Raw genomic sequence first — 72089 nt, forward strand, 5'->3', positions numbered from 1 at the left:
AAATTCCACCAGAGAACTCCTACAGCTGACAAACACCTTCAGCAAAATAGCTGGATACAAAATTAACTCAAAAAAAAATCAGAAGCCTTCCTATATACAAATGACAAACATTCAGAGGAAGAAATTAGGAAAATTATACCCTTCACGATAACCACATGCAATATAAAACATCTAGGAGTAACTCTAACCAAGCAATTGAAGGACTTGTTTGAAAAAACTTTAAATCTCTGAAGAAAGAGATTGAAGATGACATCAGAGGATGGAGGGATCTCCCTGGTTCGTGGATTTGGAGAATTAACATAGTAAAAATGGTCATCTTATCAAAAGCAATTACAGATTCAATGCAATCCTTATCAAAATACCTACACAATTTTTTAATACATTCAATGATCAATTCTCAACTTCATATGGAGAAACAAAAAGCCCAGAATAGCTATAAATACTATACAATAAAAGATCCTCAGGAGGAATCTCCATACCCGATCTCAAGTTGTACTATAGAGCAATAGTAATTAATAAAGCATGGTACTGGCACAGCAATAGACTGGTTGATCAATGGAATCAAATCGAAGACCCAGAAATGAATCCATACACCTATGGACACTTGATTTTTGACAAAGAAGGCAAATTATTTAATGGAAAAAGGATAACATCTTCAAAAAATGGTGCTGGTCTAACTTGATGTCTACAAGTAGAAAAATGCAAGTAGACCTATATTTGTCACCATGCACAAAACTCAAGTCCAAGTGGATTAAAGACCTCAACATAAAACCAGAGACATTAAATTGGTTAGAAGAAAAAGTGGGGAAGAGCCTGGAACACATTGGCACAGGAGACAACTTCCTAAACAGAACACCAACAGCCTAGACCTTAACGTCACCAATTAATAAATGGGACCTCATGAGGTTGAGAAGCTTCTGTAAGGCAAGAGACACTGTCAACAGAACAAAGTGACAACTTACAGAGTGGGAAAAGATCTTCACCAACTCTACATCTGACAAAGAACTAATATCTAAAATATATAAAGAACTCAAGAAATTAAACACCACCAAACCAAATAACCCAATTGAGAAATGGGGCTCAGAACTAAACAGAACTCTCAACAGAGAAATATCGAATGGCTGAGAAACACTTAAAGAAATGCTCAACATCTTTAGTCATCAGAGAAATGCAAATCAAAATGACTCTGAGATTCCATCTTACACCCACCAGAATGGCTAAGATAAAAAATTCAAGTGACACCACATGCTGGCAAGGATGTGGAGAAAGAGGAGCACTCCTTCATTGCTGATGGGCATGAAAACCATGCAATCACTTTGGAAATCTATCTGGCACTTTCTCAGAAAACTCGGAATAGGGCTTCATCAATACTTGGAATATACCCAGAAGATGCTCTACTACACCACAAGGACATATGCTCAACTATGTTCATAGCAGCCTTATTCATAATAGCCAAAACATGGAAACAGCCTAAACATCCCTCGGTTGAAGAGTGGATAAAGAAACTGTGGTATACTTACACTATGGAATACTACTCAGCTATTAAAAACAAAGAAATCCCCAAATCTGTTGACAAATGGATTGAACTAGAAATGGTCATACTGAGTGAGTTAAATCCAGAAGCAGAAAGACTCACATGGTATATACTCACTTATAATTGGGCACTAGCCCAAAAGGCATGTCCCATAAAAGTCATCACTTACCAAGAGATTGGGATAGATGTGAGGACATCTTACTGAGACTCTAGGTAAAAGAAATATAGGAGATGGGAAAATAGAAGGACCCACAGGGTCCTAGAAACCTACAAGAAGAATATCATGACAGGTGGATCAGGGCCCAGGGGGGTCTGCTCAAACTATTAGACTAACCAAGGACAATACAAATAGTAAACATCGAACCCCTACTCTGATCTATCCAATGGACAGGACATTCTCCACAGTTGTGTGGAGAGCAGGGACTGACTTCGACATGAACTCTGGTGGTCCATATTTGACCACCTCCCCTTGGTGGGGAGGTCTGATGGCATTTAAAGAAAGAATAAGCAGTCTACCATGATGAGACTTGATAGCCTATGATCATATAGATGGGGAGGAGGTCCTTCTCAGTCTTAGATCTAGGAGAGGAGAATAGGGTGAAAGCAGGAGGGGAGGAGGAGTGGGAGGATACAAGTGATGGGATAACAACTGAGTTGTAATATGAATAAATTAGTAAAATTAAAAATTTTTAAATTTAAATTATTGTCATTCGAAGATACCCCAAAGCAAGTGAATGCATAGGTCACAAGTGAAGGTAGTATAGAGTATAGGACAACTGAGTAATTATTAAAGGAGATCAAAGAACTGGTATCCAGATAAGAAGGGAGCCATAGGCCTGCTGAGTGTCATAGTACCCATTTCCATTGGGAAAGACACCCACAAACTTGCCCTCTGCTTTTCCCATGCAACACGGTGTAGGAGTGGGAAGAGGGAGAAGATGTCTACAGACCTGCCTGCTGCCATGCCACATTGGCAGGCTGTAAACACATACAGGCCTGTAAGCTGCCATGCCCCACAGTGAAGACAGCAGAGATCACCCAGAGGCCACATGGCCCATCTACATGATGAGCCATTACAATGTGCAAGTGTGTGTAGACAGAAGGGAAAGAAAGAAAAGTGGAACAATTTGAGCATTATGAAGAGGAATGGAGATAGAGCCGTGAAGGTAGAGAGGAATAGCCTGATGTGAGTAGCCAGCTCTACTACCTGAAGCCATGGTGAAGGCCTAACCTGTGTTGCTGCTGGAAGTCATGTCTGGTGTCTGGGCCCATGACTATACAATGGCTTGGATCCCTGTGGATATCTTTTATTTTTAATTTTATGTTCTTTATTTGCATTCTACTTGATTTTAACAAAAAATATTTTATATCTTTATTAACTGTGTTGATAAAATTAAACAGGATGCTTCCGTAAGTATAAGCCTATTGCATACATCACATAAATCCAGGAGAGCAGTCACCAATCCATTTTTCAACAATTCTGGAACTTCTTTTATATGTTTTATCATTGTGAATGATTTCTATATGGACATTGACACCCAAAGCATTGTTTAAATACTCCATGAGAAGGAAAATGATAGCATTTGAACATGTCAATAATTTCTGTTCTTTCATTTATGCTGACATTATGAAAATATAATATTCCATCTTAATAATCTACCCTATTATTTAAAAATTCTAGTATCTATGGCTCACATTACTACTAGAGATTACAGGGATGTCCCTGGTCTGGGAAGCCACTAAGACAACATGAATGTCCGGGAGCTGTAAAGAACTTCCCCTGCCCTCAACTGGCTACAGTGCTCTGGACAGCTGGCCCCACCTCTCACTTTAGGCAGCACTAGGGAGAGCACACCCCCATCCTCCCTAGGGAAACAGAATAGAGCATGCCCTGGTTTAGACATGTGGGTGAGGCAGCCTCAAAGATGTGAGTGTAGGAGAGCTGCCCCTGCCTCCGGTGCTGTCAGGCTGAAGGAAAAGCTGACACCAGGATGATGAGAGCAGGAGAGCTGTCCCTGCTTCTCACTGGCTGTAGCTAGGCCCTATACCTCTCTGGGACAGCACAGCAGAGCTGGCCCTGGTGGTGGCGGCACGGGGGAGCCAATCCCAAGGGTGGAAGTGTGGAGTGATAGTCCCACCAGTCATCTGTCATGTGTGTAGGTGTGTAGGTTCAGGGTTGATGCCCTCACCCCTTCCTGCCACCACCACCTGCGTCAGTCAGGAGAGCTGGCCCTGTCCCTCACTGAACGCAGCTCTAGGGAGAGTGGACCCTGTAGCTTACCTGGTCAGCACAGTAGAGAGAGCCCTGATAGCCGGGACACAGGAGAGCTGGCCCCACCAATGCGGGATGATGCCATCCTCGCGCTTGCCTCTCGCCACCTCCGATGGTCAGGAGAGCTGGCCCCAAGTCATGAGAGCAGGAGAGCTAGCCCTGCCTCTCCCCAGCTGCAGCACCCAGGAGGACCTGGTTCTGTGCTTTGCCTGGGCCACACAGTGGAGCTGGCCCTGATGGCAAAAATGTAGGTGAGCCAGCCCTGAGGTTGTGACAGTGGGAGAACTGTCTCAGATCCTTGCAGGCTGCAGCACTTGGAAAAATGGGCCCCAAGTCTTGACTGGGCAGCACAGTGAAGGTGCATGTGGAGGCATGGGTGTACATGAGCCAGCTGGAGGGTATGAGAGCAGGGGAGCTGATCCTGTCTCCTGCTGCTGATGGTATTTAGAGGCCTAGCCAGAACAATGCTGGAGAGCGTGCTCTGGTAGTACAGATAAGGGAGACCCTTGGGCTGACCAGCTCAGCTGCCATCCAGGCCCAGATCCAGGGCTTTGACCTATCCCACCCCCAAAAAATCTACATCACCTGTGAACTATTGGGTTGGGGGAAAGCCACCTCCCTCCCTACTGATCCAAAGCTGCAGGATCTCCATGACACAAGGTAGCAACAGGATAACTGGGAGGAGTCCCAGTGAGGATCCAAATATTTGTAAATAAAAGGAGGGATAAATAAGAAGTTATAAAGTCTTAGAGTAAAACCCTGGAGAAGAGTGAAAACAACTGGTCTACAACACACCGGCCTGTAATTCAGCATGGTTGAATTGTGCAAGAGTCAAAGTTTGAATAAAAGAATAAGGCCACCAGGCAAACATGCTATTAAACTTTGCTTATATACAATTCAAAAACCTAACAAACTACTGTACTAGTTAGAATTAACTTTCTAGCTACAAAACCTCCGGAGAAAGAAAATGATCAAGGCTACAATTCAAGACTTACTGGCTCAGCGGGGAGAGAATTGCTACCTGTGTTGGGCATACAAGATGACCTGAAAAATAATAGAACTTTGTAGCATGTACCAACTGTTCATTCTTTGTCATTTTATTGTATGTACTACATAATGGATATATAATTATTGTTTTTAACTTAATTGTTTCAGACTCCAAAAAAATCACAAACTAAAGATCTTTACATTTTTATTTATGTATTCTTCTCTCATACATTATACTGTGACTGTAGTTTCCATTATTTCCTTTCCTTCCAGTCCTTCCACTTTCTCTTTCCCAATCCATTCATCCTCCAGTTTTTTGTTTTTGTTTTTTTTTTTTCCAGAAAAAGGCAGGCCTCCCAAGGTTGTCAACCAAACACAGCATATCAAGTTGTGATAAAGCTAGGCACTTTCCCTCATATTAAGGCTGAATGCGGCAACCCAGTAGGAGAAAAAGAGTCCCCAAAGCAGGCACTGTTAGGAGTCCAACAAGAAGACCAAATACCATAACACATATGCAGAGAACAGGCTTTCTGATTGTCGGTCCAGTGTCTGTGAGCCCCTATGAAGCCAGATTAGTTGATTCTGTGAGTTTTGACCCCTCTGGCTCATTCAATCCTTCCTCCCTCTCTTTTGTGGGGTCCCCGAGCTCCACCTAATGTGTGGCTGTGGGGTCTCTGCATCTGTTTCCATCAGTTGTGGGATGAAACCGCCTCTGATAACGATCATGCTAGCCTCCGGTCTATGATAAACCACAGATCTTAATTCATTAAGTTGAGAAGATGTGAATAAGACTGTTTATTTTATCAGATTCTCATGGTGATTTTTGATTAAAAAAAAAAGTCTGAAAACCATGTTGAGCAACTGTATTATGTTAGTAATTTGAAGTTTTTACGCATATAACTGACAATCCCAGAACAGCAAGAGAATAATTAAAGGAGACAATTTATAACAAACAAAACACAAGTCTTCTGTGTTCATAAATTTTCACTTTACTATACTATTTATAAAAGATAGGTAAAAGGAAGTTGCATTTTAAACCACATCATTCATTACACAAGGTCCCAAGGAAGAAACGTGTGCCCGTACCATACAGTATCATGTGGCAAACACTGGCTAATAATTATGCCAGGAGTTAGGACATAGTACCTAGAGTCAACCCACTGACTTCTTTATGATTTTCCTATAAAAATATAAAACCTTGGTTTTTTTTAAGTATAAAATCACTGTCAATAAAAGTCATGGAAATAAAATTAAATTGAAGAAAATAAAATATAAGAAAGGTGTCACTAGTCAGCTGTCTAGTCAACATTAACATTAATATTAATATTAAACTTTCCTAAGATGCATTAAGTTACAATAGTCAGTCCAAGCAACACTTTTTGATTATATGCTGACTTGCAGCATATATGCTGCTATTCTAAACAACCTTGCTGTGACATAATTTTATTTTACATATATACAGATTACGCTATGTATGTACATATCACAGGACTGTTCCAGTCACTTCGACGATGGGGACTTGTCACGTAGAACGTTTTCTGGTTGGCTTCTTGCATCCAGCAAGGGCTCAAGCAGCCAGGTCTTTACCTTCTCTCCTGAGAGAAGGTTCTGGGAAGTCTGAATGCCTAGCTTGGTTGGGTGAGGGGGCGGGGAAGAGGGGGAGAGGGAGAGGGAGGTGAAAGGACGAGAGTCTTAAGGATCTGGGGTTTATAAATAGTGTCTTTTCACAAACATTTCAGATGTCAGCTACACTTTTGACTTCTGTGCTTCCACCAGACTGTACGATCCTTTCATGTTGGCTTTTCTTGCGAAGTAGATGATGGTTCCGATAGCGGGTATTACCAAGGAGGATGCACAGTAGAGTGCAAGGAGTTCGGGGGAAAAATAGTCCTTGTTATTCTCTCTTCCTGGAAAAATAATCAAACGGGTACGATTAGTGTCTAGTACAAAAGGAAATAATTTCATCACAGCATGCGTTCTGTAGTAACGGTACGACTAGTTCCTCACGGAAGAAGCGATAAAAGCTGTGCTGAGGGCCATCAAGACTCACTCATATAACGCATTTTCTTTCTGAAACAGCCAAACAAGTCGCCTGTGATTGCTATGCTCGCGGTGGGTATGAAAGCTGACAGTTCTTGATTCCACAAACTTGCATTTTAAAAGATCGCTTCGGGTGTGAAAGGGAAGGAAGAGCACACGTTTTAGTGATCTGGCTTATCAGAGCAGGAGCCAGAAACATCTGGTGGAGCAATGTGACTCTGACCATCATGAATTGAACCACCTCTTCGTGACACTCAGAGTGTGGGCCTTAATGTAAAAGACAGCACATTCTTGTCAATGGCTGGCCGGCCCCTGTTCTGTGTGTCTGAAGCAAAACCATCTTTATATGGTTACTCGCCTCCAGCAAATGACAAGCTCTCTTGATTTACTGATGGTCTTCAGGTATTAAATTTAAGTACAAGTCTTAGTTACCCAGAGACCTACATCTCCCTTGATCTAAATTTGATACTCCAACATTCCCTCAAAAACCCAGCCACCTCACCTTCAGATCCCCCTAACAGCTTGCGAGTCAACATTTGACCGTGCAATTATCTGTTACATTTGTTTTCCTCTCCTGATTGCAAACTCTGTAGAGAAAGCTGTGTTTGTACCAAGTGCTTCACAACTAGCCAGCACTTAAGACACTACTTGGTACTCTAGGTAGGCCCAAAATATTGAGAACTAATAAAGTTTTTTATTCTTGTTTGTTTTTTTTTTAATTTTGGGATTGTTTGTTTGTTTGTTCTTGAGACAGGGTTTTTCTGTGTAGCTTTGGCTGTCCTGGACTTGCTTTGTAGACCAGGTTGGCCTCAGACACAAAAATCTACCTGCCTCTGCCTTCCAAGTGCTGGGATTAAAGGGATGCACCACCACTGCCTGGCTATAAAGTTTTTTCTTTTAATTCCTGTGATTTTGCCACCAAGTCATAAATGTAGTACTGAAAATGACAATATATAAACACCTTAAAGTCTCCTAAGAAAACATGTGACAATTGCAACACCTCAAACATCTGAGCTTCATAAAAAAAGTCTCCAGACAGCATGACATTGTCCCAAGACTTGCTTCTGTCGGTTGGCACACCACAGTGTGGCCTCATGGACTATGTTTTAATAAGTGGGGAGGGTATGTTGTCTGAGTCCCAACAGAAATTAGTGATCTGATCTGGAGCACCACCACAATTCCTTCCAGAGCTTTTAAAACATAGAAAGTGACTTTTGAATGAACTCTGGTGCCCTCTATTTGACCACTTCCCCTTGGTGGGGAGGCCAGGTGGCATTCAGAGGAAGGGGAAGCAGGCTACCAGGATGAGACCTGATAAACTGTGACCATATGGTGAGGGAGGAGGTCTCCTTCTGTCACAGACCTCGGGGAGGGGAATAGGGTGAAAGCGGTAGGAAGAGGGGAAGATACAAGTGAGGGGATAACAATTTACATGTAATCTGAATAAATTACTTAAATAAAAAAATTTTTTAAATAGAAAAGTGACTTATTAGCATCACACGAGTGAGTTGTTTCAAATTACAGAAGGACAAATATGAAGTGTCACCCTAAGCGTCACGGCAATGGCCTAAACCTTGAAAGTTGTAAAGATTCCTGATCATTTGTATCAATGGAATGCATTTAAGCTAAAACCCCAAAAGACAAAATAAATATAAACACTCAACTGAAAAGAAAGGAAAACTAGTTCAAACTATCCAGCAAGGAGGTGGGGGAACACAGGACAATGTTGGGTCTTTATTCAGATACAGCTATTTGAAATCATCTTCACATTGGAGCATGAATGTCTGGCTGAGTGACTAATATGCATTCATTGTTCATTTAAAGGATAAATAAAAGTGGCAAATACGTAAGGGAGTAATTAAGCAATTAGAGAAGGCAATGTGTGAAAGAGAAAGACATAAAGAGAAGACGCGGTTTTCGCAGTCTTGAGAAGAAACAGCCATACCCACAGGATGGCAGAAATCTTAGGAGTGTCATCTCCTGGGGCTAAGCTAAATTAGAGCTAGCCAAAGGAAGGCACATCTCAGCCTGCTCATAACTGAGATCTCAGTCTACCTCGCCGAGGGCAATAGCTACACACGTCTAGTGACATGATGGAAGGCAGTGTCCCATTCTTTGAATACATGATACTTTCTTTGGCCAGATCACCTGTTTTCAGGACAATCACCACGAGTGGGTGACTAAAAATTTGACATGTAGTTATGATATTTCCCCTTATTTAACATTTTAAGTGGATATATTGATATAGCTGTGATTTGAAGAGGTGCTATGAAGAAAGAAAAAATATATGCTAAGGTTTGTGATCTTGAGGACCTTGGTTAGCCAAAAATTCTGTTTTCTTACTTAGGTTCAGATTTTTCTCTAAACTGGCATGTGGTTAGTTAACTCTCATGGTCAGTGCCAGGCCTCTTCAGAGACGGCATTCATTAGCAATCCTGTCCACTCTACCAGACTGGATTTCAACACACAACAGCTCTTTGGTGTGCGAAGGGTCCAAGGCTCATTCGTCAAGGCTGGCATCAATAAAATTAGGAGGCACTCACAAGATGGAACAGGGAATTAAGGAGCGCCAATGTCTCTAGGGGCCTTGCCCCTCCCTTCTTCATCTGTTAAAGTAAAACAATCAGGGCATGGATTTCAAAGGAAACTCTAGTGAAATCTAGAGATCCTGTCTCAGATCCTTGCCACTATCCCCAATTAGCATCCTCACAAAAGAGCCACACAGAAAATATGCAGTTATTCTGTACGGTAAAAGCAGAGCTTCTTGCCAGTGGGGAGCAAGGCATGCAGAGGGCTCTTTTTCTGCTTTGCCAGTCCCAATTCCTCAGTTTCCTTTTACTCTAGGGGAAAGTTTGCAAAATATATGGCTAAACACTTAGTGAATCTAAAACCTCAGACGCCAATGATGAATTGCCAACTCTGAAAAACAAATGTGAATTCCACGTTCACTGATGATTAATGTCCACTTCCTGGCTAAATGTTATAGGACGAGAACAGCTGTGCCTGATTATTTCAAGAAACATTAAGAAACAGTCGCTAGCACTGAATTCAGGGTCATTTTGTCAACTTCATTTAATACTAGAAACTTGTTACTCCCCTTGGAAACTTTGAATAATTTTTTTTTAAAGCGGAAAAAAATAACAAACAAACAGAGAAAGCTAACCTTTTACATCCAGTGTTAAACTTCTTAATTGTGAGCCAACTTCAGTTTTAGATTCACACTCGTACACTCCGGCATCCTGCAGCTGTGCCCTGAGGATGGTGTACGAGCCGTGAACTGACTTTAGCACCATGTCTCCTGTCTTTGCTTTCTTCTTCAGGATTATCCATGTTTCGGGCACATTTCCACAAGTGCAGGAGATAATGACAGTGTCTCCTTCTTTGACACTCTCAGAAGGAAAGACTGTAAGCTGTATGTTTTTTGGAGAGACTGAGGAGAGAGCAGACAGTCAGTGGGGGGCGGGGGGACAACCATCCCCCCCATACAGACTGAGAACACCTGCGGTCTCTGCCAAGCTATTTGTGATGCTTTCTGCATGAGCTGTAAGGAAAGCAAGCAGAGATCAGGCATTTGCCCACTTCTAACTGATCATGTTCTTCTAAGCGCGAGAAGTCATAGCTCAGGCTTTTCCCCCATATCCTCTATATGATTTTTGACCCAGACAAAGACAAACATTAGAAGACATTTAATAAATAGCCATGGAACTCAAATAAGGAAAAATTTTGTTTTTTTAAAAAATCACATTGTTCACCAAAATTTTTCCTGGAAGTGCAAAAAAGCCTTATGAGCTAGGGATTTCCTGACCAGGAAACTAATATGTTTACTGACATTAAGAACGGAGTTAACACTTAATCAAATGACAAAGTCTTGCTGATCTAACCTGAGGCAGAGCAAGAAGCCTTAGAGGGAAACAGCAAAAGTCTGTTTTAGGAACATTTGCTTAAGACTGTCTATTGCTGTCACTGTGATGATCCTCCTACAACACTACAGGGCCATGATACCCATACTTAGGTTTCCTCTTCCTTCAGATGGTGGCACTGTGTTGCCCAGGCTGACCTGAGACTCTCCTAGCAGTTTTCTTTGAGATTATGCAGTAGCCTTCCCAAATTCTTTTTTCTTTCTTTTTTTGAATTACAGACCTCAGTTAAATGAGACAATGACAACAAACCCCAGCATATACCTTACCAGGAATAATAAATAGTAAGGGACACAGAAGAGAGTAGCTCCAATGCCCCCAGAGAAAAAGCATCAAGGGTTATGCAAGTGGATTGCTTCATAATTTTGCCCTGGAAAGCCTATGGCTTCAATGTGCTGAGCAGAAACTGTTGTGTTCTCAATCTTGGGCCCTTATCATCAAGAAGGGAGACCTATATCTATATTCACCCCGGTGGTTCCATGCCAGCAGGCAGAGAGACCCAAAGGCACAATTACTGTGATCCTTAATCTCAAAGTTTACAAAAGTTACCCACTTGGGCATCTAAACAACTCCTAGGCAGCTTCTTGGGAGCTACTTCTCAGGACCCTGTTCAACGCAAGGTGATGGTTTTAATCCTAAGTAATTTCTTGCCCTTGTTTCTTCACCAAAACTATGATCTCCTATGTGTCCATGAACTTCCACCTTAGTTACTGGAGAGAACATGATATTTGAGGTGAATATGATTTTCGGGCAAGTGAGTAGGCCTGGAATGAAAATCCATCCCATGGGCAGTGTGGAGCTGCTTTTTCTATTTTTATGTTTATTTTTCTGCATATAAATGAAGTTTTGAAATAAAGGTTTTTCTTTTCTTTCTTTTTTAAGGTTTACTTTTAAGTTATGCATATTTATATGTGTCTATGTGTGCGAACGCAGTACCCATGGAGGCAAGGAGAGGGTATGGAAGTTTGAGCCTACCAATGTGAGAGCTAAAAGCAGAACCCAGGTTACCTGTAAGATCAGTAGGCACACCTTACAGCCAAACCATCTCTTTGGCCCACAAAGGCTTTTTTTTTTTTTTTCAGAGAAGACCTTGTTTACCATCAGTGAACTTACTAGCCATAAGTAACTTAAAAGTCGTACCCTGCTCACCTTGAACAATCAGCTCAACTGACTCTTTGCTAATTCCAGCCTGGTTAATCCCTTCGCATACATAAACGCCCGAATCTTCCATTTTTGCAGACATTAAAGTGAGTGTAGCATCTTCCGAAAGAGGCTTCAGTTCCCCATTGCTTAGCTGTCTGCTCCAGAGGATTTTGGGCACTGGCAAACCATTGCTTGAGCAGGTCAAGTTCACAGGACTTCCCTCCTCTAGTACAGAAGAGGGGCTGACCCAGATGGTGGTTTCCCTGGGGGCAACTGAAAAGGAAAAGATACTTAGCTTGATCCGCTTACGCCCTGAATTCCAAAGAGTCTAGACAATGTTGTGAAGCTAGGAAGTGGACTCTGCCTTAGTACAGTTTATAAGCTGTGATAGCCAGCCCAGGAAGTTTCTGTGGAGGACACACAATGAGAGTTTGAATACAAATGAAATATGGATATTTTCAAATCTGTGGAATGGCTTTGATGTCAAAGCATAGAAAATCAAGTAGAGTGTAAGTTTTGGTCAAGATGGTGGATTAGAAGCCTCTGTGTGACCCAGTGAAAAAGAACCAGGATAAAATAGAAATGGCTCTATTTCTAAGGGAGAGAAGAGAAGAGTGTTGGAAACACACACACACACACACACACACACACACACTGGTATCTGTTATCTAAGCAGGATGCATTGGAATATCTCTGTGAATAAAACCCATTCATAACCCCTTGAACCTAGATTGACCTTTTGGCCAAAAAGGATGTGGGTGAAGTGACATGGTGACAGAGAGATGCCCCTGACACAGACCTTTATGAGGCTACTTTCATCACCACCTTTCTCACCTGTGTTCTGGAGAGTAAATCAATGCCACCTTCCCGCACTAAAAAATGACAGGTGGGACCACACACATAAGGCTCAGACACATTAAGTGAACTTCCTGTGACAAGCCACCTGCTTGCCTGCCTGAAGATGCTTGAGTGAGCTCTACTGAATCTCTTTGGGGCTGAGTAGCTGCCTGACTGAGCCATTACTGAATGTCAATACATAGAATATGTAAATAAATAGTTTGTTTTATATTATGAAGAATGATCTGTTATAATCACTGTTTTCTGGATTATTTTTTTTCCCCAGTTTTCTTCACAGAGGTTTTAAGCGTTAACCTTCTGTAACTATTACCTGGCAAACATACACAAGAAATCCATAGTCAATTGTAGCTGCCCCCACGTGTACACTCACCATTGACATAAAGAGTCTGTGTACTCTGCCTTTGTTTGGGTTCAGATTCCATTTTGCCACTGCGTAATTTAGCCAGGCAAACAAGAACTTCCCCTGTATCTTCTGAAGTGGGGATGAAGGTCGTTTCCAAGCTTTTGGTCTCTAGGGATTTTATGCCCATTTCCTCCGAAAATTTTTTATTCATCAACATCATCTCCCCCTTCAGTAATTCAATCTCCAGATGGTCGGAAGGGTACATGTTAGGGACTGTGCAGTTCACAGTGACAGGTCTCCCATGCACAAGCGGCCCACTCATCTCAATTTCTGGATCTTCAGGGAATGCTGCAGATATCAATCAAAAATAATATTAATATGTGATATTTAATGGAAAAATGCAAAAGTCTCAAAGTGACAACTTTTAATTATTGGGAACAGTGTGGTCTCAAGTAATAAGTAATATCATTAAGTATAACTATACACATATAATACTAATTATAAATAATAACAAAATATTTAGTATTTTAAGTCAGTGAGTAATCAGTGTGTTTACTCCTTAATTTTCTCTTCTAATGATGCCATCTTGCCTCTATTCTTTTCTAAGGGCACAATGGTTTCGTCTATCTTATCAATTAACTATATAATTTAAATAATTTAATTATCTGACATGATATATTGGCTACTAAAAATAAACTAATCCCATCAGCCTTCATTAGTTCCTTCTTCGGAGCAGTCTGATAAAATGGTTATTATTTAATTTAATTTACAGCTAGAAAAAGAAACTTACATGGACAAAAGAGACTTTTCATACTATATTATATCTAGAGTCTGCCTCTATAAGTCTTGATTATATAGTTTTTTCAGCATCTAATGAGACTCACAATACAGTTCTCAATTTGGTTAGTTTATCAAATTTTGTATGGTTTATTTTATGACTAAATTTAGGCAATAAGTTTTAAATACTTTTTAGATTTATTTTTTAAAGACTGTAGCTCATTTTTCAGACATGGCTGATCTGGAACTTTCTATGTAGACTAGGCTGTCCTTGAGTTCAGAGATCTGCCTATAATAAGGCAATTCTGGTAATTAAAGAAACAGACAGGCCAGTGTGACGGTGAAAGCCTTTAATCCCAGCACTACAGGAGACAGACATAGGTAGATCTCTGAGTTCAAGGACAGTCTGGTTAATAGAGTGAGTTCCAGGAAAGCTGGGGGCTACAGAGTAACCTGAGAGAGAGAGAGAGAGAGAGAGAGAGAGAGAGAGAGAGAGAGAGAGAGGACTTAATACTGTATATTTTCTCACATATGTGAATCCTAAATTTAAATTTTAAGTTATATATGTATGTATTGATACGGATTGCTTGGAGGTCACAGAACTAAAAGAGAGTATCATGAGAGGACATTGTGTGGGATGTGGGGAACAGAAGGTGAATAGAGCATGTACAATAGAAAAGCAGAAGGGAAGACTGTGGGAAAGAAGGGAAGAAGTTAGGGAGGAGACAGACACGGAGAGGGCAATGGGAAAGGGGAACAAATGAGAAGAAAGCTTAGCAACACAGATGCAACACAAAGGCACTTCTTTGTATGATAACTTTAGCCATGAATAAAAAAAATGTAAAGTAACTATTCTAACCATATTATTTAGCTTCTGAGTACGTATTCTCTCATCTATATAACACGTATAATGCATCCTATGTAAGTCAACAAAAATGAGACTAAAATAATTATCAAGGTAAGAGTAATACAAAACAAAAACCCAAACCCAAACAAAACAAAAACCCAGGACAAAACTACACATTTTTCCTTAAGTAAGATCTTGCGAAAATGGTAGATTTTCCAACATGGCCACATTGCAATAAGCTGTCATGACGCTCCCGTTTCTGTTGGGAATGTGCCTACATCAGCAGATCCTTGACTGTGGGTAACGTGATAAAGCAATGAAGTTTACCCCCCTTTGAAAGATTTAAATCTCTTAACAGGCACACTCTTACTCTGAACAAAATCCCAAAGCCTAGCATAAAGTCGGGCAGGGTCGTAGACAGAAAATCCTTACAATATGTTCTCTGGGGTTGAGTGAATGGAACAGAGCAGCACCACCCTCTCCACAAAATAACAGTCACAAGGTCACTATGAGGTCCATTGCTCACCCAGTGTAGACTAAGGGGTTCCAGGAATGTGAAATGCATGGAGACTGGGGCTTGGAAATAATTTTTATTAAGGTGGCAGAAAAGGAGGGGACAAGAAAAATGTGTACCATTTGTTAACAGTATAACTCAGCTGTGAAGCTGCTCTTGGCACTTGCTTTCCAAGGCAGCTCCCTATCCAGACCATCCCACACTCAGACTAAGTAAAACCTGTCTTCATTTCTGGCACTCTGCTGTTTCCCACTGTCCCCGTCTGAATCCTGCAGATCACCTTTTCACATCTGCCTTAAAATATTAGACGTCTTTCCCCATTCCTCCCCTTCCCCTACCACCTGCCCCTTCACCCTATAGGCCTTCCATTCTGTCTTCTTTAATGAAAAAGTCTTAATAGTATCTAAAATACCATATGCTTATATTAATAAGTACATATTAATAAGTATAGTACATAGTAATATAATATATTATTTGAAATGTATTATACACACACAATACAAAGAATGCTATGTCTGATCAGAAGCATGACTATTTAGGAAAAGAAACGGGGATGGTGGATGGGGAAGGATAAGCCAGAATAACATGAGCGTGAAAATGAACAAAGCACAGTGACCCATTATTTTCTATTCTTTAAAAAAAATAATGAGTACTACAAACAGTAAAGTTATCTCTCCAAAATGAGAGAAGAATAAAGACATTTTAAGTGATCATAAAAAACAGAAAAAAAACCACACACACACACACACACACACACACACACACACACACGCACACATACACACACAGACACGCATGCACGCACACACAGTAGGTTGGCAGGCTGAGGATATAACTCTAAGCATATTCAAAGCCCTGGGTTCCATCCCTAACATCTCAAAACAAAATTAAATAAATAAACAGGCAGGCTTGAGTCTTACTCACAATTTGAATAAATAGGGCAGTCACTCCTCACCTAGCAGTTATCTAAATGGGCACAGCCCCCTTCCCTCCCCAAAGTCCCACCCCTCCCCAACCCCCTGTCTGCTCTCACTCACCACCTCCATACACCTTATGTACATGCGGGAGGGAAGCAGAGCATAGAGTAAGGTCAAGTGCGTGAGGAGAGTATAGGACCAGTCACACATTGTGTGCATGCTGGAAACATATGCAATATATGCTGAATGGTTGGCCCAACTGTATCACATCAAACCACACTCAGAGAGCTAGGGATGATTTACAATGCCAAATCTCTCTCTCTATAAATGGATATCATTACAGAGTCACACCCCTTTTTCTTCCACAGGAACTAGAGGAAACTGAAGTGATCAGATTCACCAATTTTGAAAAGCACTTACAGTAGACTTCCACCTGGATGCCCTTCTCCAGTTTCCTACGCTCACAGGTCACAGTGCACAGGTAAGACTGTTCATCCTCAAAACCCACAGAGCTCAGAGTCAGTGTGGACTTGGCACCCTCACTCCTCACCTCGCCATTGAGGGGGCTGTCTATCTGGGTTCTCCAAGAAAAAGAGGGAGAATCACAGCCAACAACAGCACATGTCAGTACAACTGAGTCTCCAACCTGTGCAGCCACCCAAGATCCAGGGGTGATGTCAACAGTAAATGATTTCTCTGAAGAGGAAGAAAAAAAAAAAAGAAAGAAAAGAAAGAACAAGATGAATAACAGATAAGATTCTTTTCTTATTACATCATATTTCCATATTCAATGTTTATCTCTCTTGATCTCTATTCAACTACTATCTGTGCCAAGAAGAAATTACTCCTTTCCATCTTGGATCCATCAGGAATAGGACCACATCTTTTAAGAACGGACCCATGCTGTTTTGTTGAGTCAGGCTATCAGCATAAGTGTAGATAACAGTTGGTAAGAATGTGGTTGGCATCTTTCCAGGGAAATAACCCAACCTCTGCTCTGTGCAGTCCATCAAGTCACTGAGAGTGCAGGACCTCAAATCGTGCAGTGGTTTCTGTGTGTCAAGCACCGTGCTTTCTGTTTTACGTACACGTGTTATCTCACTTGATTCCCAGAACAGTTTCATTAGGTGGTGCCATTATTTCTTTTCCACTTTTTCATTCTTCTCCTGGGTTTTCACTTCTCTTTTTCCATCTCCTCATCATATCTCTTTAAGACATTTAAGGCTCAGAAATGCTAAATGGCTTAAGCTAAATTTGCAAGAGGAATAACTGAAATTTTGATGTGAGAAGGGTCTGGCTTGAGATTCTAGCTTTTCTGTTCCTAGATAAATAAATCAAGACACCCTCATGTAAATATAAAATGAAATCTAAAAGAGTTACAGGGGAAACTGCACCAAAATGCCCTCTAACTAGATGCACTATCCTTAAGGAACCATTCATATATATCTATATATATTGGAATTCCAATATATAGTAGTATCTTTGAGAGTCACACAGAATCACACTGAAAGCAAAATAAAGATGACATTAAGGTTACATCAAGTATGTTGAATGCATTATCAAAATATTTTGTAGTCATTCAGGGTGGAAAACTGAGTGGTCAGAGAAAATACCCGAGACTCAAGTGTCCAAAATGTTTTCCAGCTTCCAGCTGCACAGGTGTGAATGAAATGACACATGTTGAGCTACAGAGTTCTAAATCTTGATGTTGTTCCTATGAAAACCCAGAGAGTTGCTGGGCAACTCTGAAGATGACATATGAATCCCCAAAGAAAATTACTAGAGTGTTCTAGGAAGCTGGAGACAAGAGGAAATCCCAGCACACAATCCTTCGTTTTGCACGGTTCTTTTCTGTACCAGGAAAAGCTGCTTTTCTTGTCTAAGTTTGTGTATTCCTGGTATTGTAGTGTTTTTTTTTCTAAAGAAGATCCTCCTCAAATTACCCCCAAATACATTAATATGCTGTTATATTTTCAGAAATTATTCAGAACAGTAACCAAGCTGTCCAAGTGTGAGAATGGGGAAGTCAGTAGGAGATTCACTTCCTTCCTGCAAAGAGATCAGGATCTAACCACTGTGTGAAGCCCTGGAAAGTAGCTGAACACTTCACCTTGGTAGTAGCTCATGTGACACAATGTAAAGCACCCTTTCCCCAAGCCCAGAACACATTTCCTTTGCCTGTTTGAAAGGGGGCCCAATGTTATGGGATGCAACTATTCCAGGGCTGACACTGACCCATCCACACTTTTAGTCATATAATTTCTTCTCTGACCATTTCAGAATAGTAACCCACCTGAGTTAATCAACTGGCGGTGTTCAAATTCTACTTGCTTAATCATCTAAATCATTAAAATCCATGTTTTTATAGATTAGACAATATATGTTCTCCATCTTTACAGTTTATGTAACTAATGTTTCCTAACCACTTACTATGTGTCAGGTCCTATACTAGTCCACCATTAATCCATTCAAAGGCACACAAACACAATGAGTTCCTGAGTTCTGAGTTTAAGAAGCTTGCATTTTAATGGACAGACACATTCAAATACATACATTTTTTTTTTTGGTTCTCTTACTAAAGTATATAGTTTGACTTAGTCATTCATTCCACTTTGTATAAGTACACCAAAATATCACACCACACCCAAAGTATGCATATACTTTTGATTGGCCAATTATTTTAAATTAATTTAAAAATAGAGAAAATTAGCCACAATGAAAATAACATGGGGTTTTTTGATTAAGAGGAGCCCATCAATGTAACAAAAAGCCGTCTGACTCTGTGAAAATGGTGCGCTGTATTGCACCTGAGTCTTCCAGCTACCTCACAGAACATGGTAAAGACCGAAATAACATATGAAGTAGAATGTAGAACTCTTGGCAAATAGTAGGTGTACAGTCAATTGATGGCCATTATTAATGTGAGAATTCATTCTCCCATCTGTAAAATGGAAAGAAAATACCCCTAAGTTATTTCTTGAAGACTATAGATAGCTCATATAAAGTGCCCGGAGTACAGCTGGTGTTTGAGGAATGCTATTGTGTCAGAAAAATCTTTCAAAATCCCAAATGAGAAGTTATACACTAAAGCAATGGCAAGAGGATGGGCTGGAAAGGAAGATTGATCATTGGGAATCATTTCGAGGTAGAAGGCTGAAGATTAGGTAATTCAGAATGATAATAGCAAGTATATAGCAGTGAAGTTCCTGAGTATATGGAGTGAGAAGACCGACATAAGTAACGTGAGAACGCCAGCATCCACAGGGCAGGGGAAGAACCAAGCCATGAAATGGAACAACAGTGAAATGACCTGAGATAGTAAAGGACCAGTGTAGAGGTGCTTGGAGAAAAAAAATTCCAAAAAGCATGAGAATGATAAATATATATGCACCCTGAAGCACATGACTACCAGATGAGCCACCAAGCAAATCTAAGGAAGGAATTTCAACATTGGCATTGTGTAACTACTGAACAGCTCCCAATAATGGCATCTCTTCACAATCTACTCACCTTGGACAATTAATTCCACCTCTTTTTTGTCTCTCCCAATCAGATTAACTCCTTCACATACGTAAGTTCCAGAATCTTCCGTCCTCATAGCAATTAAGGTGAGGGTTGCATTCCCTGAGAGCAGCTGTGGATTTCCATTATCTGACTTCTTGCTCCAGAAAATTTCAGGAGCTGGATGACCCTCACTGGAGCATGCCATTGTCACAGCATCACCCTCCTGAAGCCTTGTGGAGGGATGGACAGAGATAGCTGTGTTCTTGGGGGAGGCTGAAAAGATAGAACATAGTACGAGCCATCATTAAGCGTTACCTCCATCCAGTGTGGGTGGCTTATTCCTCTTGAAGACTCTATTTACACAAATTTGCCTATAAACTACTCTGTCAAGTTGAAGTCAAGAATCACTGAGTCGTTAAAAAAAAATTAGCCAGGCTAATTTGTAACCAGTAAATTATAGTTTTTCAATATTTGATGGTTTTAGAGAGCCACAGATATGTAGAAAATAAGAGAGGCCCATAAAGTTTTTGTGGTTCTGCCTTTTGTCTGAAAACTGGAATCCTGTGTAGGAACCCTTGCCAAAAGTACATCCAGGTCAGCCTCAGCACTTCTGAGGGAGACAACCTACCAGGACTATCAAATTGGCTTTTAAATATCATTAATTATTGAAAAATTCTCTTAAAGAGCTGAAATTTTCCTGGAAGTAGCTAGCATTTGTAGTCATGGTCCAGCACTCTGCTTTTGCAGATGATTGACATTGCTCCTTCTTCTGCAACTGCCTTTCAATGACTTAACTATACCTCCCTTTCAAAGTACTATATTCCATGAAGAAAGACATCCTCTTTCTTGACTGTTTTCTCATAAATCTGTTAAAAAGCCTCTTCCATTTCATTATGCTTTGGGTAAACACATTGTACTTGACACCAGCTCTTTTAAAAATAGGAGCAGAGTGGAGCATAACATTGCAGCTTTAGCAGGGTACAATGAGTTCCATTAGACACGATTCTGATGTAAGAAGAAAGCTTTGTATCTGCCAGCAGTCCCCAGAAGCTAGAAGACAAACTCTAACTCCTTCCCACCTATTATGTGTGTGTACATGCATGCACATACAATGGGTCTCACACACACAGAGAGTGAGAATAAGAAATGTCAATTTTAAAAATCCGTGAAGCCAGTGTTTTAGGCTTAATGTAAACTTTGTAAAACATTTTATCCTTTGAGCCCATTTTCCTACTCTTCAAGCAGACAGTGTGATGATGACTCCTCGACAGACACGAAAGTAGAGGAATTAAAGAACATTAAGGTCACTCAGCTAACAGGGAGACATGACACTCAAGAACTCTAAACCCACATCCAGTGTCCTGTTCTTTTAATAATGCCATTTGTAATATCATATTCTGCATAAATAATGCAGTAAAACTACACCTTTCCTGTTGATCTACTTGACACATTTATTGTAACAATAAATAAAATAATACATATCCACAATGGAATTTCCATAGACCAGAGCTCACCATGCAAGTACTTACTGTAGACGTGCAGTTCTTTGACAGTCTCCCTTTCTTTGGGCACAGAGTCAGTTTGCTCAATGTGTAATTTAGCTCTGCAAACAAGAGCTTTTCCAATATCCTCAATGACAGGAGTAAAGGTGACTTCCAAACTCTTGGTTTCCAGAGATTTCTTCTCCATCTCTTCTAGAAACTCCTGAGTCTTCATGAGTTGGTCACCTTTGAATAGATCCATCTCCAGTCTGTCAAATGGGTAAACATCAGGAGCCAAACACTTGACCGTGACCGGCTTCCCAGCCTCCGGTGGGCCACTCAGCTGAATCTCTGGATCCTTAGGGAATGCTGCGAAGCCAAACAAATGCACAACTAAGCTTTTGGCTCCTGTTGATAACATCTCTGACTGTTTGAACACAACGCAAGTCAAAACAGATATTTTTGTAAATACTAGGCTTAATTCGGCACAACTAATTGTTTAAGTAGCTGTTCGTCATGGTTTGTGGTGGACCAAGGAAGCAAGAATTAGAATTAACCATGCTTCGGAGGCCATTTCAGTTTGAATCCTCTAACTGTTAAAGAGCATGTGTTGTTAAAGAAAAGCCTACTGTCTATTGAAACTCGTCTACAGATGCAACATAAAGAAGTTTGCTCTCTTTTTGCTATATCCCTGGGTGAGAGAGACCACATGTCACAGATAAGGAAATGTGGACGTGGTGTGATTGCATTAGAGCCAGCCTTGGTTATGCAGCCAGTACATGGTGAAGCTAGGAGCAAAGCCCATGCGCTCTGACACTATGCATTACGAGTCCAGTGACACATGACAACTCTACAATCCAGATAAGAAGCCCCATGCCCAGAGTTACAGTGTAAGATTGCCTAGGAATGAGGAGAACGGCTTTAAAGGGCTGGCTTCTGAAAATGAGACCTCTGGCAAGAATGCATCCACCAGAAACACGTTCCTATGCAAGCTCTCCATTCTGTATTTATTCCCCCTAAAAGCTTGAGTCAGTGTTCTGAACCCCCCCAGTACAACAGAGCACATCGCATTGCTTCCCCGTCTGCAAGGTTTATCCTTCTTACTACAGCTGTCAAGATGGTGTCCCTGATCCACAGAATAGTACAATCAACTGTGGAATGGAGAGTGAACTGTTAAAAAAAAAAAAACAATGAGAAACAGGCACTCTGACATCTTTCATGGGGGGAGAAAAAAAAAAAAAGCAAGCAACATAATGAAATCCAGAAGAATCCTCACTTCTCTTTTATAAGTCTCCAAATGTATAGTAATTGTGGGCAAAAGGTGAAGTCACTGGAAATGCTTTATTATCTAAAACCACAGTATTTTAAATTTCCACTCCAATTATTTATGTCTGTCACAGTCTTCAGGAAATGTGCCTAGAATCCACGCAGTTTTACGACGGGTAATATAAGAAGTTGCTACTCTTTCTTGGTATTTATATAACAGGACCTTCCAAGGAGCTCAGGAGGCTGCCTAGACATAAACTGTGCATGCACAGCCGGCATAATTGAAAGCAGCCGGCCAGGCTCAGCTGCTTGGGAAGCCTAACTACACAAGCGGGTTTGCTGAAAATTTCAATTAAGGTTAATCAGCAACGTCGGACTTGAGCACAGTAGGAAGAAACTGAGGTGGTTCGAAGATGAATCAAATGAGGTGGTATGAGGAAATGCTTCACCCGAGGACAAATGTTTTGAAAGTGATACCATCAGTAACAGAAGACAAATGATTTTTTTGTAGGGCTCGTTTATCCCCCCACTCTCCTTGGTGGTTCTATTTGCTGAGTTGAGGATGCAGGTTAGGGTGCATTTTGGGGAGGCTGGTGTAATATGGGTACCTGTTCCTATTCCTAAGATAAATATAATTTATTAGACAAAAAAACCCTTTTGAGGTATAAAAACAAGTCTTTATGGTAGCAACAACAACAAAAACTCTTGAAGTTATCAGTGTCAAATGAGTGAAATGTCAGTAGTTGTTTTGATTATGTCTACAGAGAAGGCTTGTCTATTTACAGAGCTCCTTAATCCCTAAGCAGATCCAAGTTGCACAAGAATAAGTGAATGGAAAATCCCAGAAATGGAGAACTCATCATTCCTTTAGATGTATGAATAAGTGAACATGTAGAAATACAACCAGATGGAAGATTAGAGAGAGAAAGAAAACTAACAGAGCCCTTGAGATGTTCACATTGCAGCAAATAACCAGAGCCAAGAAAGTGTGAGTCCTGTACATGAGCACCAGTGTGTGTTTGTGTGTGTGTGTGTGTGTGTGTGTGTGTGTGTGTGTGTGTGTGTGTCCGCGTGCGTACGAGCGCATGTGCCACACAAGGACACAGAGGTTCAATTTTGGGTTCTGAGCTAGCTCCTCTTGTCTCTGGCTTTATTGAAATGTGTTTTCTAGCTAAGAATCCAGATACTCTTAAAAAGTCTCTATTAAATAATATTAAGAGTTGTTTTTTTTTCCTCAAGAAAATCGAGAGAAAACGAAAACCTTTTTCTGACACTTACAGTAGATGTCCACCTGGATTCCTCTTTCCAGTTTCTCAGAACCACATGTTGCTGTGCACAGGTAAGAGTGTTCGTTCTCAAAGCTGACAGGGTCCATGGTCAGGATGGACTTGGTTTTCTCGATCCTCACCTTCCCATTCAGTGGACTGTCTATCTGGGTTCTCCAAGAGAAAGAAGGGGACTCACAGCCCGTGGTGCTGCAAGTCAGGGACAAGGAGTCCCCAATCTGAGCAATCGTATTGTATTCAGGGGAGGTCTCGATTTTAAAAGCTTGAGCTGAAAAAGCAAGAGAGAGGAAAAAGCAAGTTTTACCCTGGTCTTGTCTTATGCTGTGTCCTTTTCACTCCTGCGCAGCAATACAGCTGTCTGAAACACAGCCTGGGCAATCTACTTTTTAAACTGTTTCAGACTGATAGCAAGACAACCCCAAAGACCCGATGCTGCTTTTGGAGAAAGTGCTGGAGTCGTCACCATGAAGAAGAAGGCTCCGTTCTTACTTTGAAACCCATTGCGCAAAGCTCTTTTTGTCATTTTCTAAGTTTGACTTCATTGCTAAGTACAGGAAACTGAAGAGATAGACTTACCACCGATATAATCCAAATTACTCATTTGACATTGGAAAAGGGTATCAAAACCCATCCGTCTGCAGCTCTGGGACAATAGTGGCTTTTATAGCAAAACTCTATAGCACACCAAAAGCTGCGGACGTGTGGAACAGGTCAGAAACTTACAGGCTGCGAACAGTATCCAAAATACCATTGAGGCTCCAAAGATCGTGACCATCTTCTCAGGCGTTTCAAGTCGCTGCTTACTGAAGAAATAGAAGAGAAGCTTCAAAGCCTTCTTTGTGCCCCACGTGAAAGTGTCTGGGAAAAGTGTTCAGCTCCCAAAGCCAGCCAGGCTGGTGTGAGTGAAATAGAAAGTCTGCTCTCTTTATAAAGGGTCTTGCTGCAGAGGAGGAGGGAAATCCCTTCAAGGGGAAACCCAGGGCAGAGCCAGGGAAAAAAGTTTAACTGACAGGCAGCCAAGTCCCCAAGTTAACCCCTTCAGCTACTCTCAGGGCTGAAGTCCTGGGAAACACGACACTTCCAAGTCCTTAAATCTCAACCTTTTCCTGACCTTCAACTCCGAAAGAGGGATATCTTTCCTGAAAAGATAATGAGAAAAAGATCATTGCGAAATGAAACTGTCCACAGCGTGGTGTGTGTGTGTGTGTGTGTGTGTGTGTGTGTGTGTGTGTGTGTGTAGGAGAGAGAGAGAGAGAGAACTGAAGTAAATAACCACTCATTTTTCTTCATTAATGAATGAATTTGCAATTTAAAAAATAAAAGTTGTTCTCTTTCAGAAAAGAGAAAAACATCCCTTATTTTTCACTGTGCACTCATTATTATCAGTCACTCTTTTAGAATAGGAGAGTACAACTTCATTTTATGCGTTTTAATTCATAAATGTATTTTTGGAAAAAATTCAGCCCTTTGAAATAATTTTCTGAAGTAGAAGATGAAGGAATGTGGATGCAAAACTAAGGGACTTGTGTTTTTCTTCTGTTTGAGGCTATCCCAGGCCTTTGCCCCCTCGCAGTCTTGAATGCAAAAGGATGCTCTTTGGCTAACAAAGGTTTGAGGTGAACTTCCTTAGCTGCATTGTTTAGCCACAAGTCCGGTTCGAACATGTAAATAGATTTGCCTTTTCTTGCAGGAGATGAAATGCCAACCAAGTTTTATTACTTTTCTCCTCCTGGTGATATTGCTTTCTGAAAGACTCAGTTAGCTGTCTCACTGAGTGTGACACACACACATAGCCCATGTCCTTGCAAAATGCTTGCCCATCAAAAAGAAACCGGAATAGTCACTTCCTTGTATTATACATGGGCGGGTCCACCTCCCACATCGCATCATCAGTTCCCTTCATGGCCGGAACTCATTCTTATTCAAAGTTGTTTCCACTCCTTAAACACATAACGCACAGTTTTGCAAAGAATGACTATAAAGCCTGCAGCAGTAACTGTTAAAAATCTAGAAAAAAAAAACCTTTTAAACTACTGGGCACAGTACATAAGGGCTACAGGAGAACAAATTAATTCTATAAGAAAATTGCAAGTTCCCAGACATTTAGGCACATGTAAAATAAACAGTACCATGTCATATGACAAAGGCCATAAGTGAGACCTGAAATCTCCCACTGCTCTGACCTGGCAAGAGAGACTCTGAGCTTCCTCCTAGGAATGCATGTGGCTCCCACTAACAGCAAGTAGGAAAAGGCAGTAGAGGAATGCATTCTAGGGCCGTGATGACATATCCAGGGATCAACACAATTAGGTGCCGGACAATCTAGAGGGCCTCAGCAATGTCCACATCATAAGAGAAGACTAGCAGCCACTCACTATTGCCGCTCACCTTTGGAATCGATCAAAGGCATGCAAGAAATTTAAATCCACTAAGAAAGTAACATTTATATAATTCTTGATTGTGTCATGGTTCTTCTTGCTGTAGGTAGTTTACTGTATATATGTGCAATAATATAAACATATATGCAAAAATAAAAAATGTTTAAAAACAAAAAAAGAAATTTAAATCCATTTCTTTGATACACAAAAATAAACAACTACTGGTATTACTCAAACCCATGTAATTTTCTATCAGTTCTCACCCAAGTGCATGGAAGAATAGCTCCTTTTGGGAGAAGGGAATAGTAAATACAACAGAGGGAGGGAAAAAAATAAAGAAAAATTTGGTGGATTCCATAATGTAAAATTCTTCCTCACTTCAGTATCACTATTCTAACACATAGCTACAGAACGTGCCTGTGGCTAGGCAAATATTTTACAGTAGCTTTAATAGAGACCCTAGATCATGAAGGTTGAAGATGGATCAATTGCATTTGAAGCAAATAATGAGGACCAAGCTTAAAGTCGCTCCTAATTCTGCAGTCTTGATGTGGTGAGTCTTCGTGATGCTATCATGGTGGTCCCTTCACCAAACAGCATGTCTGTGTTCCAGGCATAAAACTTGAAAGTAAGAGCAAGAATTCAAAGCCAGTGGTGCCTGCCTTCTGTGAATCCACATGTAGAACTCCATTTGGCCTTTGTTGGAGCTCAGTCGGAAAATTAGTGAAGTCCCTGAGCTTGCAAACACCCCGGCTCCCATAATCTAGTAGCTGCCTCCAGTGGGTCCAAGTGAATTCTTTTGATGGGAGCTCTACACAGCCCCTTCAATCATGCAGTCAGATCCCAAATAAATTCCCTTTCTCACAGGGAGGATCTGAGAAAATATTCAGGTCTTTGCCCACTCTAAATGACTGTAAAATACGTGTTTACGTTAGCGAGAGGAGGGCTTGCAGGAGGCATGTCCTGAGCATGCAGTAGACAAGGATGAGTAAACACATAAAAATGAACAAGTAAGGGTGGAGGGGAAGAAAACCATCGCAAACCTAGGGTGTTGTATCCACTTACAAATGACTTGTTCAAGTAGGGGGTCAGAGTTTAGCATGTAAAAGAAGTAAGAAATTATATATATATATTTTGATACTTGACTACTTTCTAAGTGTGTTCTCCTAAGGTATAATGCCTTTGGAAATTTCTCCGTAAAAATAGGATGACTTTCAAATGATAGATTAAAAGTTCCAATCTTTCTTAAACAGCACTTAAGGTTTCTTTTGGGGGATCTAATGGCTTTTTAAGAGCTGCAGCTCAGCATCAAATGCTGAAAACATTTTATCATTTTTAGGATACATGAAGTAAAAAGAAGTAGTCAGAAAAGAGGAGGTCAGGGCTCCTATCTCTGTTCTATACATGAAAGAGCTATAGGATGTAAGGTTCCTTACTCCTGCGCTCGAAATTTTCTCATCTGCAAAGCCAAGTGGGGCGTGGCCAGTGTTCTCCTAGTTGTTCCCTTTTATCATGATGAGTTCTAGACCGATAGTAAGCAATCAAAACACTGCACTCATGTCACACAAATGTCTTTTACTCAGGACTTACAACTGTATACACGGTGACAGAAGCCCTCTTGGAAGTTGTGTGTCCTTTGTAGAAAATCTTTCCATAAAAGTCCTAGTTCAGAATTGCTCAGTGGTAGAGTGTCTGTCTACCTTGCATTCACAAGGTCCTGGGTTCAATTCCCAACCTTGGAGAGAGAGAGAGAGAGAGAGAGAGAGAGAGAGAGAGAGAGAGAGAGAGAGAGTCAGACAGACAAAGACAGAGAAACAGAGATAGACAAACATCAATTTGTATCTTTTTTCTTTTAATATTTTTTATCTTTTACATCTACATTTATATTGTTACACATATATTAAATAAACTACATACTGCAAGAAGAACCGTGAAACAATCAGGAATTATATAAATGTTACATTCATAGTATTTTGGCTATTTGTATTTGGTAACCTTGAAGAAAGCATCTTTCTTATCTGAATTCTGAATATAAATCCATATGTATCATATCTCATATCTATTAACTTAAAATATCTATATAGACCTAAAAATATCCTAATCCCTAAACACCTAAGCTTAATTGTAAAACTAAACTATCTGGTCTTTAACCTCATCAGAGATTTGAGAAGGAATAAAATTAATTACCTGAGTAAATAGGAAGTGCAGACTAGCAGCTTCCAAAGTGAAAAAAGAAAAAATGACAGAGACAGTTTGCTGCCTGAACAGTCATCCAAAGCTCTCGATAATGTTGGATCATCATCTTCAGCCTTCTGGCCCAGTATGTCTGACAGACATAGTTGTGAGGCAAGAACTATTGAGGACTTGCATACCCTGTCTTGCCAGAGTTTGGCCATCGACTTTGCCTGAGTTCAAGCTTGCCCATTTTTAGACAGAATTCTGTCGGTAGCCGAAATGAGAACATTTTGCCCAGTGGCTGGTTTGCCACATTTGAAGCCATCTCCATAGGAAGATTTTTTTGATGTTCATCATCTTCTTTGATGTAGGCTGAGTGCTGCCAAGAGTTAACCTGTCTTATTGCCAAAGAATCCTTAAAACAATAAAAGCATCTTTAAATACCATATTTTTAGGTTTCTGAGTTTTTGAAGACCTTATCTAACTATTTTACCTTATCTATACAATCATATCTATCTGTTAAACCTAGGATATATATTCTTGTGATAAAAATAGACTAGTAGCTGACATGACCATGATTTGATCAATTAACAATTAACTTGTATAACTTACTTATCCTAAACAGCCTGACATAGCACTTTCAAAGTATTGGAAGTAAACCTTGTATTATAATTGAGTTGTATAGATACTGTACCTTATATTAGAGTAGAAATATTGATATATAATGTGCATGAAGAATAATCTTAAATTTGAATCTATACCAATGTATCAAAATTAAACTTATTTTGCATCAATATACAAGATTCTATACCAATGAATTAAAAATAACCTTTTGAGTAATGATTAAGGCCACACTTGTTGTGTTTTAGACAGACTTCTAGCCATTGGTAGCAGGCTCTTGGCTTTACTCTGCATATACCATTGTTTCTATTTGAACTCCTCAATATGTCTGTCTATTCTCCCCTCTATAGAGACAAAATGAATATTTACTAAGTCAACTATTCTGTAACACCTACTGGACCAGCTGCTCAAGAGCAAAGTGATGCAGACTCCTCCTCTCTCCTATTTCTCTTGGAGTTTTATTCTAGTGGATGAAACAAAGAAAGGAAAGAGCAAATGTAGCAGCAATAGGACACTGTGCAGGAGGATGCCAGTGTAAGCACAAGTAGAAAAAATGCTAGACTCATAGGCTAGTGAGTTGGTAATTTTCTTTCACAAACTATTGTTTTAGTCTGTTTTAAAAGATAAGGTTGTAAACTGGCTATGGTTTTCACCTTTAATATAAACACCCAGGAGACAGGAGCAAGCTCAAGGTCAACCTGTTACATAGCAAAATAGCAAGGTTCTGCCTCAAAATACTCATGCGGGGGGTGGGGGAGGGATTAGTGGCTGGCTTAACACAAGTATGGTAAGTACCCATGCATCAGAGACTGTTGACTTCGGTCTAGTGGATTTAGCTGCAGCTGTACAGGCTCAGCATTGGCACAGGTTGGGTGCATTAACCAATGGCTAAGAGTTTGCCAAATGAAAACAGTATGGAAATAAAGGACAAAGGAGATTAAGTCTGAAATGCGGTGTTCAGGTAAAGCAGGCAAGCATAAAGAATGCTTCAGCAGCCTGGACCACTCAGCATGGCTCTGCACACACCCATCTCTGAGCAATGCACCTAGAAGCCTGTTAGCAGCGTAGGACCCCACCTGTGTGGTGTTGCATGTAGAGCTTTCTTTAATGATGAAAATAACTCACTCCTTTTAGCAACTCTTTGGTATCTGCCTGTTTTTATTCAAACAAATCCTGAAATACAATCCCAAACTTCCAGACAATGGGCATACTTAGCTAGACTATTTGGGGGTGCATGTGCAGTGAGACAAACAGTGTCTTCAAAGTGAACTTTTACAAAGAATTCCCTATTTCCCATCTTATGCCTAGGAACTACTGGTCATGCATATGATTAAAGCCAGATGCTATGGGAACAGGCATGTGGTGTGCAAACGGTTATAAAATACAAGCCTGTCAGCCAAAATAGAAACCCCCTCTAAAGTAGGTCCCTAGTAAGCAAATTCCTCTTTCTCTTGAATCTATTAAAAGGAGGCACCAAACAATAATCAAGGCCCTGGAGTGAAGTGCTCCTGGGGCCTCCTGTCAATCTTGATAGCATATTCCCTTCTAATCTGAACTATCCCTTTGCTTTGACTAAAGTAGTTCCCTGAGACTTTGCAATGTGTGCAATAAATAACACAAGGACAATAAAAAATGGAGTCAAAGACCTGTGGACTTGGGATCATAATACAGTCAGTGAACTGGGTCAGAGAATGAAAACCTTGATGTTAAGATTTTAGTTAGGGATATTATGGGTAATGACAAGTACTAGAATATGGGAGAGGATGACTAAGGCTTCTCTGAGAATGAAAAGATGAGAAAGCGGTTTCGTAAAAGTAGGGCCGTCAGGGATTTTACAGATGAGTGACCTCAGTTGCAAAGTGTACAAAGAAAGTGTTGAGAGACCCACGATTGGATCAGAATTAGGAATGTACGGATACAGAAGTCCAGGTCTGCCAAGGAGGATGTAAGAAAAGTTTCCCTGATGGCGTTAGAAGAATGTGTGAGAGGACACCTTGGCTTTGTCATTTTCCAGGTCTACAGCACTTTCCAAAGGTATGACAGGCAGGAAGAGATGCTGTTTCCATCTTTGAAAGAACTGAATAGACAAGTACACTCTCAGCTAGAACACCAGAAATTCTGGTTTTCCTTGTGTTTTATAGCCAAAAAAATAGACAAAAAAGTATAAATAAATGCTAAACATGTCACATCCTCTTGAGAAAATATACTCCAATTAGCCTTTCCATCCTATCTAATTTAAACATACAGTGCGCACAGACCAATCAAACTGTAGAAAAGCATTTGAGACTATCTCACATTTGTAACATGCTTCATAATAAATGTAATTTTAAGGTCCTTTATACGAATCTTCTAATGAGCCTTCATCCTAGGAAGTATGAAAGATGCCTTCCCCCCCACCCCTTAGAAGGGTCAGTGAAGCTAACTGACTTGCTCAGGCGAGAGGAATGCCACCCCAAGAAGTTAAGGTTTCTGAGTCTCCACTGACTATTTCTACGGCGTCTACTTTCAAAACAACTTCAACTCAGCCCAACCCCAGACCATCTTTGATCTTCCTGTACCAAAGAAAGTCCAGGAAATCCTCCCAGATAACTTAAGGACCACCCATTCTCAGGCCGCGTTACCATCCGATGTAAACTATTTTTATCTTATTTTCCTTCGAGTTCACAAAACTAGCTTTCCATTTCCAAATCATGGTTAGAATCAAGTATCCTGTTGGGGCAAGTGTTATCTGCAGAGGAGTAACACGGTGAAGTCAGGCAACAGAAGTTGAAATTTCCCTGCTTTCCATCTCGGTGTATTTTTGTTGGCTCGGAATCGCTGTGTGGAAATTCCAAGACTTCCATATCAAATATTGTACAAGCTCGATTGTCATTTGCCACATTATAGCCAAAAGAAGGCTTAGGAAGAATATCCTGTTTTTGATACCTTTGTGCCAGGATAGGCAGGACAAATACCAAGTGATTAAAACATTTCAAAGAGAAATTGTAACCGAAATGTTACATTGTCCTTTTGGAGACTCAAAGCATCTAAAATTTCCCTTGTTGGGTTTTCAAGAGCCTAAAAGGACAATAAATAAAAAGTGAATGGGTAGACTATTTCATATAAAAATGAAAGTAATTTATTCTAGCAGACTTACTCATTTAAAGAACTCTGACGTCTACAAGTCAGAGGGCCCTGCCATCTTCACCATCTGAGGCTGAGGCCCTCACACGCCACCCAGAACTTTACATCTTCCAAATCTCTCACAAGTCTTCAAGAAAAAAAAAGTCTAGATTTTTTTTTTGTTCATCTCAGAGCTAATTATTTCAGGAAATGCCTGTAGCACAGAGTCCCTCCTCCAATCCTTATTCTCTAGATTAGCAAGCTAGACATAACTTAGAAGTAATTGCGCAGCATAGCTTATTTCAACGCAGTAGATCTAGAAAGCTTATTGTGAAGGTCAGCTGAATGACCATGTCCCCTGGAGGGGGAGACCTGGTGGCACTCAGAGGAAGGATAGCAGGCTTCCAAGAAGAGACTTGATACCCTATGAGCATATACAGGGGGAAGAAGTTCCCCTCAGTCACAGTCATAGGGGAGGGGAGTAAGGGGAAAATGGGAGGGAGGGAAGAATGGGAGGATACAAGGGAGGGGATAACCATTGAGATGTAACAAGAATAAATTAATAAAAATATTTAAAAAAAAAACAAAAGGAAGTCCAAGGTGACAAATGAGGAGATGTGGGAGAAGGCCCCCACATCTACCGAGGTGGTCAGGAGGGAGTGCTTGCAGCAATGATTTATTATTAATAAGACAGTACTGCTGTTTGGAAATGATCCTTTCTTAAGAAACAAATTAGATTAGATTCCAAATAATTGCCATGGGAACATCACCGTCATTCTTGCTTGCACTCTAAGTGCGTTCCTGACTGGAAGGAAAGAGGTGGGGTTGGAGCCAGCTCTGCGAATTACTGATAACCTCCAGTCCATCTTGTCTAGGACACACAGAGGGAGCTAGGAGATGAGTGTGCTGCTAATTACTGTGGCTGGGGCAGCTACAGGGCAGGGGCAGTGGGGCAGGCAGGAATCTGTGCAGGGACAGTTGTGTTATGTCTCCATAAAACACATATGTGCTTCACCCCAGACTGGTATGTAAATATGAAAGTCATTCATCCTACAAATTGTGGTGACCTTTTCTGATGCTCCTACCACATGCAAAGGCAGCCTGAGCCAGGCGGTCATTCCACTTAGCCCCACGATACTGGGAGAGCTGCCATAAGGGTTACATGTCAAATTAAAGTGACATGGAGTAGTTCCTTGTGTGTCATCAGAGACAAAAAACAAAAACAAACAAACAAACAACAACGAAACCACACACGATCATTTTGATAAGATGTAAAAATAATCCTGTAAGAAAATAGAAACACAAAAAGAATAAAACAGTTACTGACAAGTGTGGGACATAGACTTTGGTTTGTTTTATGAAGTGATGTCTTGCAAGCACAACCCATCCTCCCCATCCTCTCTCTCTGTGGCACTCAATAAATCTGCCACTTCTCCATGCCTTTTCCCTGGGAAATACAGCCATTTTGAGGATGTGAGCAGCAAGGAAGGTGTTTTATTGTTCTCCAGTGTCACATGGTTGGGAGAAACAAGGCTTAGCTGTCCCATTTCCATTATAACCAACCTCAGGCAAGCTGTTCTGCCTACACTTGGGCTTTCTTAATAATATCCATTTGATGTCTCAGGGTTGCATAAACTAATACATATGAAGTCAGCAGTGCACTGCAGTGTGAGCAGGAAGCAACCAACAGTAATATCATCTATCGGAGAGAAAGAGACTCTAGTCCATGTCTGAATCCTTCAGCAACTGCATTTTTCTGTGAATCTATTAAAGCCTGTCCAAAAGAAACATATCCTTTGTATTTTTTTAGGCCAGTTTGTAAACTGGACTTTCTATCAGGGGCATATAGCCTTTTGACCTTGGGGCATGATGCTGTGGACCACATAATGCTGTCCTGGGATATGTGGTCTGGTTGAGTCATGGTGAGAAAAATGGCAGAGAAACTTACTGTGTGTAAGCTCTCCCTGGTGACCACTTCATGTGTTGCTCTTTCTCTCTCCTGTGAGGCTACTGTTACCAGAAAACAGAACCTTCTGGCAGATGGACAGAAGTCTCTACATTATCTCAGCATGCCCATTACATGATTTGACCTGGGGACACAGTGGACAGTAAGAGATCACTACCTTGATGGTGAGAAAATGGTGTTCTCAAAGTTGGGGGGGCATCATTCTAAGTGTGGTGCTTAATGGCACCTGAGAATGTGTTATAAGTGCAAATTCTCAGACATCACCCCAGATACACTGGAACAATTCTGGAAAGTTGTCCAGGAATCTTTGGGTTCTGGTGTCATTATACAAGTATAAAAGAAATTTCTTTCAGAACTCTCCTCCCCCCAACCCCAAAAAGTCTCCTTTTCTTCCTATAGAATGGAAATAGAAACATAGCGCCATGGTCTGCCCTGCATCTTTGAACTCAGCCTCCACGTATATTATCAGTTCTGCTCAACAGATGAATCACAGGAAGATGTTTCACACTAAAATAGTATTTATGTCCTTGATCCAACCTGAGTGGAATTGCGGGTAATAATGTCAGAATATTTTTATTTATGTTTTTGGTTTGCTTGGTTTTGTTTTGCTATTTTGCTTTAAGTGTGATGCTACAGTTAATATAATCATCACATTTCACAGGTAAAGAGAAAATGTCAGACCTCAGATAGGATGCTCACAGTCATGAAGAAAAGAATTGAGAGCTTGGTATAAACTTTTTATGAACTTGGTATGGAGGAAATAATGGGGTATGAACAGTGCTCTTCACTGTTCTTTGTATGACATCACAAGCTTCCACAAAATTGTTCTACCCCAAATGGGAAAGGATTTAAGTAACAGCTTTAAAATATATCTCTACCAATGATCATCCTGAATGAGGTAACCCAGACTCAGAAAGACATTCATTGTATATATTCACTTATAAGTGGATGTTAGCCCGACATAGATGTCCTCTGAGAGTCTCCACACAGCAGGGGATCAGGACAGATCCTGGGACTCCTTGCTGGACTTTGCTGGAGCACTGACATTGGTATGGAAGAGTGGGGACATGGAAGGACCCAGAGGATCCAGGAGTCCCACAAGGAGATCATCAAGGCTGGTGGCCCTGGTACCAGGAGGGTCTGCACAAACTGCTGTATCAACCAAGGACAATGTCTACAGTAAACCTAGATGCCTTGTTCAGATCTAATAAATAGACAGGTCATTCTCCACAGTTTTGGGGAGAGCAGGAGCTACCTCAGACATGAGCTCTAATGCCCCCAATCTGAGCACTTCGTCTTGATGGAGAGGCCCAGTGGCATACAGAGGAAGGGGAAGCAGGCTATTGGGATGAGAACTGATAGGCTGTAGTCATATGGTGGGGGAGAAGATCACCTTCTGTCAGAGGTCTAGGGAAGGGGAATAGGGCAAAAGAGGGTGGGAGAGAATAGGAAGATATAAGTGAGGACATAACAATCTGGATGTATTCTGAATAAATTATAATAACAAACTCTCTCTCTCTCTCTCTCTCTCTCTCTCTCTCTCTCTCTCTCTCTCTCTCTCTGTGTGTGTGTGTGTGTGTGTGTGTGTGTGTGTGTGTGTGCTTTCAGTTATGAAAGTGTGGGAGTTTCCATGTCACTGTGTATGTATGAGGTCAAGAGACAACCTTGGGTAACAGTCTTCATTTTCCAACTTGTTTTAGAGAGTGGCTCCTTGCTGCTCACTAATCCGTACACAAAGTTAGCTCGTCATCAGACTCCTTAAGGTGTTTCTGTCTCTGCCTCACTGGGATTCCAGATGCACACTACTGCATCTGGCTACTGCATCTGGCTTCACACATGTTCTGGGGACTCAACTTCAGGCCTTCACCTTGCATTGCAAATGCTTACCTACTGAGTCATCTCCCTAGCTCAGGATCTTCTTCTTCTTCTTCTTCTTCTTCTTCTTCTTCTTCTTCTTCTTCTTCTTCTTCTTCTTCATTTTTTCATCTGTTAAATCTTTATCAAGGACAAAATTAAAAAACAAGACCAGACCAGACAAGAGCAGAATTAACTTTCATACACACACACACACACACACACACACACACACACACACACACACACCATCAGATCATATGTTACAATCTAGAACAAGGTAGAGATTATATTAAACAATTTGCTCACCTCTTACAGAGCAGCATCCGCACATATCTGATGCATTATATCACCCGACTTCTCAGCAGAGACCATAAAAGCCAGAAGGGTCTGGACAGAAGTCCTGCAAACCCTAAGAGACCACAGATGCCAGGCCAGACTACTTTACCCAGCAAAACTATCAATAACCATTGACGGAGAAAACAAAATATTCCATGACAAAAACAAATTCAAACAGTACTTATCCACAAATCCAGCTTTACAGAAGGTACTAGAAGGAAAACTCCACGCCAAAGGGACAAGCTACAACTTAGGAGTCTGCTTCTTGTGATACATTTTGTTCAGGCTGCCATTCCTTCATCTGTGAGTGAGGCCAATGCTGTAGGCATACAAGCTCCTTGTTGAGTGGTAATGCTCGACACCTCCTGTAACTATATTTTGGTGTACTAGAAATAGTACTTCTGCCTTAAAATTAAAGATTGACAAGTGTCTGTAACTTACTGGCACAGGCCTTCGAGGTAAATTTCTGAGCTGAGGAGCTCTGGAGCTCCACTAAGTCAAGGGCAATTCAATTTTTAACTGCTAGTCGTTGTATGTCAGACATACCAAAGGGTTGCCAAAAAACAACCTTGGGCTTGGACAAAGGAGACAGGTTTCTAATTTTCTAGGAAAAAAAAGCAAAGTTAAGATACTATGATAAATAGGGTGAAAGCAGGAGGGAGGGAGAAACAGGAGGATACAGGTGATGGGATAACAATTTAGTTATAATCTGAATAAATTAATGAAATTAAAATTAAAAATAAGAGAGCCACTAGAATAAAAGATACTTTATGATAGATTCCTCAACAATAGTTTATGAATACTCCCTCAGAGCTGGAGCAACCAGTTTTCAAATTCATATATTCATTCCATCACCATTGTCTGTTTTTTCTTAATGCTATGGGTAAGGTCCTTTCATCTTCTGATACTGTCCCACGGCAGCTCCAGTGGCCACACTGCAATGCCTCCCTTATCTACATGAAGTTCTCAGTCCTTGAGAAAGCAAGATAGGGTCATTCCTGACATTCTTACACCAACATGTCTGTCTTTTACAAGGACTTCAGTTTTGATAACAAATCAAAACTCTGTTTGCAAGGGTGAACACACCCTAGTTTTAGTCATGATAGAAACCTACGTTGCCAAGAGAAGTGGCTAATCTCATCTTAGAAAGAGAGTAGAAAGTTTTCTGTAGGACCATGGGATGTCGGTATTTGCATTGGAGATTGAAAGGCTTCAAACTGTAAGCTCTTATCTAAGAGGTGTGGTCACCTCTGCCCCTCATCCAAAGAGTTTCAAAGAGCCACTTCTAAGCTACCTCATTCTATGACTTTCAGAACAATGCCTATCATGACACTTCAGACCCTTTAGACAATGGTGGTATCAGAGGTTGCTTAATCAAACATCTTTACAGAGCTCAGAAAACAAGTATTGGGAAGCATGCATATAATAAAATTGAATAGAGTTTCACTAAAATTCTTTTGAGGGGGTTACTCAATTGCTACAATGTTTTCATCTTTTCAAAAGTAGTAAAATATATTTTGAGGCAGTTGATTTAAGGCAGAACACTGGGTCGTGGATATCTTTGTGAAGCAAGTAGCCTTTTGTGTCTGGTATAATAATGACCCCCAGTAAACTCTGGATGGGCAGGTAGATGCACAGCTGGTGTCCAATTCAAAAATTATTGTGCCATTAATCCTCGAAGGAAAAGCAAACTATGTAGAATTCTGTCTTCCAACTGCCCTCACTTCCTACTCTTCCATTGTTCCTTACTGGTCCCTGTATCAGGACTTCAGCATCCTTTGAAGTGAGGTAACTGGAGAGGATCTGAGCTACATCACTGAGAAAGCACACAAGTAATATTAACATCTCTTAGGGAAGTTGTAGGCAAGGGAGTGGATGTGTACGCAGCATCATGGATCTTGGACCAATGTCAAAAGATGTGACAATAGAATGAAATACAATGTAAATTAAACACACCTAAAATAATATTTCTTTTGAAAGAACACAAGCACACAAAAAAGCTACAAATTTGTTACACTGGACAGACTAGGATGAAAACAAGGGGTGGGAAATGGGAAATAAAAAACAAAGATTGAAGTAAAATATTTGTCTCATGAACACAAGAACCTATGTTTGGTCCCCAAAATGGGGGGGGGGGGGCAGGGCAGGGGGAGAGACAGGCATTGAATCCATGGAGATGGACCACTGGCTAAAAGCATTTGCTGTCCAAATGTGATGGCCTAAGTTTAGATCCCCAGAACCCAGGTAAAGAGACAGAACAGTGAGTGTCTGCAATGCTAGTGTGACCCTATGGAGAGATGGGAGGCAGGCACAGTAGAATCTCCATGGGCCAGAGGCTGGTTTGTGCAATGATGAAGAAACCCTGTGTCAACATCTTCCACACACATGCTATGCTACCTACACAAGTGACGAGAGAGAGAGAGAGAGAGAGAGAGAGAGAGAGAGAGAGAGAGAGAGAGAGAGAGAGAAAGAAGAAGGAGGAGGAGGAGGAGGAGGGGGAGGGGAAGGGGGAGGAGGAAGGAGGAAGAGAAGAGAAGAGAAGAGAAGAGAAGAGAAGAGAAGAGAAGAGAAGAGAAGAGAAGAGAAGAGAAGAGAAAGAGAGCTGGCGTGGTAATATAGGCTTAAGCTTGTAATCCTCACACTGGGGAGGCAAAGACAAGTGGATACGTGGGCTCACTGGCAGTCAGCCTCGTCTATTTGTAGAGCACTTGGAACATGTGTGCATGCACGCACAAATAAATAAATGGAATAAAAATATAAAATCAAACAAAGAAAGGTCTTTCTTTAGCCAGTGATGAGTGATGATAATGTGGCATGAGCTGAGAGAACCATTATCTCCATCTTCTGCATCCAATGTCCAGAAGGGAATAAAATATATCACATAAATGATATTTGTTAAGATAATCATTGCCTCCCACTGCAGGCTCTTCATCTCGTTCTTTCATGCCTCATTGATGGATTTTCCTTCCTCTGATCTTTATTCAGTGACTGCATGTCTTCCGTTGGAGAAACCGAAATGAATAACTCATTTACATTAAGTTATTTGAATTCCATTGTCTTATTCATTCTAATGCTATTTTTTTTTTATTACCAGAGTGACATGCTTAAAATAAAGAACTCTCCCCTCGTGGCAGGATCTAAGCATGGCAAGTGAGTGAACTATCTAAGAGCACACAAGCCCACACCATCGGCAGGTCAGACATCAAGGATCCTCAAAAAGCGGTGAGTGCTGACTGAAAATTCAGGCAGGATATAACTCGAGGAAGGACTGGAACTGGTAAATGGTGGGTGATTTTGCTCTTATCTCTTTGAACATTGTCTAGAGTTCAGTCTCCAAGTCTAGAAGGTCCTTCTACCATCTTCCCCAGTACACAGATTACCTCTGACTAATTCATTAACTCCTTTGGTATCTGTGAGGCTGGAAATAAGAGAAGAAATGAGGCCAAGCTGGAAGACTCTAATAGCCAGAATTTGGGGTGCAGAGAAGGAAACGTAAAAGGCTAATGAAGGTAAAATAAGTCTGGCTGATTCAGTGTCCAGGGCACTCTCCCACAGAGCCAACATATCTGTCTGACTTCCCTCTCGAAGGAACTTAAGGAGTTACAGCTAGAGGCTCTCTCTTATGTATTAACAAAAGGGCAGGTGTTTGTAGGTGTTCTGCGGAGGAGGCTTCTGACGTTCTTATTCAGTGGATTGTGTTTAACTTGTCACCTTGTCATCTGCCTTTTGTGTTTCTTACCTGCCTCCTGTAACATTTTCACCCTGTTCTACTGACTCCTTTGTTCCAGGAGATATGGAGGGTCATCAAGTCTTCAGAGACACTGCGAAGACACTGTCACTCTGTCAGGAAGATTAGTCTTGGCACTTGTCCTCTTCCACCTGGAAACTTCTTTGTGAAGGAGTGCAGTCTCTGCTCTTGGATCTAGCAAGGCACTAACAGAATGGAGCACCCAGTCTGCCCAGAGGAAGTTTCTCTACCAAACAGTTTACAAGGAGGACACTGACATCCGAGAACTTCACTGCTTCCCACTCTTTGGCTTGCTTACTTGGTTTTGGAATGCTTCTGTAGTCATTGTTTGGCCAGCAGACTTTGTGGCTTCCCAGAAAGATTCAGACGCGGAGTTGTCAGTTAAAAAGAAAATAAACAAGCAGCTTTAAGACGCTATTATTTCTGCTAGACTGCACAAAGTGGCTGTTCTTAATGTTTCATATTATATCAGTTTAAATTCTTTTATGTTAAAATACAATAAAAACCTGCGTGCATATGTATGTATGTATGCATGCTTGTGGCTTAGTATTGTCAGAGGCACACAGAAATGCACATGCCCAGCCAGATGCTCTCTCTGTGATGTGAGTCACTCACAGACAGTATTAGGAATGAAAGGCAGAAAAAGCATACTTTGTATATGTAATCCCTGAGGGAACACTGCAGCAATTTATGGAGCCCTGGGGAAGAATTTCACAGATGAATAATATTCCAAAATAATAAGAACAGCTGTTAGTCATGATTCAGATTTCTTTTGCCATCTTGGGGGAACAATTGAGATAGCCATCTTTCTTTAAAAAAAAAAAAACATTGTGTTAAGTGCATTTTTACTCTGGTGCATGAACCAAAAATGGATGGCTCTATCCTTACTTTTTAAAGCATAATCTTACCTGGTTCTTTCAACTCAGATAAATTTGTCAGAAAAGAAAAGAATGAGACGGAAAAAAAAAAAAAAAAGAAACCAGAAAGCTAGCAATCTAGCCAACAGCATCATTTCATCATTTTATTGTTTTCTATTATTACTTTAGTGATTTCTTAGGTTAAAAAATCAAATCTACCTTTACAATGTGCTGATGTAATAGCAATTAGGGGCTGTGGCCCCACTCCCCACAGCCCTACTATCACCCCCATGTGTACTAGAGAAGATGGGGCCACAATACTGTGGAGGTGGAAAGTTGTGAAGGGAGGCAGCTGTGTTGCAGTTAATTGGACTGATGGGAGGAAGCCAAGGGCTGATGTTGGAAAACACGATGAGATTTAAGTCTGTGCTGCTCTTTCTTCATCTTAGTGGACTAAAAGGGCTGTGCTCACTTTCTGTGTCACCACTGCACAGCAAATAAACAGCCACATCAGTGCAATTCTGGTCAGAAACAGCACATGGCCGCAGGACAGTGCAGAGTCAAAGAAGGCAATACCTAGGTGCAGGCAGGATACAGCAGTGACTCCTGATCATTCATTTTCTGACTTTCCATTGTCCATTTTCAAATGCTAAGGTGGAACTAGCTCCATAATGTGTCCACTTGGGCAGGATAAATTATGTTGAGAGTAATTCCTTCCCTTGTATTTCCAGGACAGGTTAGACTCTATCCTTTTCCTTTGCATTTTGTATTATTATAGAGAGAATGTGAAACAGTATTTCAGTTCATCATCATCACCATCATCACCACCACCACCATCATCATCATCATCAATGGCATTTGAGGATGCAAGGCATGACCCGGGACTTTGAAACACGTGCTTTTTCTCTCTTTGTGGACATACTTCACTGATAGGCAAATGACCAAGCTTCCTTTGGTACCTCTCTTACCTTCTCTTACTTATGGTCCAGATGTGTGTTACTCTAAGATGAATGGACAGCTAGCTTCTCACTGCCTCAAGTTTGAAGGCAGAAATGGCTGACATGAGATCCAGCTTATCCCTGTGGATCCTAGCCCATACCTGGGTATGACACTCTGACCTTGCTGTGCTAACTTTACATCCATCTTTCCTTTCTGATTGCCTTCCTGGAAAACTTCCAACTCCAGCCCTCAGCCATAAAGATAGTTAGTAACTTTACAGAAACTCATTCAACCTATTGGTCCTTTATCTACACAAGTAAGTGAATACAAAACATAGATGGATGTTCTTTTAATAAGTGCCGATATCAATGCAGAGATCTAGCATATCTTAAGCAAAAAATAATAGCCTTATGTGAAGAATTATGAGGGACATGAAATTTCACCTATAAGCCAGTTGTTCATCTGCCACAGTCTCACAGATGCAGACACACAAGATTTCTGGGTCAGGGACAAAAATAGCAATAGACAAGGATAAATATTTATTCCACTCAACTCCTGAGCTATGATTCATACAGGTTCTACAAAGTGATGCAAAAGTGCCAGGCAATCATTACTGAAGAAGAGCACCAAGGTCAGGAAAACAAGTGCGTTATGCTAGACAGTGATCATGCTTGTGCATTGCTCCAGAATTTAATTTATTCAAGAAGGCCAGCATGACTCTGACATTAAGACTAGAAAAAAATACTATACAAAATGAAAAAATCATGGGCCAATGTCTCTCATGAACATACATAACAGATCATACCAACACGCTATAGAGGAGTGTTTGTCCTGGGATGTTAAATTGGCTTAACATTATAGATTAAGCACTGGAAATGATTATGTTTAAAACTAAAGATGAAAAAAGTACATGGCACCCTCAACAGACCCACAGGAAATCATTTGGTAAGTATTGCATATATTCCTAAGGTATGTAAAACTCTTACTGAACTAAAACATTGAATAATCTCCCTAACTTATAGTTAGCATCATAATTAATAATGAAATAAGAATAATTTTCATATAACATCAGGAAAGAGCCGAGAATCTATTTTCATCATTTTTATCCCACATTATATTAGAGGCCCCTGAGGATAAATTACAGAACAAGAAGGGTAAGAAGTTAGGCATATTAGAAAGAAGTAAAGTTATTTTTATTTATGCATGGTATAATAATCTATATAAAAATTCTATGCAATATAAAAATAGAACAAATGAGTGGGTTTTATGAGGTTGTAGTAAGATAAATGTATAAAAAGTAATTTCATTTCTGTAAACCGGAAATGAATAGTTGGGATTAAAATGCAAAAGTCAAACCACTTTACAATGTCATAAAAACTGTTGTATTCAGGTATCTTTATATCTTACGAAGATATAAAATACCCATAGACTAGAAACTATAAATCATTGCTGAGAAATCATGTTTTTAAAAAGATGTAATGAAACAGGAAGATCTATGACATCCATTAGTCAGCACAAGTATTAAGATGTCAGTTTGTCCTGGATGCTTCAAATTGAATTCCAATAAAAACCTTAGCAGGAGGTGTGCTAAAACTGAGGAGTTGGTTCTTAGCTTCTTATGGAAGTGTAAAGGAGCTAAAATACACACACACACACACACACACACACACACACACACACACACACACACAAACAAACACACAAATGGCTTTGCAAAGAAAAACAAAGATGGGGGCTAATCATACTCATTTTGAAACATAGGAAGTTACAATAATCATAGACACTTTTTCTAATTATCATGCATAGAAATAAATCATAGGCTGAAGAACTTATTAAAACATATTACTACCTAGAAAAAATAAAACAATGAAAATGACCAAAAAAATCCAAATTCCCCAAAATATTTATATCAATTCTAAATTAAAATTAAGTAAACATGATGGAAATAAAAGACAAAGAATTGCATTTTTCTTTTTTTATTTAATTAATTTGTTCAGATTACAACTTCATTGTTATCCCATCACTTGCATCCTCCCATTCCTCCCTCCCTCCTGCTTTCACCCTATTCCCCTCTCCTAGGTCTAAGACTGAGGAGGACCTCCTCCTCCACTATATGGTCATAGGCTATCAAGTCTCATCTTGGTAGCCTTCTTACTCTTTCTCTGAGTGACACCAGGCGTCCCCACCAAGGGGAGGTGGTCAAATATAGGGCACCAGAGTTCATGCAGGGTCAGTCCCCACTCTCCACATAACTGTGGAGAATGTCTTGTCCATTGGCTAGATCAGAGTAGGGGTTCGATGTTTACTATTGTGTTGTCCTTGGTTAGTGTAATAGTTGGAGCAGATCCCCCAGGCCCTGATCCACCCATCACGATGTTCTCCTTGTAGGTTCCTAGGACCCTCTGGGTCCTTCTATTTCTTCATCTCCTATATTTCTCTTACCTAGAATCCCAGTAGGATGTCCTCCCCTCTGTCCCAATCTCCTGGTAAGTGAAGAATTTCATGGGACATGCCTTTTGGGCTAGTGCCCAATTATATACCATGTGAGTCTTTCTGCTTCTGGGTTAACTCACTCATCATGATCATTTCTATTTCCATCCATTTGTCCTCAAATTTCAGGATTTCCTTGTTTTTAATAGCTGAGTAGTATTTCATAGTGTAAATGTAACCACAGTTTCTTTATCCATTCTTCAACTGAGGGACATTTAGGTTGTTTCCAGGTTCTGGCTATTATGAAAAAGGTTGCTATGAACATGGTTGAGCATATGTCCTTGTTGTGTGGTGGAGCATCTTCTCGGTATATTCCAAGGAGTGGGATAGCTGGGTCTTGAGGAAGCCCTATTCTCAGTTTTCTGAAAAAGTGCCAGATAGATTCTCAAAGTGGTTGTACAAGTTTGCATTTCCATCAGCAATGAAGGAGTGCTCCTCTTTCTCCACACCCTTGCCAGCATGTGGTGTCACTTGAATTTTTTATCTAAGCCAAAAAGTGCATTTTTCAAACAAGAAAAAGAGATTAAACTGCTAAAATGCTCTACTGTTTACACAGAGGAAATTAGTATGTACAAACAAAACACTGGAAGAGCAAAACTGGCACAGAGATCCGGGTGTGGCGGAGCATGCCTGCAAGCCCAGGCCGAGGCAGGAGGAGCTCTTTGAGTTTGAGGTCAGCCTGGTCTACAACACAAATTTCAGGATAGCTAGGGCTACATTTATTTACACAGAGACCCTGTTATACACACACACACACACACACACACACACACACACACACACACATATATATATATCACTTTCAAATGGCTAGAGGATAATTTTATTTCTCTAGAGGGAAGAGATGATATTTTTAAGGCAGAAAGTATGACCTCTACAAGAACATTTTAACATAACAGCCATTAATGAAAACGGAGGAGACGATGTTTGAGTGGAGTCTGGAGCATCTCCTTCCTCACCACTTTTCTGTGAGCTTAAATCTTCTCTAAAATACCTTTTAAAATATATCACAGGGCTGACAGAAATGGCTGAAGGCTTAAGAGAACCTGCTGTTCCTCCAGAGAACCTCAGTGCAACTCCCAGCACCCATGTTGGGCGTCTCATAACTTTATCAATCTCTAACTTGAAGGGATCGAGGCCCTCTTTCTGTGGTCACCTTTACACATGTAACACACACACACACACACACAGAGATGTATATAATACACTTCAATATAATGATATTGTATTGTCCCACATACGTGTATGTTCTCATCATCATGTGAGCAGTACTGGCAGTTTCACTTTAAAGACACCATGGCTCATGGAGGTCAAAGAACTTGACCAGGGTCTCTCTGCCAGAGCTGATTTTGTGCTCACATCTGTGAAGCCCTACTGTCACAGCAGTACACAACCCAAACTACATTCTCATTGCAGCAAAATACGTGCAATGACATTTAACCCAGCAGTAAATGGGAAGACTTAAAACTGGGAAGGAAACAGCTCCTTAAGTCCTTAAGAAGGTATGGAGGGTGGAAGGAAATAGTTGAGATGTAGTCAGTGTCCTCAATGGCGCGCTCATAAAAGTAATACAGTGCCCCGCCCTCCCAGCTAACATTAGCCACAGGTGGCACCGACAGCCCTTTACCATTCCTCACAATGCTTTCTTTCAGCAGGAACGTTATGGAACCTGGGGTGGGGGTTTTTTCTCCTCCATCACAAGGAGTTTTCTCAGAAAGCCTAAAATAAAAACAGATGTGGGAACAAAGAAATAGCCTTTCTCTGCATGCTTGGACTCAGCTGAAGCCAGGGGCTGTGTTCTTCTGTGGGTATATCAGGGGCAGTCAGTCATGTGCCACCTTCTGTAGCAGCGAACAGTGGCCACGTGCAGTGGAAAGAGAGGATTCAAATGTCTCAAAGGTGCAACTGTTTTAAGATGCATAAGGCGGGCTGGGGAGATGGCTCAGCCTGCGAAGTGCTCCGCACGCAAATGTGAGGACATGAGTTCAATCCACAGCACCTATTAAAAAAACAAACAAACAAAAACAAAACAAACAAACAAACAAAAAAAAAAAAACCCTGGGACTGAGATGAGTGCATGCCATTGAAACACTGGAAAGTGACAAGGAGGACCCCCGGGGCTTGCTGACCAGCCAGCCTGGCTGAATTAATAAGCTCCAGATTCAGGGACAACCACTGACTCAAAAAAAAAAAAAAAAGAAACATGAAGTTGAGTGATAGGAGGGGAGAATCTAAGAGGAACTGGGGGAAGTGGAATTAATACAGCCGAATACATTGTATGAATGAAGTTCTCAAAGCATAGAGACATTATTTTTAAAGTAATGCGGACAGCAATTGAGGAAGTCACCCAACATTAACCTCTGACTAACCACCATGTGGTCATACTCGCACACTTACACACGCATACAAACACTCAAAGTGCCATCCAGGTGCCTCCCCTCAGTGCTAGCAAAGGCAAGACTTAGTTAAACATGTAAGGAAGCCACATTCCTCCGCCACCTGCGTTTCAGAGGCTTCTTGCTGGGAAAGTCCCCTGCCCCTTCTACCAACTTTCTCAAGCTTCCTCATAGCTCTAGTTACAGATCTGCTTTTAATGGTGCCAACCTTAGGGTGAGTGGAAAGCTTTGTCTGGGGGCGTCAATCATTGCTGACAGACAGGCTCAGTGAACCTCACCCACATAAGGAGACGCTTGTGTGGAAGAAGCAGAGGGGTCCTTCCTGGGCTTGTGAGGTCTCAAAGCTGGGGCTCCTGACTTCCAGGACTACAGGAGGAAGAAGTGGGTAAACATCTTTCATTTGCCAGCTATGACCTCTAAGCCTTACTGCTCATTTCGGTTGGACTTTGGAGGAAGGAAGTTTTGTGGCTACCTTGTCAGTAAGGGGAAGAGGGAGACCATTGCAATAGGAGGGCTCTTTCACTAACTGCAAAGAGGAAATTAAAATCTTTTCCCACTGAACCAAGCAACCCATCCAGAAATAATTAACCCCAAACCAGGGGAAAACCAAGTATAAATGGGGAGCTTCTACAATTTATAAGACTGATGCCTTATAGTGGAAGTTTAGCAGAATGAAACCGGGGCATCTCAACACTATGTTGCCAATCGCTTTCACCTGCGATCTTAGACCTTTAAGTAGGAGGTAAGAATTGAGAGTAATGAAATCTCAAGACTTGTGCTTTTAACCTTGGACTTCTCACAAATGAAAATACAGTAGATGGGGCTCATGGAAAGATAGAGTTGGGGACAAGTAGCTTTCACTCACTGCTATGTAGTGGTCTTGAATGCAAAATAAATGTGGGCTGTACACCTTTGCCTAGTTAGTGCTCAGCACAAAAAAAGGATGATGCAGAGGTTTTAGTTATTCAGGGGAGAGATGTGCTGAAATTTCTAAAGCTCAGAGGAAATCGATTTGTGGTCCATTAATGCTGTCCCCTGTGCGTGTGCTGTCACCCATGGAAGCCAGAGAGAATGGGTGCACAAATGCTTTCTGATTTACCATCCCTTTAGAGAAAAGACAGGCAACATGTATGGTGTTTGCTGTTGCCAACCTGAAAGAATCCAGAACCACCGAGGAGGCAAGACTCCAGGCACACTTGTTAGGGACTCTCTAGGTTAAAGTTTAGCCTGGGGAGTGTCGTGAGGGGTTACCATGATTACATTTGTTGATGCAGAAAGGCCCCCTTCTTAATCAAGGGTAGAACTGTTCTCTGAGCATGGGATCCTGGGCTGTCTAAAATGGAGGAAGAGGGTTGACCAGCAGTGTTAGCTCGTTGACTTCTGCTTCCTGGTTGTGGATTCAATGCAACCAGCTGTTTCAAGTTCCTGCCTCCCACCCCACCCCCACCCCCAGCCCGGTTCCCAGCTTCTTGGCCATGAAAAGCTGTAGCCTTGAAACGTGAGCCAGAATAACAGAATGAACTCTTTCTCCCTTAAGTTGCTCTTATCGGGGTGTTTCATCCCAACAACAGGAAAAGAGAGACTGTATGCAATGGCTAAATGAGTGTGCACTGTTAGTAAGGAGGAAAGTGGCAAAATCTTAGTGATCTGTATTTATGCCTGGGGCACTTATCTGCAGGAAAATGCTACCTTGATGTCTGACCACTTCCACCAAATAATAATAATAATCACAGTGATGATGACGATACTCGGGCTGAGAAGTAAAACATCTCCCTCTTAAGGTAGACTGCATAGATGTTCAATAACCCACGAAGGTGAAACCCACTACTTCTACTGACAGGTATCACTTGGCTATCCATCCTAGGTGAGGCCATTGTTTCATAATGAAAGTTTAGTTAAATAAATCTAGGGTATTTTGAAGTTACATAATCAGTTGCATCAATCTTCACACACGAGGCCTGATATCAAGATGCTGATAATTAAACAATAGTAGAAGCAGCAGGCCACGAGACTCTCCCCAAATGTGCTAAGCAAAAATGTTCTCAAATGAACTATTTTGTCTACCTCTTTCAAACTAACAACATTCAGGTTAGCTGGATACATCAGCCACATTGTATTATTATTATTATCACTGGTACTTAACCACTGGCATGTGTGTGCATGTGTGTGCATGTGTGTGTGTGTGTGTGTGTGTGTGTGTGTGTGTCTGTGTGTGTGTGTGTGTGTGTCTGTGTCTGTGTGTGTGTGTGTGTGTGTGTGTGTGTGTGTGTCTGTGTCTGTGTGTGTGTGCCAGTCAAATGTCAACCCCAGGTGTCTCTCTTCAGAAGCTGTTAATATTGTTGAATTTTTGTTTCATTTGGTTTTTGGTTTTTGGTTTTCTGAGACAGGATCTCTCTCGATGAGACCCAGTGCTGGTTGGCTCGTAAGTACCAGGGATCTGCCTTCTACCTCGCCCTATGCTGAACTTGTAAGCACATGTCACTGTGATCTGCTCTTTACTGAATTCTGGGAATCCAAGTCAGAACCTCTCTCTGCCTTAACCAGTACTGCACGATGGAGCTGACTCTTTATTCTTTATTCTTCCTCTAAAGTCACTCCAACAATGAGATTAAACTCACTATACAACATTTAATATGTTTTTCCTAAGAAAGGATGATTGACTACACCCAGTGAAGGAGAGGAATCAGAAGAACGATGAGCATACATTTCTTTGCCTGAGGGAGACATTCAAACTCATATGTTTAGGCCTCTCAATGGGCCTGTTTCCCCCATCTTGGGACCTAGGTGGGAACAATGACTGTGAAAACACACGTGCATGAGGCAGGAAGCTCCAAGCAGCTGCCAGACACTCTTAGGATGATAGTGATACCCTAGTAGCTATTCTCTGTGCTATTGTAGAGATCCAATTAAAAGCTGGAACATCTATGTTTTTCAGCCCCTTAGTTGCCATCTAGAATTGGGAAAGGAAAAAAATACACAGGGATAGAGGGAGCTTGTCTGGAAAGATTACATCCAAGATTACATGGCCCTAGAGCTGAAACTTGCAAAATGGATGGGTATTTCCACTGGACCCTTGGAGAGAAACAGCCAGGTGTGCTAGGGAGACATCTCTTGGCCCCCTGCACTCTCTGGTGTGAGTTCACGGTTCTGGAGGATGCTCTGTGTACGCGCTGCCCTCTCTTGCTCTTTTCCCAGAAGCTATGGAGACACATCCTCCTTGAGAAGACCTACCGCTAGCCATGAGCAACCTCAGAATTGTTTTCTGATTTTTATTTCTCTTATTTAAAAAAAAATTAATGTGTGTGTAAAAAATGCGTGAATGTGCTGTGTATAAGTGTGTATGTGTGCCTGTACATGCACACATAGAGGCCAGAGGAGGAGGTCGTGTGTCTGTCTCTATCATCCTCCTCCTTATTTCTTTGAGACGAGCTCTCTCACTGAGCCTTCAGCAACTGGGTGGCCAGTAAGTCTCAGTGGATGTAAGCCTCTTGCCTCCAGCCTCACAGCACTGGGATTCTAGGGATGCGCGCGGCCATCCCCAGGTTTGTAGGAGTATGAGGATCTGAATTTATGTCCTCATGCCCACACAGGAAGAACTCACCGAGCTACATCCCAGGCACCAGCTCAGAATCCTATAGGAAGGGTTATCACATCAAGAGTTCAACTTCAGGAAGCAAGAGGAACAGAGGCGGGACCTTTTGGAATGAAATGAAATGAAATAGGAAGAAGTACCAAGCAACACTGACAGCTTGAGCTCAGTGTGTGGCTAAGATTGTGCAACTGTGTGGGCTAACCATTTCCCTCCCCCACAAAGGTATATTTTCTAGACATTACCTCCCAAAACATTGTATTTTCTATATATTACCAGAAAGAAGACCTGGGTGCTGGCCTCCACTCTGCAAAAAACAGAGCTGTGCAGTGTCCCTAAGACATGTGTTTTCTAAACCTGGTGACCTACCACGGTTACTGAGGCAGGCCCCATGCAGAGTTCAGTCCCCAGCCAAAAGTTTGTCCAGCACAGCCAGGGGCCTCCTGAGAGGAATCATGGACCATGGGATCTCAGCCTGTTTGACCTTGTCACTTGATGCGGCTCTGCCTGAGCTAAACCATAAAAGATGTTTCATGTCATGTATACTCAGGGACAGTGCACACATGTCCTCTCACATGCTTAGCCCTGTGCGATTATTTTTATTGTTTAACATGTGTCAGCCATAAATGTTTCCAAGATAGGATTACATATAAATAAAAACCCTTGATTTGTTGATTTATGCATTTTTTAAAAAATTTATTCTTTACATTTATGTAGTGAGTGTGTGTGTGCATGCACACATGCCAATGGCAAAATATGAATATAAGGAGTCTCATTCTCCCGACCTGTGAATCCTGAGATTTGAAATCAAAACTTGATGGCAAATATCCCTACCTACTGGGCCATCTCACTGGCCTTTTTTTTTTTTAATCAGTTTTAATTGGGTGGCCCATGTCATATATTTTAATTGAATAAATAGTCTCCAAGTTGAGATTCCACAATAGTGAAGACTGAATCCCACAGGTTTTCATATCTGTGTGGAAATAAAAGAATATTTTTAAGGCTTTGCTTTTGTCCTTCAGGCCTGGCTTCGTCCCTCCATTTCTTGGTAGCCTAACCTAGAATGGAGAAAAATTAATCTGAATGTCCATAGAAGGGAAGCAGGAGGTCAAACTACCTATATACATTATGACACATTTTCATGTATGTGGCATGTACACACACACACACACAAAACTATAAAACAGTCATCAGCAACTTCCCATGTGTGGTCACAATAGATTAGTACTTAATTTTTCTGTGAGTTACCTGGCTGCTCAAATGCAGCTATTCAGAGGAACACAAGATGTGCTTTCTGCCAAGAAACATGCTACATAAACAACTTCTTAGTGATTTTAACCTTCCTCACAAATATTTGTCAGAGGGTACAGAGGAAGTGACAGGATGTCCAAGCAAAATATGCAACAACGGCAAGAAACACATTCAAGAAACTGTCTGCAGAGTGCTAACACACACAGCGTCTGTGGTACTGCTGTCCTCCTTTTCATCTTCCCTGCCTCTGACCCTTTTGTTTTCATATCCTTATTTTTCTGTCCTTCTTTGGCTGTCTCTGCAGCATCCTCTTAGGTGGCCACTGGGCAAAAGGGAACAGGAACCTATGTTCCTTTTTTATGAGAATAACAGTATCTGGTACAAAGCAAACAGTCACTTTTGTAAGAAGAAGCAGGACTTGAGTGTAACCCATGGGCATCAAAACTGGATCTTCAGTATAGCCCTGATCTCTCTTATGGTGGCTTTAATGCGATAAACCGTTAGGAGAGTTTTCAACCCGTAACTCACTGTCATGGTCCTTTGAGTTTTAATTATAAATTCAGTAGGGTACTTCTTAGATTTTTTTTTTTCTTTGAAAGTTAAGGTTCAGATCTCACTCTCCACTCAACAGTGGAGAATATCGTGTTCGTCGGCTAGGTCTTGGTGCCCCTTTTCTGACCATGTCCCCTGGATGGGGAGGCCTGGTGGCACTCAGAAGAAGGATAGCAAGTTACCAAGAAGAGACTCAATAATCTTAGAGCATACATAGGGGGAAGAAGTCTCCCTCAATCACAGACATAGGGGAGGGGAGAAGGGGGGAAGTGGGAGGGAGGGAGGAATGGGAGGAAACAGGGGAAGGGCTAACAATCAAGATGTAATATGAATAAATTAATTAAAAAAAAAACAAAACAAAACAAACAAACAAAACATTAAAAAAAAAAAAAAAGAAAGTTAAGGTTCATACAGCTTGAATTCAAACTTGGTGAAGTTTCTTCTTGGACTGGGGTCACCCCTTACATCCTGCAAAATGACCAAATGACTTATGTTCCCAGAGGGTCCTAACCCTGTTTTATTGCCTATGTTAAATGATGGGTAGAAAGTTGAGCTCTTTGCTGGGCACATTGCAAGTGGTGTGTGTGTGTGTGTGTGTGTGTGTGTGTGTGTGTGTGTGTGTGTTGCATTTTGAGTTAGTTTTAAACATTTGTAAAACAATTATTAAAATATCCTAAAGTTTAAAACTTTCATAGGAAAACAGCACTGGTCTTTGTGTAGATCTCCTGTGTCCCGGCCAACCATTGGTCTGAGACAACCACTTTGGATTACTATAGCCGCAGCTTATCATATTTCCATTTTTATACACACTTTCCAGTGTGTCTATTAGTTCTTGATGTATCAAGCATACATCTTCCTTGCTGCCCTTTTTCCTGATGGGAACCTAACACCTTCACACCACCATTGCCCAATCATCTTGTCTAGATAAAGTCATATCTCAATTTATGGTAAAAGAACTAGTTAATGGTTATACCCAAATAATGATTTAAGTATCATTTGCTGGTTGAGCTAAGCAGTACGCAGAAATCATACTTTTTTTAATAGTAGCTCATTAGGCTTTTCCCTTTGTGTGGTTTTCTGGGGTTGATTAATCCATAACACCTGTCAAATATTCACCTACAGTATCTTTTAAAGACTTCCTTTCTTCTCTTCTGGGGCTCTGCATCTTCCAGCACACTTGTCCTTGTGGGACTTCCTTCCCTTGACTACTGTATCCGCACAAGCTGTTTCACGAGCCTCGCCATCCCCCCCTGCCCCCCCCCCCAGTCCTCCAAAGCTTTCTAGGACAGATTGTGTGGGAGTTCCATTTTCTGAGATCTTGTATGTGTAAAGTCTGACTGTTTCTCTGTATGTGATAACTAAGTGTGAACGAGTCAAAAGTTGATAAGAAAAGAACATAATTAATAGCCCGGAGGCAAGAGAGTGGGGCACGTTAGATCTGAGAAGGTCCACAGGCTTGGTTAACCAAACAATAAGAAATTGGATGATAGCATTATTTTCCTCAAGAAGACAACTTGAAATGAAAGCAAAAGAAATCATTTGAGGTGAGCATGAGCTCAGCCATTTGTAGAGGATACAGGACAAGTTAGACGTGCCTTCCCTGTGTTGTCTTTCTGTGTTAGAGACGGCGCCGGAGATGATTCTTAGGGTCTACACCAAATCTGTAACCGCGGAAAGGTGCTGTGAAGGAAGGTGACTCAGAGAGATTCTCCTGATGTCTTCCCGCACGGTCCACGTGAGACCATTGTGGCTACAGCATGGTGGAGTAACATCTGACTTACCGAGAGGAATCCAATGCAGACTGAGAAGTTCGTTTGGCTGGATTGGGAGTGAGAATGTTGGGAGAGGGGTGGTTGTGAGGAGGGGTCCATGTCACTATGAGACGACAAGTGAGTGGAAGAGGCCCATCACTTTCCACTCCCTCCCAGAGCATAGCTGACACTAATGCCTCTATATCCTTGTCTCCCGGCTCCCAGAACTCTCTCTGGCTAATGATGTTCACATTATACTTATTTTGATGAAAAGGGAAGTTAAATCTTCCCCTTAAACTGTACATACAGGCTATCTGCCCACACACATTCCACCACCTCACTAGTCTATGAGATATTTCATGTTCCTAAGTGAGACCCTTATGTCAGTATCCCTAAATAAAGCACCAAAGACAAATATGTGAAACAATAAATAGAATAAAAAGAAAGTTATTGAAATACAGGAGAAATGTATCTCATAAATGTAGGATCCATTTAACTTTCATTTTCTTTTTCCTAACATTAAAGGCATAAGCATTAAGAAATGCTGTGCTTTGGTTTGTTTGCTCTAAGAGAATGTAAGCAAGAATAAGGTTGCAAGGTGAGGTGGAGAGGTCGGAAAACTAAAAAAAACCAGCCAAGACAACTGGCTCCCGGAGGAGGGAGAGTCAGTGTTCTCCAAGGTTGTGGGCCCTTATGGGTTGCCCATGCGCCGTGGAGGGCCTCACACTTGCTGAACGTAGCAGCATTAACTGTGCTCAGTGAGTTTTTTATTACATTTTTTATTAAATTATTCATATTACATCTTGATTGTTAGCACTTCCCCTGTTTCCTCCCATTCTCCCCTCCCTCCCACTTCCCCCCTTCTCCCCTCCCCTATGTCTGTGATTGAGGGAGACCTCTCTCCCTATATATGCTCTTAGAATATCGAGTCTCTTCTTGATAACTTGCTAGCCTTCCTCTGAGTGCCGCCAGGCCTCCCCATCCAGGGGACGTGGTCAGAAAGGGGGCACCAGAGTTCATATGAGAGTCAGATCTCACTCTCCACTCAACAGTGGAGAATATCATGTTTGTCGGCTAGGTCTTGGTAGGGGTTCAAAGTTTACTGCCTATATTCTCCTTGTCTGGTGCTTTAATTTGAGGAGGACCCCAGGACCCAGATCTGCCTGTCATAAAGTTCTTCTTGTAGGTTTCCAGGACCCTGTGGGTCCTACTATTTCCCCATTCTTCCATGCTACTCTCGCCTAAAGTCTCAATAGGAAATCCTCTCTTCTGACCCACTTTCTTGGTAAGTAAAGTTTTTCATGGTACGTATCCCTTGGACTAGTGTTTCGATATCAGTGAGTATATACCATTTGTCTTTTTTTGCTTCTGGGTGAACTCACTCATTATGATAATTTCTAAATTAATCCATTTGTCCACAAATTTTGCGAATTCCTTGTTTTTAATAGCTGAGTAGTACTCCATAGGGTAAATGTACCACAGTTTCTTAGTCCATTCTTCTACTGAGGGACACTTAGGCTATTTCCATGTTCTTGCTATTATGTATAAAGCAGCTATGAACATGGTTGAGCATATGTCCCTGTTGTGTGGTAGGGCATTTTCTGTGTATATTCTAAGGAGTGGGAAAGCTGGGTCTTGAGGAAGCCCTATTCCATTTTTCTGAGAAAGTGCCAGATAGCTTTCCAAAGTGGTTGTACTAGTTTGCATTCCCACCAGCAATGAAGGAGTGTTCCTCTCTCTCTCCACATCCTCGCCAACATGTGGTGTCATTTGAGTTTTTGCACACTTGATTTTTGACAAAGAAGCCAAATCTATTCAATGGAAAAATGATAGCATCTTCAACAAATGGTGTTGGTCTAACTGGATGTCTACATATAGAAAAATGCAATTAGACCCTTATTTGTCACCATGCACAAACTCAAGTCCAAGTGGATTAAAGACCTCAACTTAAAACCAGAGACATTAATTCAGTTAGAGGAAAATGTGGGGAAGAGCCTGGGACACATAGGCACAGGAAACAACTTCCTAAATAGAACACCAACAGCCCTGGCCTTAATGTCAACAATTAATAAATGGGACCTCATGAGGCTGAGAAGCTTCTGTAAGGCAAGAGACACGGTCAGTAGAACAAAGCGACAGCCTACAGACTGGGAAAAGATCTTCACCAACCCTTCATCTGACAAAGGTTTAATATCCAAACTATATAAAGAACTCAAGAAATTAAACACCACAAAACCAAACAATCCAGTTGCGAAATGGGGCTTGGAACTTAACAGAGAATTCTCAACAGAGGAATATCAAATGGCCGAGAAACACTTAAAGAAATGCTCGTCCTCGTTAGTCATCAGAGAAATGCAAATCAAAACGACCCTGAGATTCCATCTTACACCCATCAGAATGGCTAAGATCAAATGCTCAGTGAGTTATAAGGAGGGAAAAAAATGAGATAACATGAACTTGGGAGGGGGCATGGGGTCTGGGAGAAGTTGGGCAGGGTGGGGTGAATATCAAAACACAGTATATACATGAATGGCAGTCTCAAAATTTAGGCCAAGTTACATCTTAAAACTGGTGCCCCCTATTTGACCACTTCCCCTTGGTGGGGAGACCTGGTGACACTCAGAGGAAGAGTAAGCAGGCTACCGGGAAGAGACCTGATAGGCTGTGATCTTATAGTAGGGGACAAGGTCCCCTTCTGTCACAGACCTAGGGGAGGAAAATAGGATGAAAGAGGGAGGCAGTGGGGAATGGGAAGATACAAGTGAGGGGATAACAACTGACATATAATCTGAACAAATTATTTAAATTTAAAAAAAATCATTTTACAAGTGTTGGGATAACAACTGAGTTGTAATCTGAACAAATTAATAAAAATTTTAAAATCATTTTAAAAGAAAGAAAATAACTCCCAAGCCCCCCAGGAGGCTGCTCCATGAAATGCAGTATCGAACTAAATACTGGCACCAATTGAAAAGGGGAATTTTGCAATGTTCTTGTTACATAACCATTCATTAGCAGCTTAGAATCTCGGTTGGTTTTATGGATAAGTGTTTATATGATAAGAACAGCATCCGACTATTATTTGCAGGAGATAATAAAGAGCTGACTAATCCCATATTTAGTGAGGACCCCTAACACTTCCTCTTCTGGGAAGGCAAAGCTTCCCAGGGTGAATTTAACCCATGAGCCGCCAGTGTGCCCCAAAGAGGAAAGTGATCATAAAATGAGCTCCAAAACAACTTACTCCCAAGTTTTAAATGCAAAGATCAGTACTTTTAAGTCTGAAAAACTTGAAGTATTTTATCTTGAGCATGCTTCACAAATATGCATAACATCTACATGCATAATTTCTGCTGTGTAAGTATCATTTATGAGCAGCTTTGTAGTGAGTAACTTCCTTTCTCTTCCATTGGGAGAAAATGGAAATCCTGACAGGATATTGGATAGTCACTTTCTTTCATATTTTACATTTTATCTTATTATTAAAATAATATACATTGGTTTACCTAATAATCACAAGGACAAGAGTAATAATAAAATAATTAATACCTTGGCATATTTATTATAATTTTTCTTTTTTTATAATTTTTCTTGATTCACTGTATAACTGAAATAAAATACATAAATTCTATGCCTTTTTTAGTTCTTATTTTGAGAGTGTATTTTGACTACTTTCTGATTGTTCTTTCATAATATATTCCTAAACAAATAAATAAGATGTGAATATTTGCAAGATTTTAACCTATATTGCCGAATTGCTTTCCAGAAATTTTGTAGCAATTTACACATCAGCTCCTGATAAGGAGACTCTTTGCACTTCACACTAATTAGCCAAGGAGTTTAAAGAAACTATCATTTTCAAATTTGTAAAACAGAAAGTGTGGTTTTCATTTGCATTCACTTGAGTCCTAACCAGGTTATTTATATTGCTGGCTAATCATATTTTGCTATGTGAATTTAAGTTTCATGATCTTTGTCTTCATAGTCAAGATCTTACTGTTTTCTTATCATTTTTACAAGTTTTAACGTGCTCAGATTAAAAACCTGTCTGTCACTTTTCTTGCAAACACTATTCTTTCTTGATCTTCAGTTGCCAGGGATGAAAAGATACCATTACTTTAATAACATCTTTTAAGAAAATAAAGGGAAGTACTATTTTCACAAAATATTGATTAGAAGACATCTTGATTTTAGAGTTGTTAAAATGCAGGCGACTGAGAGAACATTAGAATGTGGAGAATGTCAGAATGAAGAATTGGCTTGTAACGAGTGCAGCGTGACTCTAGTGCGGATTTCAGTAATGATCCCATCACGTGATGAGTATCGCTGCTGAAGAAATGGGACCTGGCATCTAAAAGTAAACCTTGTTTGGTAAGGTCCGTGGACTTTAAGATAGCTTATTGAAATGACGGATGAGTGGGCATTACCTGATTATTCCACTTCACTTTTTTAAAAAAGATGTCCCTCGATGTAGAAAGATGAGAGAGAACTCTGGAGTGAGTGGTAATGCCATCAGTTGATATAATATATACTTGTTCAAGGACCATCAGAATCCTTATATCTATCTACCTGTATTCACACGAATATATCTATATGTGTATGTCTCTTTATATTTGGCTATCTATTCTAAGGTGTGCATGTGGGCACTAGTGCTTAAGATATATAAAAGCTATCTTCACAGGGCTGGAGGGAAGGCTCAGTGATTAAAGTGCTTGCCACACAAGCGGAAGGACATGAGTTCAAACTCCCAGAACCTACATTTAAGAACAACACGGTAGCTCATGTCTGTAACCCCAGGCCGCCTACAGCTGATGGGAGAGACAGGAGAGTCTCTGGAAGCTCACTGTCCAGCTAATCTGTACACACAGTGGGTAAATAACAAGTGATTCTGCTTCAAAACAAGGCAGAAGGTGAGGACTGACAGGCACGCTAGTCTTCTCATCCTTACAGTGCACTGTGACACAAGCACACTGTGGGGCACATGCGCCAGCACTCACAAGACCTTTTCAAAGTTGCCGTCATGGGTATTTTCCAGAACTCTTTTCTTGTCTACTATCCATCAAGAAGAACAAAACATTGTATAAAATATGGTAGTTTTGAAATGTCTTATTAACACACACATACAAGCACACATACACACACACTTAGATGCAGTGGCATAATCTAACTCTGGTTTCTCTTATTGAAAAACAATTTTTCTTTCATCAAAAGCATGAATATGGTATTTAAACTATTCTTGCCTATTATTCACTAATCCAAGGGTAATTATAAAATAACAATAATTATAGCTATCATTAACTGAGGGCATTAATGTGCCAGTCACATTGGAAGAACTTTGTGAAGGAAGAGTAGTTTAGGAAAACCAACAATTTGCTACCAACTATTTACTTATTATTAGCATCTGTTAAATTATTTCTTTTATTCATTGAGATTAGTATCAGTCCATTTCCCCCATTCTCCTTTCTCGTTCTATACTCTCCTATTTTTTCCTCTTTGCTCTATTTCAAATTCATTGCCTCTTTTTTTTAAAAAAAAATTAATTTTCATCACAGGCATATATATGCACATAGTCCTAAATATATAAATACGGCATGACCTGTATACTGTTGTTCTTGTGTGTGTGTGTGTGTGTTCAGAGCTGACCATTTAATATTGGGTAACCAGGTGATGAGCTCTTCCTCAGTGAAGCCTGTTCCTCTCACTTTCAGCGTTCCTTAGTTGGCTGTACTTCTTTGTTTGGGATTGAGGCCTGGTGAGCTTTCCCCTGTCCACTTTGGCATGTCTGTTGTTATTGTCCTTGTTCAGCTATGTTTAGACAATCACGTTCCGGAGAGTTTATGGATGTAGCTTCTGACATTACCAGACAGTAATCTCACAACAAACTCCAGGACTCTCTGACTCTTAGAATTTTTCTGCCCCCTCTTCAGCAATGTTCCCTGAGCCTTGGGTGCAGGAATTATTTCGTAGCCATTTACGGAAAATTTTGTTTGTTTGTTCTTGTTGTTGTTGTTTTGGGGTTTTGATTGGTTGATTGATTGGTTGGTTGGTTGGTTTTTTGTTGTTGTTGTTTGTTTGTTTGTTTTCTAGACAGGGTTTCTCTGTGTAGCCTTGGCTGTCCTAGACTTACTTTGTAGATTATGCTGGCTTTGAACTCACAGGGATCCACCTGCCTCTGCCTCCCAAGCTCTGGGATTACAGGTGTGGGCCACCAGGCCTGCCTTACAGCATCCTTTGCATCTTTTGCAACTCTTGAGAGGAAACAAAAAAGACAATGTAATCTAGTTGTATTGTTGTTTCTGTGATAAAATATCCCCAGAAAAAGGCAACTTAAGAATTTATTTAGCTGAAAATTCCAAGTAGCCATATTAACAGTAACAGAAGTCTGTCTCTGTAGGAAAGTCATGGTACCAGGCTCTTGAGACAACTGGCAACATTATATCATCCACAGTCAAGAGCAAGAAGAAATGAGTGTTTGCATACTCTCTTGATTGTGTTCAACTCTATTTCTCCACCTATACACACTTCAGAATTCCCTGTCTAGGGAGTGGTGCCACCACCCATGGTGGGCTTGATTAAGACAATCCATCACTGACACTTTCTTTCCCATGTGATGCTGGATTGTATTCATCTGATAAATAAAATCAATCATCTCACAAGATCTCTGATCTCATGGTACTTACAGCATGGTTTGGGGTGAGGAAGAGACAGTTATAAAATTAATAATCAAAATATCAGAATGGAAGGAGCCATTATGAGTGAAACAAAACATGTTCATGTGACAGAAGGTGTTGCAGGTGTTATTTAAATCTGTTGTGAAGGACCATCTGATGAAGTGTAATAATAGTATATTCAGGACCATCTTTTCATGAGTCCCAGGCTTGCTTTCATCCACTACTTTATAACAGAGTCATTTATGAAATAAAACTAATTGTATATTAGTTTTATATTATATTAAAATTAAGTTATTATAGTTTGTATCAAGAGACCATTTTGCTTATTAATATTTTGAAATATAAAGCAACACTGCCTTTTAATGAAATTCAATTTTAAATGACTATGAAGAAAGATACTGTGTACTTTGTATGCAAGCCCCCTGGACACCTTCCATAAAAGCAACAAGTATCCCAGCTCCTAGAACTGAAAAAATGATTGCCATCCTATGAATCCACATTTTCTTAGTAATATTCACCCAGCTTTTAGTTGATCTTTTGAAAATTTGCCAACATGACTAAGTCTGTATCATTTTATTCTCTGTTCACAAAAGCCTCAGGCCAGACAGGAGGAAGCCCCGTTTAAGTTGTTTGTTGAGGTAACCAAAGAGACTCCCCCCAAAATTAGGGTATTTCTGTTCCCCTAGTTGCCTCCCAGGTGTTGAAGGTTAAGACCCTATTGCTGAAGATAACAATGAACTTTAAACACATGACCTGGAAGCCTCCTCTCTGGAGACTGGCTATCGGCATATCTGAAGGTTCTGTATAAACCACAGCAATGGCGGGTATGCCAAGGTATTCCCAAGGGTACGATAGTGGCACCGATATTGTAAGGACAACCAATGTCTGTCTAATTAGACTCAATGCCCATTTAATAGGAAGGAAGTCACATCTGATACTATAAAACTAGACAAGTACTCATGGCTGGTGAGGCCATGGAACCTAGAGGAGAACTTACTATAGTCAGTTTCCTAGATCAGTATATTTCCTAACTGCATTCTAGAAACTTAACCTTATAGCCACAGATAAGTGTAGCTTACACCCCTTACCAACGAACCTAGCTTTATAGCAGTCAGAGACCATCACAGAAATCCGTAACTGGTTAAACGAAGACTTTCATGGGACATGCCCCTTGGGCTAGTGTCCTGATATAAATGAGTATATACCATTTGACTCTTTCTGCTTCTGGGTTAACCACTGATTGTGATCATTTCTAGTTCAATCCATTTGTCCACAAATTTTGGGGATTCCTTGTTTTTAATAGCTGAATAGTATTCCATAGTGTAAATGTACCACAGTTTTTTTTAATCCATTCTTCTATTGAGGGACACTTAGGCTGTTTCCATGTTCTGGCTATTGTGAATAAGGCTGCTATGAACATGGTTGAGCAAATGTTCTTAATGTTCTTGTTGTGTGCTGGATCATCTTCTGGGTATATTCCAAGGAGTGGAATAGCTGGGTCTTGAGGAAGTCTTATTCCCAGTTTTCTGAGATAGCACCAGATAGATTTCCAAAGTGGCTGTACTAGTTTGCATTCCCACCTCTAGGTGAGAGAAGCATGGAAGAATGGGAAAATAGAAGGATCCAGAGGGTCCTAGAAATCTACAAGACGAACATTATGACAGGCGGATCTGGGTGCAGGGGTCCTGCTCAAACTATAGCAACAGCCAAAGACAATACAGGCAGTAAACTTCGAACCCCTACCTAGATCTAGCCAGTGGACAGGACATTCTTCACAGTTGAGTGGAGAGTGGGGACTGACTTTCACACAAACTCTGATACCCCACATTTGACCATGTCCCCTGGATGGGGAGGCCTGGTGACACTCAAAGGAAGGCTAGCAGGCTACCAAGAAGTGACCTGATACCCTATGAGCACATACAGGGGGAAGAGGTCCCCCTCAGTCACAGTCATAGGGGAGGGGCGTACGGGAAAAATGGGAGGGAGGAAGGAATGGGAGGATACAAGGGATGGGATAACAATTGATATGTAATTTGAATAAATTAATAAACTATACTAAAAAGTGTGAAATGACTCTACATTTAAAATAAAAATAATAATAATAATTGGTTAAACGGCAGAATACAACTGATCCTGAGGAAGCCAATGCCAACTGACACATCTATAACACAATTCCCTACATGTAAAGTTGAGGGAACATTATGGAAAAGAAGGCAGAAAGATTTTAAAAGCCAGAGGACCAGGATGTTTGCTATAAGGTGGTATCTTCTATGTATGACTAGTAAACTGCACACATAAAATCTCAAAAATACTGGCCTTAAACTAGGCCAGCACATGACAACATCAGCAGCCTATGTGTGTGTGTGTGTGTGTGTGTGTGTGTGTGTGTGTGTGTGTGTGTAATAATCAAACAAAAAGTAACAAATTTGAGAGAAAGTGAGGGGAACAGCATGGGAGGAGATGTATGAGGAGAAGAATGGATGAAAATGACAAATACATATATATATTATATATGCTCATAAGGTATCAAGTCTCTTCTTGGTAGCCTGTTATCCTTCCTCTGAGTGAGTCCCCCTCAGTCACAGTCATAGGGGAGGGGAGTAAGGGAAAAATGGGAGGGAGGGAGGAATGGGAGGATACAAGGGAGGGGATAACCATTGAGATGTAATATGAATAAATTAATAAAATTTTTAAAAAGAAAGAAAATGACAAATATGATATGCATGTCTGATATTTTCAAAAAAGTTTTAATTAAAAGACATTACTTTTTTTGATACTGAGGATCTTTTGAGACTCCGTAAGTTTTTACCTTACATGAATACCATGTTGAGTAGAGTCCAGTGTGTGGAGTTGGGTACTGACTTCACTGGCTTTGGGAAATAAAGTACTAAGCCACTGAGATGCAAGAGTGCTTGTTACAGCAGCCAGTGCTCATGTTAACTAACATGGCTCATTAATGGCTCCTAGCTTTTTTGCCTAGAGGATGTTTCTTCAGTTTGTTAGACTTAATTTTGTTAAAAGTTAGATCTTTACTTACTGCCTCAAGCTTCTCTTGTAAATAAATCGGGAGACATGCCAACAATTAGCCTTTATTTTCAGTCTAGAATCTTAGTCTAGAATCTTTTGGCTATTTCAAAATTCCTATACATACATACATATGTCTTAATTGACAGTTCACATTGGAACATGCTACATCTACTGATTTAGTAGAATATATTACCATTGACTGGACGCTGACTTCTCTAAGACTTCGTCTTGCCATCTATGAAGTAGGGCATGTAAGAATACTTACCTTGTGGGGTGATATGCAGCATGAATGATGCCACTCTTGGCAATACCATGAACGTGGATAGCTACTAGATTCTTTAAAATCAAAGCCACTTTTTACCCCCTTCTCCTCTCTGATATGTGAGCCAAATTGGAATTGGAACGCTTATGTGCCAGGCGGTAAGATTTGTTTTTTCTTAGCAGAATCATTTATGCTAAGGAGAAAATTAGACTTCACTACACTGCAAAGAAGTCCCGAGGCTGCCTTGTTGCTGAAGCGGGGAGCCGTACAGACATAGCCGCTTACAGGAGGCTTTGGGACCCCTACGTGCCAAAGCTGGCTCCAGAAATCCTGGGCTCCCGCCCATGCAGGGGCCTGTCAGCAGTAGTTGTAAATAAAGATGAAATCTCCTTTCCTATTGGATTAAACTCAAACTTTGCCATGACAGCCAGGATTTGGAACCCTTGCCAAAAAGAAATCAAGAAAAACAATGGGTGTTGGAATTTTCTCTGAAGTCAATTTCCCAAGGGGACTTTTTTTCCCCTTGCTTTTTTACCTGTAAGTGTCTCGATTCGCAGAAGGACTAACAGCGAAGATAATAATACATCCTGACAGCCATTTAGAGGAAAGGTCTCCTTCAGTAGACGAATAGCAAGAAGAAAAGAAGTGAGTCTGCATTTGAAAAAAAAAAGTGCTTCTTATTTTAATTTACTGAAAATATTCGTTTCCTGGATTATTCTCTTTGGAGCAAGGGGACCACAGCAATCATTCAGACAGCAACTTCTTCCCCCAAAATCCCTCCTTTGGAAAAAAAAAGTGACACCATTTCTAAAAAGAAAGCAAAATCCAGGTCCTCTGACACTTCTTCTGGTGTTCATTCATTGTGATTTTTTTAAACGTAACACAAATCGGTCAGTTGGGGTTTTTGTTTGTTTGTTTGTTTGTTTGTTAAGAATTCTGCCATCTGAGTTTGGCAAGGTGTCTCAATATGTAAAGTGAGGAACTTGCTATGGGGACCTGAGTTTGATCCTATGAATCCACATAAGGATGGAGAGAGAGAAGCATCTCTACAAGGTGGTTCTCTCACCTCTGTATGGATACCCTGGTACATGTCACCTCTCCTCCTCCTCTTCCTCCTGTCCTTCCTCCTTCTCCCCCCCCCTCTCTCTCACACACAAATAGTAGTAGTAGTAGTAATAATAATAATAATGATGATGATGATGATGATGATGATGATGATGATGTTAATATTATTAAATGTTATGCCCCAAAGGGAGGCAAGCAGGTAAGGCTCTGCAAGGCAATGTGATAAGCACACAGACTGACTCTGGTCCTGGGAAGCTAGTCTACAGAGATGACTGGTGACCTGAGTTTTGAGGAATGAGAACAAGTGGACAATATCAGGAAATTCATGTCGGAGGAAACAGTGAGTTCTAAGTGTCACTTATCATTTATCAAAGATAATGAATTGTGAGCCGAATCTGAAGAATTAGGTAGAGAGTACGTAGATGAGGTAGGGAAGGATGGTCCTGAGAAGGCAGGGCAAAGTGTGGACACTTCATTCCGGATCGCAGAAGATCCAGAAGGCTAAATACTGCACACCTTTGTCACCCAGCTCTAGCACAGAGTCTGGCCAAGATTTCCAGCATTAGTGATGGCAGGAGTGAGGAAATGGATGGAGGCATGTTGCAGGTGGGCATCTTGACTGTCAGTCCTCAGAATCTGGTACTTCGCTCTCACTAGAAACTAGGTATCTACATATTTTTTTCAAGCCAATATTGAATTCCTAGCAGGATGCATCCATATGGGGCCAGGCTAACATTTTGTTAAAGCAATTTGGCTGCCTAAAGCACACTTAACTGAAAAGGAGGAAGGCACTGTTTTCTCAGCTTTAGGCTCTATTGGGAAGTAGAATGAGCCTGAATTAAGAGATGAAAGTAAGCTCCAAGTAAATCAAGATGTTGCTTCCAAGACACAGACTAGTGGTGTGGGAGGCAAGGACATTACACTGCGCCTTACAGAACGGGTGCGCTTCCTTTGATGCGATTTCTGTAATTAAGATTTATTCTGTGGTATCTGGACAGGGCTTTAGTGTCCCTCAAGCTATGCAGCTGACAGAGTTCAGGCAGGCTTGTTGTGTTCAGACCCTAGAACAAAAAGCCTCTTCCTGGTTCAGAGGTTAGGCTAATGACCCATGGCAGCAGAATACTTTTGCAGGGTTGGGTTGACTTTTAATATGAAATAAAAACACAGATTAAGTGGTCATTTTTCTTTGAACAGAAAAAGGAAAGGATAGCATCTGCAAATGACGCTAACAGTGGCTGTTTGGTTGGTGGGTAAAAAGTAGTCTTAACATTGTTCTTTGTCCTTTGTGTGTTCAAATGTTTCTACAATAAAACATCTCAAGGTTTATTTTATTAGTATTTATGTTTATGTGTGTATTTGCATGTGTATATGTGCTCATGAGTACAGGTGTCCTCAGTGGCTGGAAGATGGTTTCAGGACCTGTAGAGCTAGAGTTACAGATGGTGGTGAGCCACCCAACGTGGGTGCCGGGAACTGACCTTTGGTCTTCTGCGAGAGCAGCAAGCACTCTTAACCTCTGAACCATCACTCCAGCACCATTTTACATTTTTATTTGTGTTTATGTGCATGGGTGAACATATGTCTCTGTACCATGTACCTGCCTGGTGACCCCAGAGGCCAGAAGCAGGCTTTCGGTCTCTTAGGACCGGAGTTACAGGTGTTTATGAGCTGCGGTGTGGGTGCAGAGAGTGGAAGCAGTGTCCTATGGAATAGTAGCTACTACTCCTAGTTGCTGAGCCATCTTTTAATCTCCCCACCTAAAATTATTAATTCTCTATCCCTCCCATGGCTGATGTGCACCAGAGCTACACTTCTTAACAATTTCTTTCGTGAACATTGCTCCTCAACAGTTTCCTACCTTTAGAGGCTTATAGGCACCTGCATAGTACTTATAAATAGACCTAGCACACCAAACCTTAGCAATATATTGGGAAAATCTATTTCATTCTTTTAATATATACCTAGCACTTTGTTAACATAGGCTTAAACATTGTTTTTTAGCCCTTTTAGCTTAAATCTTTCCAAGTAAAATAGATGAGAAGTAGCTCCCACACTGTTAGTGAGATAAGGCATTTGCTCACGTCTCATGGTCATTTCTTTTGTCTTTTAACTGCCTACTTATGTTTCCTCCCGTTTTTCTTAGAGTGTTTTGTTCTATCTTTTAAATGGTTTTTTATTTGAAATGTCTCTTTAATAATTGTTCACTAATCTACCCTCAACTCCTCAGCTGTAACCTTGCTCTCCAGCCAACTGTCTCTGCAGCCATCATTGGTGGTGACGTCCTCTCCCAACCGGCTTTCCTTTTCATCCTCTAGGTCTTTAAATGTCTCCTGGAAGGAGACATTTAATGTTCTGCCCTTAAATTGACTAATGCACTCCTTCTGTGTGTCCCCACCACCTGTCTTCCATTTAGTGTGTGACGATATTAAAAACTGAGAGCTTGCTATTTGCCAACAGTGTATAAAAGCCTGTGTGGCCTCAATTAATTCCCATTGCTATTGTATAACATAGTCACTGTCTTAGATGAAGATAGCTGAGCTCGGACCAGTTACCGTTTGTACTGTCACTAACACAGCATTCATCACACGCCTGCTGTCTGAGTACGTGATGCTCCCTTGCTTGTCTGAATGATGGATCTACAAGCTCCATCGAACTCAGTGCTGCCTTTGACATCTAGAACTTATTGCAGTACCTGGCACATGGTAGGTGTTCAACATAGACAGGCGTGGAACTGGCTCATTTCTAAGCCAATAGATGGTTTGCCATTTCTAAATGAGAACGTTCATGGCTCCTCTCACCATATTAATAGCCACAAGTTCTCCAGAGTTACAAATAATGCTGACTAGAAGTAGAAGTTTACCTACTTATCTCCATAAACAGCTGGTGCAAGAATCCTTTTTTTTAGGAAACAGAAATTAGGAAAGTACCTGACATCCACCTTCCCCAGTTTCCCCCTACCCTCAAGTCTTGGGAGCTGGGAGTCCTCCTGAACCAAAAGCTCTGGCTTCCTGAGGCTCTATGAGAAATCCAAACTTTTTTTTTGTTGTTGGCATTTTGTTTTTAAGTTGCGGTGTTTTTTTTTTCTCCATGGCCACCACTGAGACCCAGTTGACCTTTACTCATGATTCCAAAACAGCAGCCAAAAACAACGTTTTGAAACTGAATCTGGAACAAGGGTTATTAAGTGTGGGGCCTCGCAGTGTTGTCCTCACCACTTGGCTATACTGAGGATTATGGGTTCCGTGAAATGAATGCAGTTTTATCCTATAAAGGATGTAACCCACATGGAAATTATCTTCACTTAGAAACTGAACTGCTACTCACTGACCTCACCTTCTGATAGGCGTGACTAATGTCTACGGCATCCTAGGGAGACACTACCTGTCATTGGCTTCCACTGTGCACCCTTCTTGTTACTGTGTGTTGGGTCCATCCCTTAACGATGCTGAATGCCCTGAATGATAGGCCTGGGACTGCGTGCTTTCTGTATCCTACAACTGATTTAGTCCAGCCAAGAACAATAAGCCAAAGACAGTTTTGGTAAATGCTTCTTATTTGATCAATTAAAATTTGCTTTTTTTTTTTTTTTAAAAATGATATTTAAATTAAGACATCTAAAATAATTATTAATAAAATTACTTTACCAGAAGAAGAAAAGGACCAATGGGAAAACATTTAGAGAAATGTAAAGTAAAAGGGTTGAGGCTATATCTCAGCAGGTAGAGTGCTTAGCACACACAAAGCTCTGGATTCTATTTTCTCTACAGAATAAAGCAGGCCTAATGACATATGTCTACAGTCCCAGCATTCAGGAGGGAGAGGCAGGAATATCCTTCAAGGTAATATTCAGCTATATATCAAGGTGAAAGCTAACCTTTGCTATATAAGACTCCAACTCAAGGAAAAGGAAGAAAAGAAAGAAGGAAGAAAAAAAGGAAGGAAGGAAGAAAGGAAGGAAGGAAGAAGAGTTAAACCCTTGTAGAAGAAAGACTTGCTCTCCAACTGTCTTCAGTCTCCCATGGCAATACCCTTGTAATGCTAGATAACCAGGCTGAAATAAACTTTATAAAATACCTTCATAAAGGGGACTATATGCCTATCTCAGATTCCTATACTTAGCCACTTTTGAAGGTAATTATTTATAACTCAATACAATGAGAAATAACAAAAATGCTTTTGAACACAAAAGAGCTGATTGTTTATCATGATATCATCTGTATGGAAAAGGAAGGTTGATATTATTTTTTGATACCAGTATACAGGAAAAAGCTACTTTGATTGCAGTTTCCTGTTGTGCTTATTCCTGTAAGATTCTGGGTACTGTGTTCTTGGGTAATATTAAATACCACCATCACCATATCAGCAATGTCCCACAAATGCAGAGCTGACACTTAAAGAGCATGCTTAAAATGTGCACCTTTATATATAAAATTCTGAAAGTATATACTTCCTCCTCTAAGTTAATATATAACAAACATTCAGTACATTGCAATTTCCTCAGCTCTTAGATGTATGTCTCAATCACATTTTACATGTGTGACTTTCAAGACTCTTAGATTTCTTCCTTGTGCTCACACCAGATAATATCTTCTAGGGAGAACTATTACTCTCTCACCATAGCTGTACCTACCTGTTCTTGAGCTTTATATAGTGTTGTTCTTTCACGTCTAGCTTATTTCATTGAGTGCTATATCTTCAATGCCCATCCCTATTGCTGCGTACCATCATACCTTGCTCCTCTGAACTGTTAGTATTATATTATTGCGGAATATTTGTGCTGGTTCCATCCTTGTTTATTATGGATATAGCTTCTTGGGGATGGAGAGATGGCTCAGAGGTTAAGAGCACTGGCTGCTCTTTCAGGGGACCTGGGTTCAATTCCCAGCACCCACAACATGGCAGCTCACAACTATCTGGCATCTGACACTGTCACACAGGCATACATGCAAATAAAACACTAGTGAGCATAAAATAAAAATAAATTATTTTTTTAAAAATCAAAAGGCTTCTGTGAACATTCCTGTGTATCTCTGAGGTGGAAATTTATTTAGAAGTGAAACATGTGCACTATAGAAGAGACTGTGTGTAGAATGTTTGATTATTTCTTTAAGAATGTGATTAGAGGGGGGTCACCTTCTATTGGTGTCTGTCCTATCCCTTGACATTCTTTTAGAAAATTTACACATGCAATGATCAGCTTGAACAGGTGTGCTTCCAAATAAGAAATAAGTGGATATGAGTAGAAGGCACTTGAACTGTATCATTAACTTATTGTATATTAGGTGATAAGACGTATTTATGAAACTTATTTGAGACTCTCGGGAAGTGTCAAAGTTCTAATAATCTGGACATGAGAAACTCTTGGAACAATGGAAGTGCTCTAACAAGATGCAATTATAATTCTATATTATAGATTTATATAGCCCATCTGTGGATGCCAGGTGATTAGCACAGAGATCTTTTCACAGGAAATTAAACTGCATTTACATGTCTTTTCCATCAGCCACTCTGGGATGTAAAACTTCAATTTGGGTATCACTGGTGAGGGAAAAAGAGACTTTTTTACTTATCATTGCCTCTGAATAAACTGTCTCCTGCCACTCTCGGGTTTTTTTGGGGGGGGGGGTTGTTTGTTTGTTTTGTTGAATTAGGGTCTTTGTGTGGAGAAGAAATCCAGTGCCAAGTGCAAGTTAATTTTTTTTTTAAATTTGCTTATCTCCTGGGGAAGCTGAAGTTTGGTCAACTTCTTCCTCATAGCAGAATTATTTGTTCATTCCCTTGATTCTCCCCTGCCCTCCTCCATCATCACTCACAGTGATTTGTGCAGCTTTAAAAAAAAAAAGCTTTTTCTCCACCATGAAACATTTCTTTTCTATAAAATCCCTTTGATAGTACAGATCTCTAATCACTTCCCATTGGCATTAGGTCAGTTAGTTGTACAAGGGTTATCTTGAGGCTTTGTCTAGACTTTGAAAAAAATCCTGGGAATAGTTCCAGGCTTTTTTGATTAACTGGGCAGTTCTGGAAATCCAGGATGGTTTTGCTATTTTTACTTGAGTTACGGTATTTGTCACTGGTCCCTTATATCAGAGTGTGCTGCTAAGGGATTCTGTTGATACAGGATGCGACAGGTTGGGTTCCCTTGTGCTCTTTCTGAGGTCATTTCACCTTCCTCTGGGAGTCACTTCAGATTTCTTATAAACGAGCAAATAAATGTTAGAACCTTCACAAAATTCTGTCAAGCCCTTCTCATAAGGTTAGCACGGCCCTCAAACTTTTCCTTCCTAGAGGCCTTAACCTGTCACAATCCTTTTCAGATCTTGAATAAATTTTGCAAGATTAAAACAAAAAAACAACGAACCTACAGATATCATTTTTTTTTCCTAACTACTGGATGAACAGAATATCAGTTACCAGACATTTCAGTTTCGTTTCTGCGACTCTGATAAATACCCAGACAAAGTGCAACTTAGGGAAGAGGGGTTCATTTTAGCTCACAGTTCCAGGTTCATAGCCTAAAAGCCAAGGAGGCAGGAACTAGAAGCAGTTAGTCACAGCATATCCATAGCCAAAGGCAGGGAAAATAAGTCCATGCATGCTTGGTGCTCAGCTGACTCCCTGTTCGCTTATTCAGTCCAGGACCCCAAACCAGGAAGTCTTGCAAGCCACTGTGAGCCTGAGTCTTCTTAGATCAAGACACTCCCCTATGCGCATGCCCATAAGGCAGCTTCATCTAAATAATCCTTCACTTCTAGGTTGTGTCAAGTTGACAATTAAAACTAACCTATAACACTAGGTAGTCAGGGTTTACCGCCCCCCATATTATCAAATTACTCAGATTAATTTTTTTTCAATTTTCTTATTTTTATTGAAGTGATGTAGACATAAAAACGACATCAACTTAGTCATTTTATTTGTCTGTTCCAATGATCTGAAATACACTCGTTATGTTGTATAACCATCAGCACCATCCATATGCAGAATTCTTTTCCCCTTCCCAGACTGCAACTCTGTGTGAACTAAACAATGATCTCTCTTTTCCCACCATGCTTTCTGTCCCTATGAGCTTGAGTTCTCTCTGGCTCATCCAAGTGGGATCGCACTGTATTTGTCTTTTTTGTGACTGTTTTATTTCACCTATCATAATGTCCTCAAAGTTTACCCATGTTCCATGTGCCAGAATGTCCTTTATTGTTATTGCCGAGTAATATCTAATTGTAAATACCATTTGCCTATTCCTCTACCCATCAACAAACACAAAAGTCTCCACTATGACTTAGTTATTATGATTAATACTTCACTTCTATGGACACGTCTGAGTAAAGATACTTCTTTCAGACCCGTATTTCAATTCTTTGTGATATATGCTA

The 72089-nt window shown here is 40.7% G+C and overlaps 1 protein-coding gene across 1 annotated transcript; it reads right to left on the minus strand.

Moving 5' to 3' along the window:
- Positions 1-5641: 5641 nt before the first annotated feature.
- VCAM1 (vascular cell adhesion molecule 1) lies at positions 5642-24809 on the minus strand. The gene is made up of 9 exons (XM_084757477.1): positions 24410-24809; positions 23679-23954; positions 21183-21503; positions 19660-19926; positions 16570-16845; positions 13122-13442; positions 11900-12166; positions 9997-10263; positions 5642-6700 (listed from the first exon to the last, which is right to left on the minus strand). The coding sequence occupies exons 1-9, from the start codon at positions 24459-24461 to the stop codon at positions 6540-6542; spliced, it is 2208 nt and encodes a 735-aa protein (XP_084613603.1). The 5' UTR covers positions 24462-24809; the 3' UTR covers positions 5642-6539.
- Between the last annotated feature and the right edge of the window lie 47280 nt (positions 24810-72089).

The sequence above is a fragment of the Acomys minous genome (assembly GCF_964271855.1).
Source record: "Acomys minous genome assembly, chromosome: 14".
Taxonomy (NCBI): Eukaryota; Metazoa; Chordata; class Mammalia; order Rodentia; family Muridae; genus Acomys; species Acomys minous.

Excerpts from the sequence above, each read along its gene's own strand:
- VCAM1 (XM_084757477.1), bottom strand. The coding sequence starts at position 24,461 with ATGGTCACGATCTTTGGAGCCTCAATGGTATTTTGGATACTGTTCGCA. Across the intron at positions 21,504-23,678 it reads AATCCAGGTGGACATCTACT|CATTCCCTAAGGATCCAGAG; the intron begins GTAAGTGTCAGA and ends TTGGCTTCGCAG. Across the intron at positions 6,701-9,996 it reads TTTAACACTGGATGTAAAAG|GAAGAGAGAATAACAAGGAC; the intron begins GTTAGCTTTCTC and ends TTATTTTTCCAG.